Source organism: Trichosurus vulpecula, chromosome 8 (assembly GCF_011100635.1).
Source record: "Trichosurus vulpecula isolate mTriVul1 chromosome 8, mTriVul1.pri, whole genome shotgun sequence".
Lineage (NCBI taxonomy): Eukaryota > Metazoa > Chordata > Mammalia > Diprotodontia > Phalangeridae > Trichosurus > Trichosurus vulpecula.
The window spans coordinates 190,984,007-191,056,095 of NC_050580.1; the positions used below are offsets into that span (position 1 = coordinate 190,984,007).

The 72,089-nt window shown below is 40.1% G+C and overlaps 1 protein-coding gene across 1 annotated transcript; it reads left to right on the forward strand.

Annotated features, from left to right (window-relative positions):
- Positions 1–13,563: 13,563 nt before the first annotated feature.
- TMCO5A (transmembrane and coiled-coil domains 5A) lies at positions 13,564–34,121 on the forward strand. The gene is made up of 11 exons (XM_036769532.1): positions 13,564–13,601; positions 14,785–14,937; positions 15,681–15,804; positions 17,154–17,204; positions 20,560–20,637; positions 25,205–25,261; positions 26,573–26,632; positions 27,318–27,382; positions 29,094–29,169; positions 31,728–31,771; positions 33,923–34,121. The coding sequence occupies exons 1-11, from the start codon at positions 13,564–13,566 to the stop codon at positions 34,119–34,121; spliced, it is 945 nt and encodes a 314-aa protein (XP_036625427.1).
- The last annotated feature ends 37,968 nt before the right edge of the window (positions 34,122–72,089 follow it).

The following is a 72,089-nucleotide window of genomic DNA, read 5'->3' on the forward strand; positions in this document are numbered from 1 at the left end:
ATTAAAGTGAAATTGTAAACTCCTTAAAGTTGCTTTCCTTAGAAAAGGAGATCAAAGAACCTGTGCTAGCAGCCCTCCTGTGTGCTGGTGTTATTGGCCTTACACCTCCACAGTAGCTCCAAGCAGCATTGTTGTTACAGGTGGGTAATATTATCTATCCCCATTATATAGATGAGGAAACAAGCCCAAGGTCACACAGCCTCGTAGGCACCTGGTAGATTCAAATTCAAGTCTTTGCTACTTCAAATCCATCATTTTAGTCACTAGGCCACCTCATTTAGCTGCCAGATGATGAGTTTTTTCCTTTGGTCAGGGTGATTCGTAAAATGGACAAAAATATCAAATGATCTTCAGTCAGAATATTTATTCATCTTATGAATAACATAGATTCAAAGCTAGAAAGGACTGCAGGTATGAGTAAACTATGTCTCAAATAGATTAAGTGACTTGCCTGCGATCATCTAGGTAGCAGGGCACTAGAAGCACCATACTTCTTTACACAAAGAATCCACTCAGCAAATATTTTTGAATAAGCAAAAGTAACAACTCACATTGAGGATTATAAATAGAGGTCCTCACAACTCAGTGAGATAGATAGTCTGTATGTCCCTACTTTCATTTTATAATACTTCATTTTATAACTCCAAATCTAGTCCAAGGCCGGTGTTCTTTGGTCAATCATCCCATAAACCAATTTGAACTAAAGTACTAATGACTGAAAAGAGTTTTCATGTTTGCATCATCAGGAAACCTTGACCAAAAGAATAAGTAATGTGAGAATTTCACATGCCAAAGGTAGTCAGAAAAAAAATATCGTTGTTTAAGTGATGTCATTAATAAGTTAGCAAGTTTTATTCCTTCACTGATGTCATTTGTTTTCACACCATCATTATTTCTGGAAAAAAAAACTTACAAATCAAACCCTCTTTGTAATACAGAAAAACAGTTAAGTAACAATAACTGAGAGCACAGTTTGGAGCAATGTGTTCAGCATTCTGTTCCAGTCACTCTTTATTTTTCTGCTAAAGAAAAAGGAAATACATAACATTTTCTGCTTTCAGGAACCTCATTACTAGTTTTTCAGGAACTTAAAGTTTGACTTTCTTTGAGTCACCTTCCTTTCCCTCACAGGACATCATTGTGCATATTATCTTCCAGTTCTACCTATTTCACCCTGAATCAGTTTATATAAATCTTCCCATGTTTCTCAGAATTCCTCCAAATTGTCATTTCTTACTGCATAATACTATTAGATTCCGTTCATGTGCCATTGTTCTGCTTTTTTATATACTATTCAGCCTTTCTTCAACACATAAGTGGTCAAAGGGAATTAAAGAGTTTTTCTGGTACAACGACATGCTCTCTGAGGTTCACCTTACACCTTGCGGATTGGCAAAGACAACAAAAATGCAACCATTCAGAGTAGGAGATGCTGCAGGAAAATAAGCATGTTAATATCTTGGTGGTGCAGCTATGAATTGACTCGGTGACTTAGAACTATGGAAGGGAAGTTCCTAAACTATTCAAATCCCTTCACCAAGCAATATGAATACTGAAAAAGCAAAACACTGGACTTGGAGTCTGAAAGAGGTGAGTTCAAATTCTGCCTCGTATACCTACTGGGTATGTGACCCTAGGCAAGTAACTCAATCCCTCAGAATTAGTTTCCTCATCTTTAGATGGAGAGCAATGCTATCATCTTCCTTGTAGGGTTTCAGCAAGGTTCAGTTGACATAACACATGTAAAACCCTTTGCAAACCTTAAAACTCTATGTAAAGAATAATAGTAATACTGTTATTACTAGACTTATATCCCAAAAGAGTCAAATACAGTCAGTGAGTCAAAAAGCATTTATTGTTTACTTTGTGCCAGACACTGTGCTATGTACTGAGGATACAAAGAAAGGTAAAAAATGGTCCCTGCCCTCAAGAAGCTTACCTTTTAATGGATGAGATGACACGTCAATGACTGCCTGCATACAAGATGATGCAGTGTAGATAGAAATTCATCTCAGAGGGAAGGCATTAACAGTGGAGGGACTTAGATTATAAACTCCTTAAGAGGAGGGATTGGTTTTTGCCCCTTTTTGTAACACCGGCAATTTAGCACAGTACCTGGCAGATAGTAGGTGCTTAATAAATGTTTGTTGATTGATTGACAGGAAAGGCCTCTTGCAGAAGGCAGGATTTAAGCTGAGTCTTGAAGGAGAGTGGGGAAGAGGGTTAGATGTAAGATGAGAAAAAAAATTATGGAGAAGATGGTTTCAAAGAGATATGGAGAGAGTGGAACCAGAAGACAAAGTCATATTATAGCATCAATATTATAAAAAATAAAGTTTTGAAAGACTTAAGAATGCATGATCAGCCATGATCCTAGTGGACTGATGAACCCGAAAAGCACAGCCTACAACCCTGTGATGATATCATCACACAACAGAGAGGTGATAGACTAATGGACTTAACATATAGAATAAGAAACGCCTTTTTGGATGCAACCAACGTGGGAATTTGTTTGGCTTAACTGGCCTTATGCGATATAAAGGTAATATACCTCTTGCTTGCTTGCTCTGCAGTGGGTGAGGGGAGGTGGGAGGGAGAAAAAAAGTGAATGCTTGAAAATTGAAAAAAATAAAAGAACAAAACAATTTTCAAAGACTAGAAAGAGTTGTAGCAGAAACCCACATTATTGGTAGAAGTGGTGTTTCAGGAGGGACATCCTAAAGATAGCTTCTACAGGGTAGTCCCAAATTTGTGGGAAATGTGTAAAGTTATTTGTTAGTAAAGTGCTAGCCTGAGAAGAGCTTTAAAAGTCAAACAGATGTGGCTAATGCAGCAATTTGTTTTGCTTGACAATCTATATGGCATTTGAAATGAGTTTTGTTTTCCTTGCCTTCTCAATGAAGGAGGGAAGGAGGGAAGTAATCTGAAACAAAGGTCCAATATACATAAAATTATCCATGGCAATGCAGTGGATAGAACACTGTCAGGAAGTCCTGAGTTCAAATCCAAGATCAGACACTTACTAGCTGTGTGACCCTGGGCAAGTCACTTAACCCTGTTTGCCTCAGTTTCCTCATCTATAAAATGAGCCAGAGAAGGAAAAGGCAAACCAAACCAGTATCTTTGCCAAGAAACCCCCAAGTGAGGGTTAAAAAGAGTCAGACTCAACTGAAATGCCCGAACAGCAACAAAAATTCATAGCAGCACTCTTTGTAGCAGCAAAGTGTATGTCTAGAGACAGATGGTTTTCAGATGGCAGAGCATTCCAGCTCTCAACCACCCACACCAGGTCAGCAGCCACCTACTGATGGGTGACTTCTGTAACTTTAGTGAAGTCTTCGCAATGCAGCTCCCCTTGGTGTCTTGCTGCTTCAGAACAAATGGTAGGGAATCGGGTTAAATAAAATCCTTCATTGCATGCCTAGTGTGTCATCCTTCATCTAACATGCTGGCCCTCCTAACCTGCCATTAGCAGGGCATGGGCTTTCTTTGCCAGCAGCAGTGATGAATTTGTGTTGCTCAGCCCACAGCATCTAAATCCTCTTGTGACCATCAGCTCCGCACTGAATCAATGTGCCTGGCAGAGGTGTAAAGCCACGAGCTCCCTTGCTTCCAGGACATATTGTTGTGATTTTTTAAAAGTTATTCAGGACATTTCCTACAGGGCACGAATGAAATCAATTCTGGAAGCACCATTTCCAAATATTTTGGCTGAATATTTCATAGGATGCTTTTTATTACAAGGTAGTGTATTATATGGAAAAAATTTTTTTTTAAAAAAAAAGGAGAGCTTCATTTGCAGTGTTGCTGAGAGAAACTGAGGCATGTTCTCTCAGTCATGCAGGACTAAAAAAAAATGTTTGAACTTTGTTCGAAATTAAGAAGCACTTGTTAGTTGCTACAAGACAAGAGTTTTAGGTCAGGAGTCAAGGGACCTTGGTTTGAATCCTGGGTGTTCTGCTTATTTCCTGTGTGCCTTTGGATAAGTTCTTAACCTCTCTGGGCCTCAGTTTCCTATCAGCAAAATTAAGGGGTGGGACTAGATGACCTCTAAGATCTCCTAGCTCTAAATCAATGGTCCTATGATCCATAATGACCATGATCTTATAAATTGCCCCTTTTCAATTTCTGGGCAAGTTAAAAGAGAGTAAATAAGAATTTGAAATGGGATGCTTATGCTTAACTAAAACCAGCACAGGGGCAGACCCTTTCACCCTTAAGGAGCTGGGAAACAAAATACTCAAGGGCTTAAAATGTAACTGTGGGAAATATCTCAGAGCTAAATAGGGAAGAAGGGGGGGAAAGGGGAAGGCAATTCCCCTGGGGGAAGCAAATGGATGTCTACATAAAATAGCATTATGAGCAATGGGAAGTTCATCACCATTGTTGTGTTGTGATTTGTTGCGTGTGTGTGTGTGTGTGTGTGTGTGTGTGTGTGTGTGTTCCGAATCACTCCAAGAATAGTCCACTGAAATGTCAGAAACAGTGCTCTCAGCTTGGGCAGCTGGGGAATTTGGGGACTTCCAGCACAAAGGACCATCAGCAGAACAGCAGTGGGGATGAGGATTCAAGCACATTGTTTGGCTAATGGACAAGGGAATAAATTCTCCCAGAATGTCCCTCTTCAACCCATTGGAAATGGAATCGCCCTTCAGATAATCTGCACGCCTATTTCTTTTTTCCATTTTCAATTTATAATAACAATAACGACCTAGACATAGGACATTTCCTGGGCTTTAATGACTGTCTGAGGTTAATGGCCCTCAACTACACCTCAGGCCATCAACTCCTCCCAGCTGGTCATTAATCTCCAGGAAATATCCTGTACTAGGGTCATTATTGTTTCAATATCAACTATCCCTTAAAAGCTTTATGGATTCTGCAAATACAGATCTCTTGCCAATAGAGGTTATAAAACCTGTTTAGAATTCTGAAATTATTTTGAATTTGACCTCATGGGGATGTGTTTCATTCAGATCTAAAACTAAAATGAGAAAACACTCCCTATACTTTGTTTTCATTGATATGGTTCAAGGAAAAGAAAAAAAACCACAATCTGTTTGATGTTATCAGAAAACACCAAGATAATGAATATTTGAAATAAAAATGTTAACTTTGTAACTGGCAAGATTTCTTTGGGGGCACTAGGATATCACAGCTTTATTTTGCAGAATATTATTGGTACAATGATTAAATATCACTAGAACATCTATATGCAAAGACTTTTCCCCCAAAGTACTAGTATCTTAAATTTACAACTTGATTCCGGCATTTGTTTGTAGGTGCAAAGCCTGTATTTGTACATATGCATAGGTATTTCTGTCCCTAATTGGTCCCTAATAAACTCCCCTTTGCTAAATGACAAATCATTTTATTTCAGAGGCCTGCTTTAGCATTTCATGCTATGCAATATAAATCTTTTTTAAAAAAACACCACGGTATGCAAACTTTACTAGGGAGTAAATTTAAAGCATTAAGTGCCAAAGATTTGCAATGTAGAATCCCTGTCAGGAGCCAAGAGAAACATTAAATTTGTAAAAAGCAAAATATATTTTATGATCTACCTACCTAAAGTCTTCTGGGGCTCCACCCCAGCATTAAAGTTATCTGTTATGTTATTATTTCATTCCCATTGGGATATTGCAAGAATTAAGATAGAAAGTTTTGAAGTTAAAGGTAAAAAAAAAAAACTGAGGCAAATGAGGCATTACAGACTTGTGCTTAAGGGATGACGTGGTCAAAGCAATGGATAAGAAAAATTATTTTGGCAACAGCACAGGTTACCATCTGCTTGGGGAATGGAGTTGGAAGCAGGAAATCCAATGAATAATGAGCTAAAATAAAATAATCCAAGCATGTGGTAATGAGGAGAAGATCAAAACCTGGTCTAAAGATTTCAAAATAATAATTATAGCATCCCTCTGGACTTTTCCTTTAACTTGTATGGTTTGGGTTCCCAGAGGTAATCTGTTACCTTGGGATCTAGGATTCATTCTGTGAGTCTACAAACCTAACACTACAACTCACAAGCCCCCACCAGGAACTTTCCATTAACAATCAGTGAGTAGATGCAATTAGCTCTTGGCAAAAGAATTTACAAAAATGGTAGTACAACCAGAATCTATGAAAATATTACTCTCATAAGTCTGGGATACACTCTCCCACAAATACACACAGTTCATAATGAGAGTCAGCTTAAACTTAGAGCAAAATGGTAGTGAAGTACACATAATAGGTACATATATGGCAAAGGGAACTCAAAATTCCTGGTACTGTAGGACTTGGAAGTATTTTCTATCCTCATAGAGACTCAATGCAGAATCCTCAGGATCTGTTCCTCTATATACACTGACAGTTCCTTGTATGATTGCTCTCTGTATTTCTGTCTGTTTGGAGTAGAGCTCTGGTCCCTGCTGGATTCGGTGTTCCCTACTGGTCCATTAACTTCCCTTCAGAACCATATATGGCTAATGGTAAAGATCAAGGGAAGAGAAATCCTACCCCCAATTCCAAGTCTGTCCTCCACAGACAGCTCCTGATTGTAGTCTATCTCTTTCTCATATTTAAACTTCTCTGAATCTTGACCACGGGGCTTAACTATATAAAGCCCTCAGAGGTATAGTCATTTTGATATCTCAGCCAATCCAGTTGTTCCTTTCTTGACTTAATCAGAGACATATTCACTCCTGATAAAAGGATCAGGGCTTAGATACCCCCCTTACAACCAATTTAGCACCTCATTAATATCTTATGACTACATTATAAGCCTTTTATGAGATCAAATGAAGTGGGAGGGTGATTCCCTCCCTTACAGTTACAATATCGACAACAACAAGAGCTTCCAAAGCCTAGATGCACAAGAGCATAAATTGAGAGATAGAAAAAACCTCAGAGATCAAACTGCTGATTTTAAAGATAGTTCAATGACTTGCACAGGGGCACAGAAGTAGTAAGTATTGAAAAGCCAGGATCAAAACAAGATCATCCTTTGACTCCAAATCTTTCTGTATTTTTTTTCTTCCTGAGTTGATTCTATCTGGCTCTTATGTACCAAAGTGGAGGGCAAATTGGAAGAAGAAAAATAATGCTTCCAACATATTTCTAGAAGAAAATAACACGTTAAAAAATCTCAAAGTTTCCATTCCAAAAAATAAAAAAAACCACAGCATGAAAAGATAAGTTTATCCTAAGAATAGTCTCCTTTTAATGTACAATATGGACACTACACAGGGGGAAATTCTTTGGAGAATTATCAAGTTCAGCAAACAATAAAATAGAATGGGGTATAAATGATTTTGGCCATGGGGCATGATTTTATTTTGTTTTTTAAATAAAAACTAAAAGTCCTCCACATGAAGTCCAGCAAAGTCGCCATTTCTGCAAATGGACACATCTTGATATATGAGGCATAAAATACGGTATGAGTGTACAACAAAGAGGAGGACCGCATGCAAATTTATATATTTGTGATAAAACATTAAGCTAAAACCTATCCTTTGAAAGCATTTTATAATAAAAGTATTTCCATGGCCATTATTCCTACTGAACAATAAGACATCAATAAATTTCAGCACTGAAGCATTTTCAGTTATGTACTTAGCAATATCAAAAAATAAATTTAAAAGTGTTTTGTTATAAAGTGTAGGAAAAGGACCAAACATGGTGGATTAATGGTGATTTGAGAGTTATATTTAGTGTAAAATCTAGGGAAAATAATTTTCTTCCCTAGAAAGAGTTTGAGAACTGAACATCATTGTTCATTTTCATTGTCTTTCCACTAACTGGTCATTTCTAAGGTACAGATTAGCAAAATGACAGCCAGAGAAACAGCCTTATAAAGTAGGGACCAAGGGTCACTTATCTTGGAAAGAATAAGAGGGACATAACTGACCCTATAAGCTATATTCACCCATTTCAAAGGATTCAATGGGGAGCCCCTGCCGTATAGAATATGATTAAAATGCAGTAAGTTTCCATTTTCTATTTCATTTTCCCAAGCTCACAGGAGAGCAGAAAAGTGCTTGTGTGGTTAGGGGGCAGAGGGATGGATTTGGAGAGAGAGAGAGAGAGAGAGAAAGGAGGAAAGGTTGGTTAGGTTGGAGGAGCAGGATTATAAGAGGGGGAAAGCCCACTATTGAGGCTGTCTATTGACTAGCTCTATGATTTCTGGCAAAACATTTTGCCTCTCTGACCCTTGACTTACCCATTTATAAAACAGAGGTCAAATGATTTACCTGTTTCCTGAATGGGGATTCAAGACTGAAAATTACTTCTAATATTCAGATGTTTTTATTCAATAGTTTTAGAAAGTAAATAGGTTTATTCCATCTTAAAGCACTGTAGTTTGGTGGGTGTTTGGTTTAAAAAGATCTGGTTTATTCATGAATTATGATAGAGAATTAAATAAGATAATACATAGAGGGTGCTTTGTAAGCCTTAAAGCACTGAATAAAGGTTGGCTTTTATTATTACTTTAAAATTATTATTTGTGGCAGCTCAAACTGAAGGAAATTCCTGTGATCTTTTTCCAACTCCATTCCAAGTGCCTGCCCTTGAGAACAGTGCAAGGAAAAGGAAATATTCCAAGATTTCCAAAAGGACTTTTTAAACCTTAGTTTCTTGAAGAAAAAGTAAGGAGGATAAGAATGGAACGTAAGTAATTTTGAATGGTGAGACTAGGTTACCAATAATGAGATCGTACAGTCCTGCTAGGCTCATTGCACCTCCTTAGTGTTCCTAAGCTGCATGAAAGATGAGGATGGATGACAGAAGGACACAGAAACAACTGGCAAAGTGGGAGCGATGGCAAGTACCGTGAGTGGCCATAGCCTTCTCCTATTACACATAGAGACACTACCAAGAACAGCTGGAATACCTACCTTGATGCTTGATAACCCAGTCCATTTGGGACACACATACAACGCCCATGAGGCAGAAAACCAAAGCTAGCTACAACACCAGGGTATATAATAGCCCCCAACGAGACTACAACCCTGCACTGGAGAGTGGACTGTCTTTTCCATATTAGACGCCACATGGTACAATGGATAAAAGTGTGAGATTTGGTGTCAGGAAGACCTCCGTTCAAATCCCACCACTTACATTTTGCTCTGGTGGCCTTGGGCGAATATCTTAGTTCTTCATACTCTATAAATGTAGAAGAACAATTGCTATAGGTGAGAGACAATAGGGCGTAGCATATAAAGGGACAGTCCCTTTGGAGTAAGGAAGCTTTAATTTCACCGGCCTCTAACATGTACATGAGCAGATCATTTAACCTTTCAGCATCCAAGAAAATATCCAAGCCTATAACTTTCTGAGGGGTTATTGACCTGCGTTGGTGGAAGGAATTTCCAGGCAAGGAGTTCCCTACATAGATACAATCAAATGTCTGGACCAAAAATTTTTTTTTAAACACAGATGGGGTAGCAAGGTGGCACAATGAATAGAGCAGTAGCCCTGGAGTCAGGAGGACCTGAGTTGAAATCTAGCCTCAGATACTTACTAGCTATGTGACCCTGGGCAAGCCGCTTAACCCTGATTGCCTCCAAAAATAAATAAATATTTTAAAAAATTTAAATACAGAGAGATAGAGCTATAGATAATGTATAGATATATATGATCAGTCAGTATGGTATAATTCAAGGGGTTCAGGTCCACTCTCCGAAACATATTGGCTGTGCGGCCCTAGGCCAGTAAATTGACCTTGCAATATCCCCCAACAACTCTCTAAGACTATGAGTTACAGCTATTGACTGGCTCTTGGAGAGGGTGTTTCGTCACGCAAAGCTCCCTACGTGAGATATTAGAGGACTGGACCAGAAACCACCAGGCAAGATTATTGTGAGGCTGAAATGACATCCTGTACTTGAAAGCACTTTGCATACCAAAAAGCGCTATGACAATATCAGCTATTAATAATGAGCCAGCCTTGTCTATGTGTTTGCAACAAGGAAGACAGAAGTAAAAACCTTCCTGGTGATATTCCTACCATCCAGGGCATAGAAAAACTGCCAACTAGAAATGAGACATCAAGAACAGCTATAAAGTTACATCATACACCTTGACATGCCATCTTTTAACATGTAGCATCATTTCTCCCACTGATAGAAATGTCTTATCCGCAGTCATTCTAAAATCCTCAGAAAAGTCCCCATATACCAGTTTATCTTTGGGAGACCCTCAAGGAGAAAGGCTCCCTGGGAAGGAGATCCCAATTTTTTTCCATCCCAGTTAAAGATTCTATCCAATACATTAATAGCCACAATAACCTTGGTCCAGGGCATTTCCTGAAGAAGCTATAACCAGCTGGGGTTAATGAACTCTCCCTATCATTAATTCCTAGGAGAGGCCATTGGCCTGAATTGTTACTTAATTACTCTTCTGTGTACAGCTTCATAAAGCAGTGAAATACCTTCTTTCAGGAAGGAGGGAGATGGTAATGGGGGTCATCAGAGGCCATTAATTTTACAAATAGTTTGTTAGAAACTACAGTATGTTAAGAAGTCACATTGGCCCACAAATCAATTCACGATGGTCCTTATTAGTAGGGACCTACGACTCCTTAGTTTTCTCTGGGCATCTCTCTGTGGATTATCCACAAGGAAATGCCAATTTTGCAGATTCCAGTCAAGTAGTTTAGTTTAGATACATAAATAGAAAGATTAGTAGATGAGGGCTCAGCTTTCTCCTCCAAAAAATAAATATATGCATTTTCCTCGGACCAACAAAAATATTTACTTACATGTAGCTAGCAAAAGGACTCAGAAAAAATGAAATGTATCAAAGGATGAGAAAATAAGTTCCTATATAACTCTGGAGCCATATTATCATAGGATAATAGATTTAGATGTGGATGTCTTCAGAGGCCTTCTAGTCCAGCCCCCTTTCTATCACCACCACTACCATTTTACAGATGAGGTAACTAGGCCCCATAAATTTTAAGCGAATCACACCAAGGTCACACAGATAGAAGGGGCAAAGACTGTATCCAATCCCGGATCCTCTGATTTGAAATGCAAAACCATTTCCAGTGTAACATGCTACCTCTGCAATGGTTTCAGTGGAGTCTGGCACCTCATTGTACCATGGCCTACAATGCAACACCTGAACAGAAAGGTGAGAAACAGTGGTGTGACTCAAAGACTCACCACAATGGGGCCTCCCAGCATGTTTTCTGTCATATTTCTCCCCTAATAAGACTCCTTCCAAGAAAAATGATGTAGCCACATCACTAGACATTTTTCAGAATATCTAGTAAGTGGTCTAATGGTGACTTCCGGTTATCTATTCTAACCCTACTCCCTTTAATACCCCCATTGCATTGAATAATCAAGAGTTAGTTGCATAGGTATGCATACGTTTGCGTGTGGTTACATGGTCCTGATGATCTTCAGGGGAAAATTCTATTTTTAATTATATAATTTAAGTCAGAAGCAGCAGAGAATCATGATGAAAAAGTCAGAGAGACCTTAATAAATTCAGGTTATATATTAAGAGTTCATGCCCAAATACAATAGCTGGGGTCCACACACACACACACACACAAATAACTCAGATCCTAGCACAAAGATGACATTACATATTTTTCCTAAGAGCTCACCTACTGAATCCCTACCAGAGACCATAACACTAAAACCCACCAAATAAGACTCGAAATGAGAGAACAAGTACTCAGATCAAAATATAGCTTGGGATGACTCCCTTACTCTGGAGTCCAATAAAGTCCACAAATAATCTGGGACCAGATTGACACATTTTTTCCCAGCTTAATTAACCTGAGCCCTCTTTCTTCTGGTAATACTTTCAAGAACCTAGGGACCCCTCCAAAGTTCAAGAAGGCATCAGAAGGCCTTTGGGAAGGCTGTAATTCTTAAGATGAACAAGGCTTCCAATAACAAAATGTGCATCCATTATTCAAGGACCAACCTCACTAAGCCCAAAGGGGGATCCTCATGAGGATGGCCACCAGCTGATATAATTTTTACTTATGGCCACTAATAAACCATGGAGGGATTATAATGCATGTTAGTGGAGGGAATACACACAGCTACAAAACTATCTTTCAAAGGGGATCCAAGGACTGTATGGGAAAGCCCTTTATAAATTGTAAAGCATTTTAGAGGGTGTTCCAAATCTTTAATAGCTTAAAACTAGAGTAAGACTTTTGAGACACTCTTTACAAATGTAATGTACTATTACAATTACCACCACCACCATCCCCAGAGAGGCAGTGAGACATAGTGACGGAAATCTGGCCTCAAAAGGAGGAAGACAGGTTTAACTCCTGCCACTTATAATTATTATGTGTCTGTCACTTGACAAGTCACCTCTGGACAAGTTGACTGGCCAACCTTCCAATGTTCCCAGGTAACTCTTTAACTGTCACAGGACAGCTGATCTGTGTTGGTAGAAGGATCTTCCTCAGTAAGAGTTAGTTCCCTATGCAAAGGGAAATCACTGATCTGAACTAATAGAGAGACTGAAAGATGAGCTGACCAATATTACAGAACCAATGTTACAGCCGGTGTACTCATTTGTGCCCAATCAGGAAGCTGCCCCACAGTGATGGTGATGTGCTATGACAACCCACTTCCTATGACATGTTGCCCCACCCTACTCTGGATGACAGAATAAGCCCAGCCTCCCCTGGGCAACCTAACCAGTCTGTATCCAACAACAGTGAGGTGACCTCTCTCTGAAGGTCCTGAAACTTAGTTGGAAGACTTAGTTGTGAGACAGAAGAGACTCTAGAGAAGCCAGTGTCCTGGAGCAGTGAGGAGACGAGCACACATCTGGAGGGGGGTGGGATCTGGGGAAAAGAAGGGGGAGGAAAAAGCAAGAGGACCAGGGAAAGAGGTATCGAGGCCTTACTTCTTCCTTTTCTTACTTGACTTTGGGCTAAGGAACGTTGTCTTGACTTCTCTGAACCCTGGTCAGAAATAGAGGGTGTTGTTTGTTATCAAGAGTATGAGGTTATGGATGCTGGGCTCTAGGGGGAGGACAAAATACCCAATGTGTTTACATGGTCCCTTAAGGAAAGGCATGTACATCCATCCATGACCATACTCCACGAGCCTTTAAAAAAATGTCTGGGCCTAAGAGGAATTCCTTCAATTACCTCTGCCCCACCAACTATTTTTTATAAATTTTCATGGGAATTTGTGAGTCATGTAATCAATGTTTAGATCGTATGTTGTATAGTAATATTTTGTTTACTGAGAGGTTGATGTACCTACCTGTCTGCTGGTAGCTGCTTAGGCCTCCCCAAAATATATCCTTTTTTGGGAAAAACTGAGGCACAGAAGCAAAAAAAGGCAGAAGAGAACAACAGTCTGAGTGAGAGTGAAGCTAGGAGTCAGGAGGCCCGAAGTTATCATGGCCTGGATTTGGGGGCAAGACGGAAATGGGGACCGATAACTCTAGTTTTTTTCCTGATGACTCTAGTCTTTTTTTTCCTATCTGTTGTATTCCTGGGCTAGTTATTCCAAGAACCAGGATGAGATCCACTTCTCCAATTCACTAACAAACATTTATCTGTGTTGGTACTTTAGGGAATTGATGATGGAAGAAGAAAAAGAGCAGATCCTGTTGGATAATGAGTGAGTAACAAAGACCAGAATCTCATTCCAGACTTTGTCTCTGAAGCGTCCTCTCACCTCTTGTTTCTCTGCACCTCTCTCTCCTGCTCTTGCCATTCTGATGACCTAACATCCTAATGCTGCCTGGACCACTGACTGCAGTGCCCCACCCAGACCTTATCTATACTTCTTCATACTAAAAAATTATCCATTCCCTTCTCCCCTCCTTCCTCTCGAAAAACTCCAATTCCTTCAGTGATGTGCTGTCAGAATGCAGTTCCCAGATAGTTTCGAGGGCAGAAAATTAAGTCCTTAATTCACACTCTGGTGTTGATAACTCTCACTCAGACTGTGGTTCTGCCTTTTTTGGTTCTGTGCCTCAGTTTATCAAGAAAAAAGGATACGTTTTTTGGAGGCCTAAGCATCCACCAGCAAACAGGTGCATTGACCTCTCAGTAAACAAAATATTACTATACAATGTGACATCTAATCACTGATTACATGGCTTACAAATTCCCATGAAAATTTATAAGTTTAATTGGATTACTCCTCCTCAAGATTTGTGTACTTTTAAAGATCACTTGGAAAAGACACATCCCCTATCCACGAGGAATGACTCTACAGAGTCGATGGCAGGCCTAGGTAGATGAATATCATCTGGGATGGACAGCCCTCATATGATACCCTCTAGGTGGCCTATTATACACAAAGCTAACCTTTGAGGTGACTAATAATGCCCATTGAAATATTACAGTATAAGCTCTGCCACCTATCTGGGAAGGAGGAAAGCACAAAACCTACCGCAGGGAAAATCACCCTCCCTGATACTGAAAAAGCAATTTCAGAGAACAAATCTTGCCTTTAGTGTGAATCCTTATATACTTATCAGATTAATGGGGAAGTCAGGGGGACTTTTTATAGGGAGGAGAGGGGAATTTTTCTGCCCTGGAATAATTTGGAGAAGGCTCAGGAAAGATCTGGCTACCTTGGTTAAAAGAGACTAGAGCAGATTAAATGGTAAAATTATGAAAGCTCCCTTTTTGAGATATTAAAAGGAAAAGAGTACTGGTTTTTGCTTGATCCCAAAAGGAAGCAGACAGACGGATGGGATGCCATGACTTCTGGAAATCCTTTCTGACCCTATTATACATTGTTGTTCTCTGGTTTTCTGTTCCTTATCAATTTTTCTTAATGGAGTCTACAGGTCCTCCCAAAAGATGGAAATCCTACGTTTGGAACAGTCCAAGAAGATCCTTATCAGTTTGAACATGGACCTTGAAAGGGATCTGCAGAGAATAGATGAGGCAAACCAGTCTCTTCTATTAAAAATTCAAAAGGGAGAAGATAGGAACAACAGGTAAAGGTTTGGGGTTGAATGAGACTAAGGGACAGATGGGAAGACAGAGAATGGAGATGAGGAAGGTCTCTTGAAATCTCCCTGCCTACTCTGCAAGAGGCTACAAAAGAAAGACCCTCCTCTTTATTCTTTTTTTTCTTTTTTTTTTTTTCGAGACCAGGTCTCACTATCTTTGCCAAGCTAGAAGTGCAGTGGCCACTCATAGGCCTAATCCCACCATTGACTGACACAAAAGCTTTGACTCAATCCATCTCCAATCCAAACAGGTTCACCTCTCCTTAGGCAGCCTGATGGCCTCTCCCAAAGTCACCATATTGGTGTCAGACTTAGTGGGGACACCCAGTAGCTTTAGTACTATTGCAGCCCAGAATTCTCAAGCTGAAGAGGTCTGATGGTCTATGGACCACCATATAAGACCCTCCTCAACATTATTAGGCAAATTTGTCTGTGGCTGGATCCCTGAGAAATTGAATATTTTAAGTGTTTTGTATTTTAAACTGGACATTTATTCATATTAATGAAGATAATCTTTCCAAGTTGAGTTTGGTGGCAGGTGGGGGTAATGGAGAAGTTAGGAGAAATCAGGGAGGCTCTTATGTTTTCCTGCCCCTTAGTGATCCAGAGAAGAATACACTGCCAATCTGAGGTCCCTGTTTGGTTGTCAACAGAAGTCTTCCCAGCCTAGGACATTGAAACTGGCCAATTATCATTCCTCACTTGATTGTCCTTGTGTTGTCATACAGGTTGGAAAGTGAGCTCGCCCGCTTAGCACACTCAGCAGAAGAACAGGAGAAGAAAGAGCTGGAATATACCTTATACGAAAAGGAGCAGGATTTGAAAGAACTGCAACAGGAGACTTCAAAACTAGTAAGGAAGTGGCTGGCAAAGGAGCTACGGGGGCCTTCTCTCCTCATTCTGTTACTCTGTCTCTTCCCAACCATTCCTGAAGGCTCTTCTCCCTTCTCATGGCCCTCATAACAGCAACAGTTAACAGAGGGGAAATCACAGTTGTTGTAGGCACCAAGAGCAAATAGGTAGGGGAAGGAGGTACATGCCTTTGAAATTATTTAATGATGGAAATGCTGTAAGAGCTATAGTGTGCAGTGAGACCTCACCATAGTTAATCCACATAATAGAAATGCAGAAAAAGTATCCAGAGGCTAGATCAAGTTTTTCTAATCATTTTTTGTCTTATGAGCTCCTTTGGTAGACTAGTAAAACCTATAGACTACTCAAAATATTTTTAAATACATAGAATAAAATACATAGGATTACAAAGGAAAACAATTAAATTGAAATAAAGTTATAAAAATATTTTTCTTTTTTAATTAATTAATTTATTTTTAGTTTACAACATTTGGTTCCACAAGCTTTTGAGTTCCAAATTTGCTCCCTCTCCCTCCCCTCACCCCTCTTCAAGACAGCATGCAATCTGATATAGGCTCTACATATATATTCACATTAAACATATCAAAAAATTTTTTTAAAAAGTTCACACACCCCAGGTAAGAATTGCTATCTAAATGAAAACAACCAAGATAGTGAAGGATCCTGAGTATCAGTACCATTTTTGGGACAAGTGAAGGAGTCAATCAGCAAACATTTATCAAGTACCTACTAAGTGCCAGGTACTGTGCTTGGCCCTGGGGATACAAATAGAATGAAGGAAGGAAGAAGGAAGTTTTAGCCTAGAACATGACAGTTGGTTTCAAGTATTTGAAGAGCAGTCCTTAGGAAGAGAAATCAGACTTGTTCTGATTGGCCCGAGAGAGCAGGGCAATGAGTGAGGGATAGAAGATGCAAAGAGAAAAAAATTGGGGCTTGATGTGAGGGAAAGCTTCCTAAATTAACACACAGGCCAAAATCCAATTTGCCACCTTTTTCTGTATGACCTGAGAGCTAAGAATGGTTTTCTATTTTACTATGCAAAAATGTGGCCAGCCACATTTGGCCCATGGGCCTTTGTTTGCTGATGATCCACAATCCAGATGATCATTTATTAAAAAAGGGATTCCTTTTTTGGGAGATACTGGTCAGGCCCAGGTAGCCCCTCAGCCCCCTTCCAATGCTAAACTTCTGTGATTCTACAAAAGGGGTATTAGTCACAGGTCAAATTCCAAGGAAGTATCAACGTGGGGAGAGGCAGAGAAAACTCACATGAGCACAGGATTATATGGACGGCTGCAGGCACTTACCTTCCTTCTCTCTTTTCACAGGAACAGATCAATGAGACTTTGACCCAGGGTATAGCAGCTCTTCAGAATCAGGTAGGGCGTGACTCTAATAAGCCTAACAGGGTTACTGATGTCCCCATAGTAGCAACTTTCACCGAACAAAAAGGCACCACAAAATGGTGACTGCAAAAGAACTACATTCCTGAAAAAGATCTATAAACTCCATCCCTTTGTTTAGGTAGTTGAACACAAGGCAACATAGGATAGTGGATAGAGTGCTGCTGGCCTTGGAGTCAGGAAGGCCTGTGTTCAGATCCTGCCTCTAATACCTATCAGCTGTGTGACCCTGGGTATTTAAGTCACTTGTTTCTCAGGGACTCAGTTTCCCCTTTATAAAATGGGGATAATAGTACTATTTCACAGGATTGCTGCAAGAACAACGTGAGATTTTATGTGTCTATATATACAGACACACAAATATAGTTCACTTTGCAAACCTTAAAACATTATATAAATGTGAGCTGTTATTATTTATTTTATGGGTGCCAACATAATTTATAAACCCTTACACCTAGACTGAGACTCATTATCGTAAAAGATAATTAAGGAGTAGACCTACCTTTGAAATGAATTAATGAGTTTTAATTAATTTGGGGAGGGGCAGCCTGATTTAGTGTAAAAAAAAATACTATATTTGAAGCCAGAGGAGCCCTGGGTTCAAATCCCAGCTCTTTCTCAAACTATTATCTGTGTTGACCTTAGACAAGTCACATAATGTCTCTAGGTCTCAGTTTCCTTGTCTGTAAATATTAAGGAGTTGGACTAGATGCCCTCTAATATCCCTTTTCAGATTCTATGATCCTTCAAGAGTACCCTCTGTTCTCTGGATTCCAGCAGATACCTTGTTTCGTTTTCCATACAGGAGAGCAGATAGGTCCACATCTAGGGCAGAGTGATCTGGGCTCTGCCTCAGAGTGAAGAACTACCCAAGAATAGCAAATTTTTCCCAGGGTAGGGGAATATAAAGACCTAAAGACAAGCCAGCATATTCCTCTAAAGAAGAAGGCAGGGGTATTGTAGCCTAACGATGAAGTAGGGCAGACACTGATGAGCTGGAAGGATTATCTCAATGGCCAGGAGGATCCAACAGTGGGGATGATGGGAAGAGAGGCAGAAGGAGCAGTTTAATTGTATCCCTATTTCCTTAAGTTAAGACCGAGACTGGAAGTGCCCAACCTCTGCCCCAAGGATCTGGCCCTTCAGTTGGCCTAGTTGAGGGAGGGGGGCAGGTTGGATGATGGAGAAGAGTAGCAGAATGAGTAATGACTCCCATTAGATAGTACTTGCCCAGTCATTTCCTTCCTACTTCGAGAAAGGAGACCTGGCCCTGGCCCAGTGAGTTGATTCCTTCAGTGTAAATAGTGCGTGGCCCTTCAAGGGGGCTTCCTGGCAGCATATATCACTCCCCAAGGAGAGGGGCATTATGCTGCCTGAGGACAAGAGCGCTTACCCTTCCCAGCACTGGCAGGGACGGTGGCCTTCCTGGCAACATAGCAGTCTCCACAATGTCAGAAACATCTTCTTTTCCCCTGAAGATATTTTGGGCCGGGGGTGGGGGTGGGGGTCCTGCCTGGCTTCTTAAAATTCCCTAAGGCTTAGAAGCTGGAGACTGGGCAGGAAGACAAGGATTAAATTGTGAAAATGGAGAGAGGAGCAGAAAAACTTCCATAAAAGAAAGTCATCTCAAGATAAACACTCCCTAAATTCAGTTTAGGGGTGGGGAAGAGCCAGTCTTCCCAACAGAGTTTGACTGTAAGGAGATGGTAAATGAGAAGTCAGCATGGCATGGGGAAAAGCATAATAGACTTGGGTTCAGAGGAGGGATTCTGGGATTACTTTCCCAAGCCTAAGAGTTCCCCCTAGCCTCTCAATATTGTCTCTTCTGGGGTATACAAGAGGCCAGACTTCAAAAACCTAGCTGAAAGTCTCAGAGTCAGCAGAACAAGGTTCTAGTCCATGCACTGACTCCCACTCCGGGTCTCTGTTTCCTTCTTTGTAAAACAAAGGGGGCTGGTCAAGGTGGTCACTCACATCCCTTCTGGCTCTGAGTCAGTCCTCTGAGGATTGGGATTCCATGTGATTCCACCCTAATTCAGTCTCAGTTTCCTTAAGAGATAAATTTGCCTTTCTCAGTGTCATCTTGGGCAAGTCACTTCCCCATCTCTGGGGTTGCAGTTTCCTCATCTGTAAAATCAATTAAATGGACTAGAGCAGTGGTGCCAAACTCAAAGAGAAATGCGTCCCTGAAGGTCACATATTGACTTATGAAACTATAAATTATTATTTATGTTTTATTGTATTTTTATTTATTTCATTAAATGTTTCCCAATTATATTTTAATCTGATTCTGGCCATGCTGGGGAGTATTAGGCTACATAGCCCCATGGGCAGTGAATTTGACACCTCTGGACTAGAGGAATCCCTAAGTTCTCCTAACTCTAATATGATACTTTGAGGGAGGGAGGGGGCTTGGGGGGTGGATTTCAAACTCTCTTTCAGCTCCTTCCTCAAAAGCAATTATCTATTGGCTGTAAGCTTGCCATCTCCACTCTAATCACCCTACACCCCATTTATTAATAAGGCTTCTTAGATGTTAAGTGTAAAGGAACAACTAATTATCTTTAAAAACTAGGTCTCCAAGTGAGTTTAAATAGGAAGCTATCTAATATTCCTCTTCTCCTAGGTGAGATGACAGAAAATATCTGCCTCTATTCAGCATAGGTCTAAGCTCTATATATCCTCTAGATGGAATAATATCCATTTCCTTTCCCTTTCTCCATCCCCCCCCCAAAAATGACAGTCCTTTTATGCCACATTTCCCAGCCAAAATCTTCGGAAGTTCTAGTTATGGTTCTGCCCTTGGAACAATTTCACAAGAAAGCTTTAGCTCCCCTAATGATACTTGATTCCCAAAGGATTCCCAATTTCCCCATCTAGGCACTTCCTTCAACACACACTCTATTTATAGAATACATGGGGATAACAACTGCACATATATTGGGGTTAAAGAAATGACCAGATAATCCTTTGTGGATCAAACCCCAGAATAAGCCTGTCCGAGGTTTCCTAGCTCTCTGAGATGGTTGACCCCAACCCTCGGTGACTTAGAATGGATTTGAGGTTCAGGTTCAGACTTAGGATGGGTGTGAGGTTCAGGTATATAAGGACTTGGCTGGCACCGAAATAAGGAAAGGAGGCGACTTTGCTGGGATTGCTAGAAAAGAGTGGAGAGAGCCATTTACCGCCAGGATTCCTATTCAGGACTTCTGACATTCCTCTGCCCACTTCTCCTCCCCTGGAAACTATGGGAAGTTCAAGAGCCCATTATCCCTGGATAGGATATTTGTGCATCTCATTCAGCTCAATATACTTTTATGTGAAACTACAGCTTTCAGAGAAAATGTATGCGTCCAAAGTACTTGTGCCTGAGGAAGAAACCTTATTGGAATCCCCAGAAGTGGCAAAGGTGAGTGAAAATGTATTCCTGGGACTGTTTAGGTTTAGGGACCTGCTAATTCCCGAGGGGCCAGCTCTCAAGGTCAGCACAAATCCACACAGCTCTGAGATCCTGCCAAGACCAAATGAGCCAAGAGCTTCTAGATTTACCTGTGGCCTTGGTTTCAAAATTCCAGCCTGGGGCCTTAATAAATTCTTTATTCCAGCTTCCTTCAGAGTTGACCCCTACCCTTTACTCATTCATTTAACCAATATTTGTTGTATCACCTGAAATTGTCTTAAGTATTTATTGAATAGCTTCTTATAATAATAAGAGCACATAGCTATATAGTTTTAAGGTTTGCATGATCTCCACTCAAGCTTGAAGGGACTCAGACCTGCCAGGGGCTTTTCCTAAGGTAGCCTTATCAATCCTTAGATGTGTCAAGGCTTACAAAGCTTGTTACTTACACTGTCTTATTTGATCCTTACAACAACCCCAAGAGCTGTTCATAACAGAGGTCTTGTTGTATTGTCCAGTGCTTAGCACAGTGCCTGGCACATAGTAGGTTCAATTCATTGAATGATTAGATTATTGACTGACTGTCCTTATGGTATAGAAGAGAAAACTGAGGTGAAGATGAACCACAATAGGCTGAGAGTATTGAAGAGGGGAGAGGTCACTACAGGCTGGAGGGGTTGAGAGAAGCTTATCATAAGAACATAGATTTAGAGCTAGACGTTCCAGATGTTGGAGGTCATCTAGTCCAATGGCATGCTTTTATAAAGAAATCAGGACCAAAGTAAAGTAACTTGCTCAATGTCACACAAGAACCAAGTGGCAAAGCTAGCGACTGAACCCAGGTCTCCCGATTCCAAGTATAGGTCTTTTTTCATGGCACATTGCCCTCTTGGAGAAGATGGGACCACAGTGCGGTTGTGAAGAATGGGCAGGTTTGGGATAGTTCAATAGAGAGCAAGAAGAAGGCAGTGTAAGAAAGGGCCCAAAGGTGGGAATGACATGAATGTGTTCATCGAAATGCCAGAAAGACGTTCGAATTTTAGAATTGCCCAGAAAGTCCTTCATAAGAGCATAGATTGAGATCTAGATGAGACCTCAAAAATAATTTAATCCAATGCTATAAATTTGTAGATAAAGAAACTAAAACTCAGTAGTTCCAAGCGATTTGTCTGGTCCACACTGGTAGTTAAGTAACAGAGCCGAGATTTGAACCAAGGTCCTCTGACTCCACCATGCCCAGTGCTCTTTTAATTGAGTCATACCGCCTTCTGGGGGTAAGAGGTGTGTGTGGGCAGGCTGGGAAGGACTGAGACTGGGCCTTGAAGGATGTAGATTACTTAGATGGGCAAAAGGGAGGGTGGTATACATTCCAGGCAATAGAACACAGCCTAAAAAAAGACGCAGAGATGAAGATGACAATGACATGTTCATTGGTTAATGACCAGAGGGTCTTTCCAAGCCATATGGTATGAGAACTACAAGGGACTTCAGAGATCATTTAATCCAAACCCCTCATTTTACAGATGGGGAAACTGAGACCTGGAGCGATGAAGTGACTCAGAGTTACATAGATGAATTAGTAGAACCAGAACTTGAACTCAAGTCTTCTTAATTCCATATTCAGTGCTTTCACCACTATACCAAACCAGGAAGGGGCCCAGCTGTGAAGTACGAATATGGCAGGGGTCTCACTTTGAGGCAAATAATACAAGGCTCTCTAGGCCCTTCTGTGTCTTAGGAATGAAAATCTTGGTATTCAGACTCATGGAACTCTTAGACTCATCTAATCCCATCCTCTACCCAGTGCAGATATCCTTTCTCCAACGTCTCTGACCCAGAGGAATCAGCAAGGCCTGCTTGAGCGCTTCCAGTCGCAATAAATCAGTTGTCCTCAGAAATGACCAAAAGGAGATGGGAAATGTTTTCTTCCCTTCTACCACTATGTCCTCACCTGACTATGAAATTTCCCATTTTCCATAAACAGAACAAAAATTGTGCATAAACTATGCGAAGCCAGGCATAATTTTTAGAAGTTACTAAGGGAAATGAAAGGATCACAAGCTCAGAGATTTAGACCTGGTCATCTACTCCAACTCCCTCTTTAAATATATGGAAACTGAAGCATACCCATAAATTAAGTAATCTGTTGAAGATTACATAGAAAATAGAAAAAAAAGGGAGAGGGGAAAAGGGAAGTCTAACTAGAACAACCATTCTCTTTCTTTCCTCCTGTGTCTGATGAAGAGGTCAGCCTTCTTCTTGTAGAGGCCAAGTGTTCTACCTGTACCCAAAATCCCAACCCCTCCTTAGCAGTTTGCCCTCTGGTATAAACACTTCCCATTACAATCGTCAATATCCCTGATTCCTTCTCTGCTGCCTACACATGTTCATCAGTCTCCCTCGTACTTCCATACCCTCACAAGATCCTTCCTTCCCCACTGGCTATCACCCTATAGCTCTCCCTTTTTTCAGTCACATTCCTTGGAAAAGCTTTTGACTCTTATTGACTCCAATTTCTCTCTCTCTCTTTCTGGTTTTCTAACTCATCACTCAACTGAAATCACTCTCTCAAAAGTTGCCCATCTAACGGTCTTTTCTGAATCCTTATCCTTCTTGACTTCAATGCAGTGTATTCTCGGATATTATTTCCTCTCTGTTTCATTTGATGACACTACTATCTCAATATTCTCTTCCTACCTGTCTGACTCCTCTTTCATTTGTTCATTCACTCTTTCATATCTTATCCTCAAAGTTGAAAGTGCAGGAGGGAGAACAGATTATCAAAGATTTTGAACACCAAACACAAAGTGTTATATTTGATTACTGAAAGGGACAGGGAGTCACTGGAGTTTATTGAATGGTCAGCAACGGGAGGAAGGGTAGAATATGACCAGATCTGTAGAAAAGTCAATTTGACAGCTGAATACGCATAATGGACTAGAATGTAGCAAGGAAGTAAACTAGAAAGCTATTTCAATAGTCCAGGAACGAGGGGACGAGAGCCTGCACCGGAGTGCTGGCAGTCTAAAAGGAGAGAAGGAAGCATATATGAGAGATGCTATGAAGGTTAAATCAACAGGACTTGGTAATAGATTGGATATGGGGGTTGAGAGATTATGAAGACTGCAGGAAAACACCTAAATTTCTAACCTAGGTGTCTGTGAGCAAACAGTAATCTTGACAATAAAAGAAAAATTAGGAAAAGAGGAAGGTTTGGGGGAAAAGACAATAAGTTCTATTTTGAGCATGTTGAGTTTAAGTTGTTTGGGGGAACTTCAGTTTTAGGCTTCCAATAGGTAGTTGTAGATGTGAAACCAAAGGTCAGGAGAAACATTAAGGCTGAATAAGAGGATTTGAAAATCATCAGCATAGAAATCTTAATTGAATCCATGGGAGCTGATGAGATCACAAAGTGAAATGCAATAGAGGGATAAGGGAAAAGAACCCAGGACAGAACCTTGAAGGACACCACTGATTAGATTCCAAGATCTGGAAGAGGGTCCAAGGAAAGAGAAAGAGGAGCAATGGTCAGGTAGGAGGAGAACAGTCTCTCACTCTAAGACCCAATCTAATTATATATATACATAATTATATCTATATATATATATGTATATGTATATATGTGTGTGTATATACATATACACACACATAGAATACAGAGTGTGAAAGAGTCGAATATTTCATATCTGAGTGCCCGGGAAAATAGATGGTGGTTACCACTGGCAGAGATAGTTAAATCAAGAAAGAAAATGAGTAGACTGGTAGGTTGTTAGAGAGAAGGTTGGAAACCAGTATTTGGGGAAAGGGGAATGAGCTGAAGAAAAGTTGGAAGAGTAAACAATAGGATGGCTTAGCAACAGCAAAGTTGAATAGCATGACTTTATATAGTAAGATTATCAAACAATAGTAAAGTTTTGATAGCATGAATTTATTTATAGGAACCAAAGCAAGGTTGTGCCAGAGCCAATTTGAACTGGTTCATGTGAGTTGATTGTTAAATTTCCAATGTGAACATTTACATCTTCAAAATGGACAAACCTACAGATCAAGCCAATTTACTGTTTTGTTCATTGTCTTGACTTAAGAAAGTGATGGAGAAAATGCGTAAAATGCATATTGAATTTTTTAAAGTATGTCCTGACATTTTGGGGGGGGGGTGTTAAACATTTACCAACATATCCCTGGGCTGAAGTGATCCTCTGCTCCCCTTTTATCAAAAAGGCATCTGGACAAGTGGACATAGAACACAATATGCTATTAAGAGCACTGGACCTGAGTTTGAATTCTGAGTCTTTAAATTACTATCTGTGTGACCTTAGTCAAATTAGCCCCTTAACTTCTCTGGGACTCAGTTTTTTTTTAATCTATCAAACGAGAAGTTTAGATTAGAAGCCACAAAGATCCCTTCTTGCACTAGGTACATTATCTTATCATCTGATATCCTCTGAATTTCTGATAGTTCAAGATGAACAACCAGGAAAGTGATTAGTATACACTTTAGTTTACCAAGTGAGAAAACCACTTATGTTTTTAGCATTCTCCTTGCTGAGTTCCATGCCTCTTTTTCTTTCCATAGATGAGAGTACAACAGGCGGAAGTCTCTTTGGCAGAGCAGGAAAAGGAACTGGCCAAGGTGAAATCACTACCTTTCCCAAAGTAAGATGGAAGAGAACAGAAGTGAGAAGGGAACAGTCAATAAGCATTAAGAGCCTAATATGTGTCAGGCACTATGCTTATCTTATCTAGACCAGCATATAAATAGATAGACTCTCAGATTTAGGTCCTTTATGGAGATACAGGAAAAGGAACCAAGAGTAAAATCCCAGTCATACCTTCTCTAAATGTCTTCTTACAGGATAAATTCTAGACTCTATATTCTCTCTTTGTTCCCCTCAGTCCTCCTATCACCTTATTAAATATAAATGGTTGCAATACCCAGAGCCCAACAGCCCATTAACGTTTTCTAACCACTATAACAGCAATGCTACTTGTAGCAGCTGTGGAGGTGTAAGATCAATAACACCAGCACACAAGAGGGCTACTAGCACAGGTTCTTTGATCTGCTTTTCTAAAGGAAAGCAACTTTTAAGGTGTCAATGATCTTACTTTAATTAAATACATATATCATTCACTAATTCAGGGGAAAGGTCAGCACCCTGAACGTGGAGAAAATACAAGCAGAGAAATTAGCACAAAGATCAACAGACAGGGCTCTAATTGTCTGAACAAAGTAATACAACCACCTACATATACCACCAGATAGGGGGAGCACAAAACATCTGAGTAGCTGGGGGGTGGGGGCTCTTAACAAAATGGCTGCTCAAGAGTCCCATCCAAGGAATCAAAAGGTCCTTCTCATGAGCAAGCCCCCAAAGCAAAATCTCACCTCAGAATATATATATATATATATATATATATATATATATATACACACACACACACACACACACACACACACACACACACACACTTTTGGCTAATAGGCTCAGAGACAGAAGGCATCACAACCCTTGTGACTCAGTGCCTAATTAGCTTAGTACCAAAAAAGCCTTCCTACAAGCAAGCCTCCCAGTAAGCAAGCCTCCTCCTAAGCAAGCTCCTCCTTAGGCAAATTCCTCCTTCAATGGGCTCTATGTGACTCAGAATGTATCATAGCTGTGATTGAACACATGTGGTCACATAGGCCTATTAATGGACGGAGAAGATCCTCCTATTCCATTAACATTGCAGCCACTAATTACTCAAAATTGAGTTGTAAAAGGGAAAGCCAATTTTTCCTTTTATAAGGAAGATTTTTTTTCCTGAAATACCCCAGAGACACAATAAAAATAGCTTGTTGGTGCACTAGCAGAGCTAAGGCAATGGTTCAGGAAATAGGTAGAAACATTCTCATTCTTGGATCAACTCAAAGGATTAAATTTAAGACAGAATTTTGGCCTTTCAGGTGCTGGAAGAATACGAACATGTGCAACAGCTTTGTAAGGTCCAGGCCTATTGCATAAAGGTACAGCTTTTGGTAGAAAGGCAGAATGTTGTAGAATGTCCCAGAGCCATGTTCCCTCATGGCCGGATCAATTTAAATTCATGTAGGTGGGCACCCACCAACCTCTATACCTTCTAGATTCCTAGAAGTATCTCCCCTGGGTCTTCTACTCTGCAACCCCTTAAAGGAACAATGACTCAGTCAGTTTATTTTCACCTCCCTGATGCCCAACCCAACCACCATCAAAGTCCTCCATATTGGTACAACTTTGGCAGGGGGACGGGGAGGGAATGGTTAAAGGATGAGAACGTTCGAAAGGCCATAGACTTATACTATAAATTAACAATCTTCATGGTTTGGCTGAAAGCCAGTGTATCATAGTGGATATAGAACCAGTAAAGAGCCCACTTTGGACTTGGGAAGACCCAGATTCAAGTCCTGCCTCAGACACAGACTGGTTGAGTGACCTGGGCAGATCACTTTAACTACTCAGTACCCCAAGCAACTCTCTTTAAATTATAGATGCAGAGCAGCTGACTGTCTGCATTCATAGAAGGAGTTCACTTGCTAAAAATTCCCTATACCAATGAAATCCTAGGTCTGATTGACAGCAATGACCATTAAAACAATAACAACCATAATAATTTTATTAAGACATATGAACCTTGCAATAAGTGACTGAAGTTTCCTTTATTTTCCTTTGAAGAAATACCAAGAAACCCTGAGGAAGATGGAAGAAGAAGTAGAGAATAGGTTCCTTGAAAGAGAAATGTGAGCTTTGGAAAACAACCATCTGGGTTTTAGCAACATTCCCAGCAACTTGCTGAGTGTGGGACATCCTGGGACAGAAAAAAATATTCCTCATGTCTTTTCCTGACCAAAGCCAAATAGGCAACGATTCTACCTATCCATCCAATCTGGGTGGATGTCTGGGGTCATCATCCCAACTAGAACAGACTGAATCCACCATATCCAGCCCCTCCTCCCAGTCCTCCCAGGAAAGAACAGGAACACATTTCTCTTCATTCTTTGTCATCTGATCAGTGACTTAAGTTTGTCTTAGGAGCATAGCTCACTATAACCCATATTGGCTTTGGCGGGGATGATGGGATCATAGATTTAAGAGCTATCATCCTACCAATGGAAATTTCTAGTATCATTTCCTTTTTAGAAATTATGATGGTACTTTAAATAAGATGGTGACATAAACTTTACTTTTGCCCAGTCCTCTCATTTAACTGAGGCCTAGAGAAGTGACATTGCTTGTCCACAGGCACACAGAGAAATTTTAAGTCTCTAAGCCTAGATTCTAACTGAGATCTTTTGACACCAGATTCAGTGCTCATGAAGCAAAAGGTCATTGGCAGGGAATATTCTATACTTTACAAAAAAAGGCCTCAGTGAAAACATCTTTTTTATTGTACCATGTTATGGAAATGCTTGTTTTACTCCATAAGATTAAAAATAAAATTTAAAAAGAAACAAACAAAAGCCCTCAGGCTACAAAAGTGCCCTCATCCCCCCAACACACGGAAATTCTATAAAAACAATCCCAGGACAGGGTCTGAACTTTCCATTTCTGTAGAGCTCAGGATTATTCACAACATAAGGGTCTCTGCATTCTTAAAAAAAAAAAATTAAGATCCAAAGGTTAAAAAAAAGGTTTCTCAAGTTCATGAAAAGAGTCCAAATAATGAGAGACACATAGCTAATAAGGATCAACATAGTAGCAATTCTTTCCATGCTCCCAATTCTCTGACTCTGCTTGTGACGTAGCATGGGAGCCATAGCAGAAGCCACATAACACTACCCTGGTCAAGGTTCCTTTTAGATTTACGGGGTCTGGAGCTGAAAGGGACCTTGGAAATATCCACCTCAGTTTATCCATTATGGGATATAGGTTCATAGAGATGAAGTGATTTGTCCAAGATCATGTGTAGTAAGTAGAAAATCTTCGATTCAAAGTCAGGTCTTATTTTAATAGTGATGACAGGATGTGGTACATAGGAGACCGGACCCCGAACCACAAAGACATGGATTCAAATCCTGCCTCACGCACTTAACAGTTGTACGGTCCTAGCCAAATCACTTAACCTCTCCACGTCTTACTTTTCCTTATCTGCAACATTGGCCAGTGAACTGGACTTAATGGGCTTCACCAGTCTCTTACAGCTCGAAATCTATGATCCTATGACTCCCAACTCAGTGAGCTTTCCACTACCCTGAGGTCCCTTTAAGGTTGCTATCTCACAAATCTGATTATTGGACATCAATGTAGGTCAATCACATAAAAGTACCAATTGTGACATAATGGGGAAATGGGAGTCCAAAGTCTACTAAACATTTTCTAACACCTTTGCTAGGTATTGGGTTATGACTTAGCTCTGAGAGTCCTATGAAAGATAGCCATTTTCTCAACTACCATAATGTAAATACCTTAGTGTACTTTTTTCAGTCCCTTTCTTGTGGGTTTTTCCACCAGATCAAAAGTCCTAAGTATATCCTCTCAAACAGCCAGACGAGGGTTAATGATGGTGGATGACATCCAAAATGCTGCGGTAAGCATTTCTCTCTTTCATCGGCAAGCATTTTTTGGAGGCGGGGGGAGGACATTGGTTCCCCAAAAAGTCTCTTGTTTTACCAAATCTTTATCCATGAGAACCATCCTGGTGTATCAGAGAGCTGGTGTCAGAGCCAAGAAGACCCAGGTTGGAGTTTTGCCTCTGACACATTGGCTGTGACCATGACCAAGTCACTTACTCATGTGTGTATATCCATATATATGTGCATATAGTATGTATATATATATATATATATACACACATACATAGATATGTGTCTGTGTACACATATGTTGATATGCTTATATCTAAGTAGATATACATACACACATATATGCACATATACATATATACATCTATATATACATATGGAGAGTTAGATATATAGATATTTCGTTGTTGTTGAGAAGTTTTTAGCCGTGTCCAATGCTCCATGGCCCCTTTTGGGGTTTTCTTGGCAAAGATACTAGAGTGGTTTGGCATTTCCTTCCCTAGCTCATTTTACAGATGAGGAAACTGAGGCAAACAAGCTTGTAACTTGCCCAGGGTCACATAGCTAGCAAGTGTCTGAGGCCAGATGTGAACTCAGGAAGATTAGTCTTCCTGGCTCCAGGCCCAGTACTCTATCTACTGTACCACTTATCTGTCCTATATATCTATCTATCCATACATGCATGCATGCACACATGTACATATGTATGTGTATATATAAACATGTGTACATACACACATACGATATATGCATCTATTATACACAATGTATATACATGTATGTATATACACACATACATATATGAATATATGATATAATTATGTATAACAATATATAAATTTATAAAATGTTGATATGCAAATACATATACATATATTTTTATGTTCTTCTTGTATCCCCACTAAAATGTAAGTTCAGTGAAAATGGGGATTGTTTCACTTTTTGTACTTATATTCCCAATGTCTGTAATTCCCAATGTTTAATAAAAATATGATTGATTAATTGGTTGGTAACTCTCTTGAAACTATTAAGTTGCAGAGAAGAAGCCTACCTGCACTGGTAGAAAAAGCTTCCTCATCAGGAATTCCCCCTACCAATGATACTACAGGTCCAGTCCGTATCCCTGTGTCCATCCTCCCAGTGTTAAATAGTGAGGCAACATGTGCAATACCAAATATAACTATTCCAGAATCCCCTAAACCTGACCAAAGGGACCACCAAAGAACAAACTGTTTCTTTGTGTTGCAGTCATGCAAATCACAATCTAAAACAAATTTGGCCAAGATGTAAGAGGAGGGCTCTGGGCAAGTAAAAATATTGATTAAAAATATAGTACACAGCTTAGTTCTCATTCATATCCATTGAAGTAGTGACTCGTTGGAACTGGGGGAAATGAACCTGCTCCAGAGGAGGAATGAATCTCACATAGCCCCAGCTTTGACTTCTGGAAGAGCTATATTATTGGTTTTTTGTGTTGACAGCCAGTTACTTTTATTCTTGAGTACATAAGGTAATGGCAGTGAGACAGGGATATCGGTTTGTTTTCTTGAATGAGGAAAATCTGGAGGCTATGGGGAAGAACTGTGTTTATGAGACTCTAAGAAGCTTTAGGGTCAAATCTGAGACGTACCTAGTGACTGACTTGGCTGAGGTTAATGGCCTGAGGTTTTCTTCTGGAATTCATCTCTTCTCTTCCTGGTTGTCCATAGCTCTATTGGAAGGCATTATAGGAGGACAAAATCCAGGATGTCTGTTCAAGGTATTTGGGTATATTTTAGATTCCCTAATGGGCTGAAGAACTGGACTGTGAATCAGAGACATTCCGGTTTTATCATTTCAGGAAACAGTTAAGTGCGTTGAGGGCAGAGACTGGTTTTCAATTTTGCCTTTGCATTTGCCAAATGGCAAGTCTTACCCAGTGAGCACTTCATTAAATACCTTTTGAATTGAATAAATGGGCTTGCCCTCATTAGCTTCAATTTCCTCAGCTCTAAGATTATCATCATAATCCCTCCCTTCCTACCTCATAGGCCAGTTATGAGGAAAATGCAATCTTGGTGAAAAATTTTTGGAAGGAAGGTGCTGTAAAAATCCAAGCTACTACCATCACTATATTCTGCTAGATTTCTGTCTTCTCTCTGGGAATAGGGACTTACCATTTAGTTTCCTTTTGAGCTAATTAGTAAGTTGGCATAAGTAATAAATGTAGTTAGAGTCAATTTGGTGGGAGTGTGATATAATTGGTAGAGAGCTGACCTTGGAACCAGAAAGGATTCAAGTTCTATGTCTGACATATTCTGACTGAGTGACCCTGGTACAAGGCACTTAAGCTCTTAGTACTCAACATAACACTTTTAAGACTAAATTTCAAATCAGGTTTCTGGTCTGCATTGGTAGAGGGAGCTTCCACACTGGAAGATTCCTATATCAAAGAAATCACAGGTCTAGAACCTGACTCCCTACCCAAAAAAAAAAAATGACAGTTTCCTAGGGTTTGGAAGAAGAATAAATATCATAGACCCTTTTTCACTTACTCACTGGTACCCTTGCCTCTTCACCACAGGAGAAGATGTCTGCTGGAAGAAAGAGAATCCTCTTCTGGTACAGGTAGGTGGAAAATCTTTGTCTTAACTTACTGGAGTCCCAGCCTACCATGCAAGGCCCTTCTAACAAACAAGGGAGTCTAATGGGGGTGATGGGGAGGAGACAGCCTTGATAAAAAAATTAGCACACACCGTTATTTAGAAAAGGTAATAGTCATATAGTCAATGTCTAGATATTATGTTGTACAGTAATGTTTTGTTTATTCAGAGGTCATTGCTAATCTCAACTTTTTCAAATTAGCAGAAAACCTGCAAATGAACCAGAAAAAGTCCTCTAAGAAACCAAATTGATTTTCCAAAATTCATTCACTACACTACTCGCACAGAGAAGATTCTCAAAGGCCCTTACTCAGAGCCCATTTGTTCATATTTTGTGTCAAATTCTAACATACCTAGTTACCTGATTTCCCAATAGAATAAAACACGATAAGTCAAAAGGCAGGGGTGGAGGGGCGGGGTGGGGGTGGGGAGGAAGCTGCTAAACACAAGCGCATTGATATCAATAAGAAACAACAAAAATAAGAGTTTCCATTTATATAGCACTTTGTTCAATTAAATTCAACTAGCATTTTATAGATTATTCATGGATACTAAATACTGCACATTCATTATCTCATTTGATAGCTATCAATGAAGGAAAAGGTAGAAAATAATATCGAAAGTATGGCAGGAGAATTCAAAGGGCAGCTAGGTGGAACAATAGCTAGAGTGCTGGGCCTGGACCCAGAAAGACTCCTCTTCCTGAGTTCAGATCTGGACTTAAGACATTTACTAAGCTGTGTGACCCTGAGCAAGTCACTTACCCTATTTGCCTCTAATTTCCTCATCCGTAAAATGAGCTGAAGAAGGAAATGGCAAACCATTCCAGTATCTTTGCCAAGAAAACCCCAAATGGGGTCACAAAGAGTGAAACACGACTGAAACAACTCAACAATGACACGAGAATTCAAAAAGAAAATTGTCTGGGGCCATTTAATTTAAGGGCAAATTGTAAAATTTGATATTCACAGGATTTGGAGCTAAGTAGAGCTTTAAAGATCATACAATCCATCCCTTTCATTTTACAGATTAGCACACCGAGGCCCTGAGTTTAAGTGACTTGCCCAGGGTAATACAGTGAGTCAATAACAGAGCCCACCTCAAATCTAGATCCCCTTTGACTCCAAATCTATGTACTGATCACTATATGATGGGAATGAACCAAAGTCATCAAATGAGGAAGTCTAATGTTTGGAGTTTTCTATTTTAGATAGTTGGGTAAAATGGTTGTTGCTGATAATCACGAAGATGTGATATGATCAAGAGAAATCCCCATTGATGTTTTAATTGAATACCTAGAGGGATAAGTTTCATTTATCTGAAAAATTAATTTGCAAATAACATTTAGTCCTCCAGAGATAATAGGAAAGTAATATTATTAAACTTACATATCCCCGAAGATAACTCCCCAAAGTACCATTAAACATTTACTCATGATCCCTGGACAAGGTCCCCAGACTCTAGAGCTACCTGGTATTAAAGATGCCTGAAGAGAATCAACTAACTTAATTGTGATAAATGTCCAGCGTAGATACTCAACTGTAATAACCCATAGAGTGATTTCAGTACCTGAGGCCACAAAAAAAGGCTTTCCTTTGACCAGCTTCTTTTGCTGAGTGCAGGTCATTGACAAGTCCGGAGAGTTGGGTTCTACTCCTAAGTACACAGTGGGTACATTCTGGCAGATTCTCTTATTTCTTGGTGGTTCTTTGGTTCTAATACTTACAGGGGTGTATTGGAACCAGCTCTATATTTCATGAGAATCTATTATTAAATTTTCAGTGTGAGCATTTATACTTCAGACATTGGCAGGGCAAATACTACAAATCAGGGCTTGATTTATTGTTTTGTTAATTGTCTAGACTTAAGAAAATGATTGAGAAAAAATACTAATAATGAAGATTAAACTTTAAAAGTGTGTCATGTTAAAAAAAAATTCTGGAAAACCAGTTGTTAAATATCTGCCAGCACATCCCTGGATGCCCAGTTCCTGGAGCAAGCAATAGAATTAGAGCTTAAAATGCCTTGACTAGTGGGTCCAAGATAGGCTCCACTCTTTTGATTCCAATTTACCTCTGTGAGTTTGAGGAACAATAACCTGTCACTCTCTTTGCAGGATGCTTGGATATCTCCTCTTTATAATCTTATTATTCACGAGGCTACAAGGCTATCTGCTTTTCCATATTAGTTACGTAAATCCAGATCTGATAGTGGACACCCTGCCTAAGATGATGAGCCGGAACACCTTGTATAGGCTGAGGTGCTTCCTAGAGCCATTTTTCACACTGGAGGTAGAAGATGTCTTGCCTCACTAATCCCTATGTGCGGTGTACCAGAGTGACTGGAGCCAAAGCATGACTGAGGCTATGAGTGACTAATGGCCAGATGGAGGGAAGAAGACTGGACAGGAGCTGCTTTCCTGGTCCTGGTGACCTTCCCATCTAAAGTTTCCCTTCCACGAATTCTCTCCCCGAATAAAGAATTGTGTCATTTAATTCTAGACTGTGGATATACAACGTGAAAAGTCAAAGTTTTGTGAAAGGGGTATGGATGGGGGTGAGGGGGGCAAAGACAGGCAGCAGGAAATGACTACCTCCAAAATAGTGTGCTAATAACAACCTGACATTCACTGAGTAGAAATAGAGTTGATCAGTGCCCTACTTGGGTTGGGGTGGGAAGAGCAAAGTCAGCTAGGACTTTATAATGCAGCAACTTGCTTGTGGGTAGATACAATCTCGTACAAAAGCACAAGACAGAGGACTAGCTAAGCAACCTTTTCTCTTCCTTTGGGGGATATGCTTCTTGTGGCCTTGCAAAGTCATGGATTGAACCTAGGATTAACCATAATGTAAGTGTTGTTCCACTCAGGGATTCCCAGGTCAGGCTGGCTGTTCACTGCACCACAATCAATCAGCAAGCATTTGTTAAGCATTAATGTGTTCCAGGCACTGTGAGAACAGTCCAGTCACACAGCTAGTGTTTGAGGCTGGATTTGAACTCAGGGAGATGAGTCTTCCTGACTCCAGGCTTGGTGCTCTATCCACTATGCCACCTAGCTTGTCCTTTAAAAGACTGACCAAAAGTCAAGTGTGTAGTAAGTATGAGGCAGAATTTGAATCCAGCTCTATAAAGCCTGTGTTTTTTCCACTATACCATACTGTGTCCCCAATTCAGGAGTCACTGGGATTCCCCACCTGCACTTCTAGAGGTTCATACCCCCAAATGCCCTAATCCCCTTGCACTGATTCCAGCCATACTCAGCTCTGCTTCTCACCCTCAATAACACTCCCATTCTTCATAGCACTCAATATTCCTCTTTTCATGAGTTCTGTCACAAGAACATCCTGATGCTTTTAAAAATATTCCTCAGGGAATAATTAAATTTTTTGAGCAGCTGTTTCTTCCCATGAACAGCTGTCTGCCTTTCAAGTCCAATGTCCCCAGAGTCAAACACCTCAGTCTTTCTTTTTGTTCTGAATCAAGGAAAGGGGGGAGGGATGGCAAAGGACCCATCCAGGTCCCTCCTATGTTCCTTTCAACTGTTGTTACTGGCCTACTGAAATGATGATCAGGCCAGCCAGGGACAACGGAACAACCAATTAAAGTGATTGCTGGTTATTCTGGTGTTGGCTGACAGCTCTGTCAGACAGTGACATTGGCAGGAAGAGGGAGACGGAATTGGTCTCCTCCCTCTTCAGTAAATTTCATATTTTGATGTACCCCCATCACTCTTTTGGGGACTTCAGCGGTACAGAATTCCTATATATAACCCTCATTGAGCCACAGGAAAAGTGGTGTTCAACATGCAAAGAGAGTCATGGATTTCCATATATTAGCTACATAAATAAGTACGTGCCCAAGACATAATTGAAATTAAGCAAAGGATTCTGAATCAACTGAATATCATCTACTGTGCCTTTCCACAGTTAAAACTGCTATTTGTAGTTTCCTTATGTAATCATTTTATAATAATAACAATAGCTAGCCCTTATGTAGCACATTAAGATTTGCAAAGTGCTTTATAGGTCTTATCTGACAAAACTCCTGCGATGTAGGTGCTATGTATGATATTCTCATTTTAGAGATGTAGAAACTGAGGCTGAGAAAGATTTATTCACTTACCCAGGGTCCCCCAGCTACATAATATTTCAGGAAGGATTTGAACTCAGGTCTTTCTGGCTCCAAATCCTAAATGCATCATTTAACCACCTTTTCCTTATTGAATCGCCCTAGCTTACATGCATCTACTGTACAATGATGATGGCATTCATAATCATGACGCGCGATTAGTTTCTGACTCATCCAAAGAAGATTGCATTTGCTGTACATGGTTTTAATTCTCTTCGTGTGCAACAACATTTCAGTTTATTTGAAAATCAGTAGTCTGTGTATATAGGGCAGGTAGGTGGCGCAGTGGATAGAGCACCGGGCCTGATCTCAGACACTTATTAACTATGTGACCCTGAGCAAGTCACAACCCCATTACCCTCCATTTCCTCATCTGTAAAAAGAGCTGGAGAAGGAAATGGCAAACCACTTCAGTATCTGTCTCAACAATTAGGCTAGCAGCTTCTGTGGGGTATAAGATCCACCTACAACCAGCACCCAGAAAGCTGCTAACACACTGCAAAAGCACAGGTTCTTTTGATCTGCTTAACTAAGGAAAGCAAGATTAAGGGGTTGACAAGCTTACTTTAATTCAGCACGCAAATATTATTCACTTAGTTCAGGGGGAAAAGACCAGCACACTGAACTTCAGAGCAAAATACAAACAAATTACAAACATCAACAGACAGACCTTGTCTGATTCAAATACCAATACACAGTTACCAGAGTTCAACAAAGTCTCAGCATGCGGGTTACAAGCTGGAAGGCTCCTAGCTACAGCTGCCCGGAGTCTCCACCTCAGCACCATCACGAGTGAGAGCCCCATAGGGTTTCAGACGTCAAAAGTCATCTGAATCACCAGAACTTAGGCTGCTATGATTGGCTCCTGAGTTAGCCCCTCCCCTTAGGACCCCGGGAGGTTCACATCCACATAGGTTAGGTTAACACCTTATAGGGGTTAGAGCCTGGGGCTTAGCACTTAGTAAGACTCAAGACATCATGGCTCTGGAGTTAGCACTTCTGCTTAGCCAGCCCCACCTTGGGCCCCACCCTAGTCACCAATCCACACCCACATAGGTTCCACACCTAATAGGGGTTTGGGCCTGGGACTTAGCAGCTAGTAAGGCTCAATGAAATACACTGAATTACTCAAAGGAAACAAAGACCAACTAAGTGCTAAGAGCCCATTTTGCTTACCAACACAGTATCTTTGTCAAGAAAACTCCAATTTGGGTCAGGAAGAGTTGGACAGGACTAAGACAACTGTGTAACAATCTGTATATATAGAATATATAGTACGTCACGACTCTCTATTAACCAGGAAATCTAAATAACATTCTCTAATCACACTGAATAACAAAAAAAAACTGGCTACTTCCTCTGGGCTTAGTTTTCAGAAGTTTCTGGACTTGATCACTGACAGAGGGTATATGTGCCGTGGGCAGATCACAGACCAGAGGCTAGTCTTAAGTATAGAAGTCAAAAAGACAAATAAAACAGAAGTTTTCCCAGGCTCTGATCTGAGCTACCACATGAAGATGTCTTCAAACAAGTTGTCTGCTATATTTAAACACAGCTCTGTTGCCCTTCCACCCAATAGGACCAAAGTTTTAAGTTCTCTGATTGTCATGCTAAATATGCTCTGATCCATCCACATCTCTTTGCCTGTAACCCTTTCAATTCAGCAAGCATTTAGTAAGTAGTAGGTATTTAGTAAGTATCTAAGTATGTACCAGTCACTGGGGTAATTGAGGAAATTTTGACAAATAGATGTATAAATAGACAGACACACACACATAGGTACACATATAGATACATATATTCAACATATGGGGAGAGAGAAAGATTGGGAAATGGGGAGAGCTATAATTTCTTTGATGTAGGTAATTCCCAGAGAGGAAATTCCCTTTAACAATGAAGATAGGCATCTGCTCTGGAAACTAGAGTCTTTGTTTGTTTGATGGGGTATTTGAGAGAGAAAATGTCTTGCCCTAAGTTACTCAGTTGATAGCTACAAGAGGTAAGATTTTAATTCGGGTCTTCCCACCTACAAGGCCAGTTCTCTATCCATTGGGAGATTCTAAGGAGAGGAAAATAGTGTAAAATAAGTATTGATCCTTCTGGAAAGACTTGGATTGAGTGCCTTAAGAGAAGGAAGGCCCAAATCCCTAAAGACTCTGGGAGTTACATTTTTTCTCTATGGGAAGAGAGGAAGCTGAGAGGAGAACAAAGACTCCAGGGTGGGGTTTCTAAGGATCTCTTACAAGACAGCAGAAAAGGCACTCAGAGAAGAAAGAAGGATTTGGCCAGGCTTCTGGTCTATGTATTGGGGGAAGTAAGTCCCATCACCTCCCTCCTTTTCAAATGTATTCTCTCCTCTCCCTAAAGAGATGTTTAACAACTCTTAATGTAGATGATGGAAGGATGGTGAAGCCTATGGACCCCTTCCCAGAAAGTTTTCAAATGCATTAATTATATTAAAATACAATTATCAATTTTTAAGTTCAAATCCTTTCATTTTGCAGATGAGAAAACAGTTATCTCAATAGTTTACAGATCCATAGACAGATAGATAGATAGATAGATAGAAAGAAAGATAGATAGATAGATTGTTGTTGCTTGTCCTTCGTTCTCAAAGAGAACCATGACATCAGAGAGGTGATGCCATGACATGCAAGTGAATTGGATTTAAGTGAGGGAGGGCTGTGAAGTCACCAGCCTCACTTTCTCCTCCAGAGCCATCTGGGCCCAGTGGCAAGATATAGATCAGGACAACTAGAGATGGCCCTGGATAGAGAGAGAGAGACAGACAGACAGATAGACAGACAGACAGACCGACAAGCAGACAGATAGATAGGTAGGTAGGTAGGTAGATTTATAGCTAGATAGAAAACAGTTTACCTCAATAGGTAAAGTGAATTAATTGCCCAAGATCTCACAGCAAAGTCAGGCAAAGAACCCAGCAGAGCTCAGTGACTCCTTTATCTATTTTCTTTCTATAATAACCATGCTAAAGAAATATAAAATAAATTGATGGCTCAGTTTCATTCTGCTCTTTCCAAAAACAACAATAGACATTTATGTACCACTTCAGAGTTTGGAAAATACTTCCATATATCATCTCATTTAAGCCTCACAACTGAGAGAAGTGAGTATTAAATAACTAATTGTTAATATTGGGGAGACCTAGGATTTTTCCCCTTTCTTGTTTCGAGATTAGGCCAAAGCTTGGTTCTCTGAAGGGCAGGGTGGATGGTGAAATTTTGGAGTTGTTGCCCTAATCAACTACTAGAGAACCTTACAAAGAGTTTAATCTGGGGTGAATTCGGGTCCATTGTGTTCGACTCAGGCTTAGATGGGGATATATTCTTTGATTACACTGCCCAAGGCTGGGGGGGATTTTGAGGTAAATCACATGGTCAAAGCCAAGTTTCTCCCCACCCCCCGCCCCGCCACCACAGCCCCTCATTCGAATAGATCCACCTCTCATTATAATAGTCATTCTCTCATTTGTTAACCAATCAGAATTGATTGCCACCTTTAGGAAGACCCACTCTTTCAAGCTCATATAAGCATTGATGTTCCATGAGGGATCTTTGACATTGAAGAGTATCACTGACCCCCTTTATTAATTATTTTATTAATTATTAAATTAATTTTATTGATTGATTGTTTACAATTTATTAATTAATATTTAATAATAAAATAATTACCTGGAAACTACATCTCTTAAGGTTTATATATGTCACACAAGGATCCTGTGAGGTAGGTATCATAGGGATTCCTATCCCCGTTTCACAGATGACGAAACTGAGTTTCAGTGAACTTAAGTTACTTGCACATTGTCACACAGCTAGCAAGTATCAGAAATATTATTTAGTTAAGCCTCAATTTCCTCTACTCCAACTGCTGCACTCCATCCATCTATCTGCCCTAGAAAATAACTGATTTGGCTTTCTGCCTCCACCATCTCCAAAGTCCCTTCGGAGACCAGTGGAGAGAAAGGCAAAGCGATACATTGAGACTTCTTAATTAGATCCCAGTAATGTAGAATCTGTGATAATTAAGATGGGGCTAGACTGAAGTTTACCCTTGATCTGTCTTACCAAGCAAGTTAACAGTGTAAATAATATTTCAAGTAGAATGTTTACCTAATTAAGAGAACAATGTTCCTAGTATTTCAGAGGCACATATTTGCATACAGAGAATGAAATTATAATGTCAGGAAAGGTTAATACTACTTAAACTGGGGTTTATTATGTCATTCTCATCTATTACTTAAAGTAGGACCTCTAATTAGTGATCCTTTCTCTTCTTCAAATTACTTTGTGTATTTGAAACTGTATTTCTTTTAAAAAAATATTCAGACTACTTACTAATTCAGATTGGTCTTCCAGCTGCTTCTTCCACATTAGTGGCCATAGAGGAAATGTGATTGTCTAGCTATAATACTGTGCTTGGAATTAGAAAACACAATTTAAATACCAGATCTGTCACTTTCCAGCAGAATGATCTTGGGTAAGTCATTTAACCTTTGTGAGCCTCAATTCTTTACTACATAAAATGGAAAAATAACCCTTGCTCCACACACTCACACAAGACTTTGATTGTGAATATCAAAAAAAGATAATATATGTAAAGTGCTCTGTCTCAATATAAACAATTACTGTTATTTGTATCCTGTAGGATATTCTGGTTCTGCTCTTTGCTTCTCAATGGACTAGGCTACTTGATCTCCCTATCAGTTTCCTTGTTCATTAAAAGAAAGGATACTACTATCCATCTTCATTAACTCATGGAGATGAGAATTACAAAGGGCCAGCCAGGTGAGTTCTCCATCCATTTCTACTTAGCACCTGGGTTTCTGGAAAAGACCACTCACTACACACACACACACACACGCACACACACACACACACACACACACACATACACGCACACACACACACACTAAGGAAGAAGCTAGGCACACTTTCCCTCAATTGTATAGTTGCTAAGAAAAGGTAGCTGAATGAAAAAGACAACATCAAAGGATTCTGTAGACCTCCTCATTGTAGCCCCCTCCCCCACTTAATGTCAAAGTACCCCTCTCCCATCCCTCACTTCACTTTCCTTAAGTATGAATAAAAACACATTAATATGAAGCATAGCATATACTGGACTAGGGCCTGGAGTCAGGAAGAATTACCTCCTGAGTTCAAATCTGGCCTCAGACACTTGCTAGCTGTGTGACCCTGGGCAAGTCACTTAGCCCTGTTCCCTCAATTTCCCCATCTTTAAATGAGCTGGAGAAGGAAATGGCAAACCACTCCAGTATCTTTGCCACTAAAATGGCAAACGGGGTCACCAATAGTCAGACACGACTGAAAAAGGACTGAACAACAAACGGCAGCCATAAACAGACTTTTTGTTCCCCACATCAGGAGGTGGTTGGGTTCTGTTAAATTCATTTTTGTTGCATCTAACAACCAGTGTTTTATTTCTCGATTCAACTTCATTCCAATAGTTAATTACTAGACATAACAAAGTGCCCTCTGGATCATTTCTCTCTGGGTACTACTCCTGACTCACCGGACTTTCTCTACCAAGACTCAGAGGCCTCCTCACACTGGAAGTTCGTTCTCTTCCTTGCCTTCTCCTACCAGAAACACAACCCACCTTGGTAACCCCTTCACCAGATTGCCTAGGCCCTCCCAGAATCTCCATTTTAAGGAAAGTGCTCAGTCTATCTATATCTTCATTTCTCTTTGGGTTCCACTCCTGGCTTTCTAGACTTTCTCTTCCTTTCTCTTCCATATCCCCTAGATGGGTACCCTCCCTTTTTAGTTCCTTCCATGTGTGGCCTTCCTTCATTAGAATGTAAGTTCCCTGAAGACAGGGACTTTCTGCTTATATTTTTACTCCCAGTGCTTAATATAGTACCTGGCACATCATTAGTGCCTAGTGAATGCTTGTTGACTTCATGCAACCCTGGCATCCTTCACAGAGTCAAAATGAGTAACTTTCAACTCAAAGGTGCTCCGTGAATGACCGAGAATCAGATTTTCTAATTTATTACACGCAGAGCTGCTCTTGACCACTCCTATGGCAACCAAAATGTTTATAGCTGCAGTCTTTGTGGGAGCAAAGGACTGGATTGATTGGGAAATGATGGGAAAAAACTAAGGTATCTGAACATAATGAAACAGTATTGTGCAGTAAAAAAATGGAAAATACAAAGAATTCGCAGGAACAAAGGAAGCCTTGTATGAACTTGTATGGGCCTGCGATGTCATTGGCATAAGGAACTCCCAGGTGAGAAAACACCTTCTACAAATGCAGGTCAGCCCCCTTCCTGAAATTTATACAGTCTTCAAGAGTCACCGACAACAACTGAGAAGTGGGGCAGCTAGGGGGCGCAGTAAATAGAGCACCAGCCCTGGAGGCAGGAGGACCTGAGTTCAGATCCGGCCTCAGACACTTGACTCAGACGCTTGATACACTCACTAGCTGTGTGACCTTGGGCAAGTCACTTAACCCCAACTGCCCTGCCTTCCTCCTCCAAAAAAAAAAAAAAAAACAAAAAACCGCCTGTGAGAAATGAAGTAGCTGGTCTAGGGTCACACAAGCCAGTATGTGTCAGAGGCAAAGCTTGAACCCAGGACTCTCCACTAGGCTCGCATGCCTCCCTTATACGAGCTGATACAGATTGAAATAAGTAGAACCAAGACAACAATATACACAATATAAATGAAAAGGCTGCCCCAAAGAAGCTGAAAAATTGAAAAAACAATGAAGGTCCTGGATTGCAGAGGACAAGCCATATCCCCAAACGCAGTGGGGGTCCATGAGGACAGAACTGTACATAGTGTCAGATGGAGTCATTGGATAGGATGTCTTTGCTTGATTGTTTTTGTTGTGTTTTCTTTCTCACAAGAGAGGACTTTTGCGGGAAGAAGGGGAATCATATCATGAAATAACTGTAAAAACAAAAGGCAACAATGAAACATTTTTAAATTAAAAATTAGTTCATTTACCCGTTTTCTCTTCTTCTTCACGCGGGCAGATAATTTAACCAGCTATTCTGTAGAACCAGAGTTTTTTTTTTTCCTCTGCTGCCCCAAATTATTGGGCTTTTTTTTTTTGGTTTTTTTTTTTTAAAGTCAGACTACCTAACCGTGACTCGGAAGAGATCACAGTACATGCAGAGCCACCAAGACCGCCATTTCCATCGACCCAATGCTAGGGAATCTGTTATACAAGCACAGGAAAAGACTATACTGACTTTATCCACAAGATGGCAGTGTTCTCTAAGAATTGTCTTCCCTTGTTCGCTGTCCCCAAGGACAACAAAAACAGCTCCACTTTCTCTTCTGTGACAAAGCTTGCTCTGTGTTCACTTTGGGGCTTCTTTAAAGAGACGGTACAGGAACCTTGCAAATAAAAGTCCCTGAAATTTCCAAGCTCCCAGACCTCCACCCAGGGAAATCTTTCTTTTCCATTCACATAATGGCAATAGCGGCTCAGATTTTGTTTCAGGGGAGAGAGTGGGGTCTGGAAAGGGGAGTCACATTACTTAGATTTTTAAGGCAAATTTTGTGGTTCTGTATCAGGTTACTTAAATATCCTACTATTAGGTCAAAGAATCTAGGAGACATTTCCAGAGGATCAGGCTTGTTCTGACTAACAGCGTGCCAGGGTAAACAGTGGCACGAGCGCATGGCACGCTCCAGGAGAGAAAAAAGAACCCTGTGTATTTAGCTTCTGAGCCGAGCCCACTGCTGTCCACCTGTCACATGCCCAAGTTTTACCAGCTGCTGATTCCTTTTGTACAATTTGTAAATCTGAAAGGGAACAGGGAGAGGGAAGTGGTGGGGTGGGGTGAGAGATGGAGACAATAAGAAAGACAGAACCAGAGACATAAAGAAATGGGATGGAAGGAAGGAAGGAAGAAAGGAAGGAAGGAAGGAAGGAAGGTAGGAAGGAAAAGGAAGGAAGGAAAGAAGGAAGGAAGGAAAGAAGGAAGGAAGAAAGGAAGGAAGGAAGGAAGGAAGGAAGGAAGGAAGGAAGGAAGGAAGGAAGGAAGGAAGGAAGGAAGGAAGGAAGAAGTCCTGTTAACTTGTGTTCAGGCAAAGAAATATCAAACTATACCAATTATCAGATTATAAATAATACTAATAAAAAGCAAAGTCATTAGTAAAGTATTTCATTTCATCATTGTAAAGTATTTTCAATCTTTAGAAAGAAAAATATCTAATAAAAGCTCTTCCCATTTGTTTCTTCGCACAGCTGGGAAAGGAGTACAGTGAGAAAGCAAATACAGAAAAGGACTAAGTATAGTTAGGTGTACCCTGGGGTATTGTTATAGCGTCACATCCAACTCTTTGTGACTCCGTTTGGGGTTTTCTTGGCAAAGATACTGGAGTGGTTTGCCATTTCCTTCTCTGGTTCCTCTGACAGATGAGGAAAGTGAGGCTAACAGGGTTAAGTGACTTGCCCAGGGTCACACAGCCAGTAAGTGTTTAAGGCCATATTTGAACTCACAAACAGGAGTCTTCCTGACTCCAGGAGTGCCAGTGCTCGATCTACTACACCACCTAGCTGACCTATACCCTAGGACAGGGCTGTCCAACCTTAGGTTTTTATTGAAACAGTAGACAATATATTTTGATTTGCCATTTTAGTGAGAGCTCTGCAGTAGCTCAACTTCATTTACTGAAGCATTTATGTAAATATGGGCAGCATAAATCACACTGCAGGGCCACATGCAGCCAGCAGTCTGCATTCTGGACAGCCCTGCCCTAGGATAGAACCTGAATTTGGTGTTTTCACTCACAGAGGTTTACTGAAGCCTATGTATTTAAACTTACCAGATGACTGTGTGCCTTTTACTTAAGTTATTTATTCCCTTTAAGCCTCAGTTTCCTCACCTGTGAAATTAGCTTCTTGGACTAGAGGGCCTCTGAAGTGCTTTCCAGCTCTAAGCCTATGATCCTATAAAGTCCATTGAAGCAGCTGTCAGTGTGTCTTAGATCTGTCTCCTGTACCGGAAGATCGAGAGGAAAAAGCCTGAGCAAAATGGAAGAGTAACCCAAGCTGGCTATCTTGAAGTAGTAAATCCACAAGTCTCAGGTATAGACTGAAAAAAAAAAGGCCTTGGGTGAGGATAAGGAGCACAGAAATGTGCCGTAAAAGCCATATTCAGAAGCGTGAAAGGTTACCAACCAACATCCTGGTCCTTTAGGAGAAATCCCTTGAAATAGAGGCTGAGCAATGCTGGGGGGAGGGAGGAAGGAGATGGAGGAGAATGATGGAGAATGGGCCTGTGGAAGGGGGAAGGGCAGGGATACTGTTAGCAAAACAGAGAGATCAACGGAGCGGAACTTTGGAGGCAGAAAGGGAGCAGGTGTGGTTGACTGCACTGGTAGAATGCCAGGCTTTCCACCCACACGGAAGCTGCCCACAGATAGTGTATTTAAGCAGAAAAGGCTACGCTTGTGTGTTCCGAACCAGCTCTTTAGGACCCTGAAGATGCAGTAAGAAAGGCTGTTGGGGTAAGGGACAGAGCCAGGTGGGCCTGGGGTCTTGAAGCAGAGTAGGAAGGATTATAAGTTGTCTAGGGTCCCCGGATACTTCCCTTCTCATCCGGGCATGTGTTCTATATTGATCTGCCCACCCTCCTGGGGATACAGCCAAGAGAACAAGTGGCATGTGTGTCCTCCCTCAGGAGGGCCTTGTGTGCCAATGGTTGTTCTAGAGTAAGGGGTATGAACTGATACAGAGTGAAGTAAGCAAAACCAAGAAAACAACATACACAATTGGGCTCGGGGCAAACCTAAAATGAATGAATGAATAAAGGAGTGAAAAAGCATGTATTAAGCACTTACTATGGCCAGCTAAATGCTGGGAAAGCAGATATGATCAAGCAATACAAACCCCGAATCCCAGAAGCTCACTTCTAAGAGAGGGAGACAGCAGATATATAGGAGGAGTGGCTGGGGGTGGTGGGGGGAGTACGGGGGGGGGTGCGATGTTTTGGATAGGGAAGTCAGAATGATGATTGGAATAACAGAGCAGCTCATTGAGATGCCCTTGCCAAGAATGGGAGAGTTGATATGGTTACTATTCTGAAAAACAGAGGTGGAAATGTTTGGCATGTCGGCTTTAGAATGGCATGAAAAACGTAGAGACTGTCAGGAAGTAGCATGACAGTCTGAGACAAAGCATGGCAAGATGAAATGCTCACAAGTCAGTTCCTAGGGTCACAGTGGTGGGACCTTCAGTTCCAGTGGGAGGTGGAAGCTGGATCTAGAGGGGACATGGTATGGAGACCATAGAGACAGCAAAGAAGAGAGAAGCAAAATCACTGCCAAGAACGGTCTGTGATAACGGTGCATTTGAAGAGAAATTACATACCTGTTAAATAAAATGAAAGACAGCTCATTCTACTTCATTCACAGGGGCTAGGGATGGAAAAGATTTGTATGAAATCAGTCTATGCCTGTGGGTCCCCATTGGATGGAGTCTGGAAATGCAATCACTGAAATATTTGCACCCCTGGATTGTTATGATGTCACTCTCTCCTCCTAACAGTGTTTAATTCCCACTATTAGAGTTACTCCTTTCAGTTAGGCAAAAAATACTGGGAACATTGTCACTAGAAGACTTGCTAGCTGATGAGGAAGAGAGAACTCTGAAGACTGTCTCCATTAGCAAAGATTGGTTGTATCTGTTTAGCTAACCTATGTATTGGTAATTAAGCTAGGACTTTTTTTTATTGTTTTCCCTTTTGGAGCACTGAAGTAATCAAGTGCCTTTGTTTCTTTGATTAAATCCAAGAGTCTTTGATGACCTGCTTAAGAAACAAGAAAACCTAGTTCACATAGCTTTGAGTTGCATGGTTGTAATACCCTTTGACCCTGAACAGGGTATATAAACTCAGACTTTAGCGTTTTCTTTGGGGCTCCCACTTACTGGAAGAGTGTCGTGTGATTTGACCAGAAGAGACTCTGGGCAGCCATTGTTAAGGAGCCCCCCACCCCCAGCTTGAAAACGCAGATGTTGGTGCTTCCCTGGCAACTATGTACTGAGATATTGGACAGAAAGCTAGAAGTCTGTCTACTGTCTACTGTCTACTGTGTTATTTGATCTGTTTATATTTTCTGTTTGTAATTTCTGTTTGTATTTGCTCTGAAGTTCAGGGTGCTGGCTTTTTCCCCTGAACTACGTGAATGATATATGTATGTTTGATTAAAGTGAGATCGCTAACCCCTTAAGGTTGCTTTCCTTAGAAAAGCAAATCAAAGAACCTGTGCTAGCAGCCCTCCTGTGTGTTGGTGTTATTGGTCTTACACAGCCACAGTAGCAGCAAGCCACATTGTTGTTACAACCTAGAGGATTTCAGAGTGCAAAGGAAAGAAAATTAGAGTCAGAGGATGGGCGTGAGCCCTACTTTGCCCTTCAGTAGCTGTATGGTTGATCATGGCCATGTTATTCAACCTCTTGGAGACTCATTTCCTTCATTTTTATTTTTTTGACTAGACCTATGAGTTCATTGATGTACTCCCAGAGGGTACTCCCAGTGAGGGACACCCTCTACCAATGAAGATCAGCACCTCGTCCATACTTTACGGTCTTAGAGAGTTGTCTGGGGCAATGAGAGATTATGTCTTTTGTCCAGGGTCACATAGTCAGGGCAGAACTTGAACCCAGTTATTCCTGACCTCAAAACCAGTTCTCTTCCTGCTAACAATGCCAGTCATTTGTTAAATAGAGGCAATAAAAAATTTGCCCTGCCTACCCTCCAGAGTGGTTTTGAGGACTAAATGAGATTAAATGTGAAGTACTATATAAATGTATATTGTTGTTATGTTTTTAATTGAATGGACAGAGGGTGCTGAGGGAGATGGGACATAGCATGCATTCAGCAAATATATAGTATATTGCTGTACATGCAATATACTGTGCTGGGCACACAGGGCGACAACAAAATAAAATCAAATCAACAAGCACATGTGCTAGGCATGGGGATAAGCCCTGGGGATACGAAAAAACCTAAAACAGTCCCTGACCTCGGGGACCTTACACTCTAATGGGAGTGAAAACCTGCAAACAACTATGTACAGTTATCCCTTCCACATTGTGGGGTGAGATGGGGAGGGGAGGAGGGTTAGGGGAACACCATCCCCGCAATCTGGAACATCCCTGTAAAATTTTTTGGCCCTCCCTTTGCACCAGAGAAGAAGTCTGAATTTTGTTTCTTCTTCTTTTATGGGGTGTTTACAATACCTTATTGTAAAATTTAGGTTAAGTAGTGGGTCATAGGCTCTGTGTCATCTGCTGGCCTTTGTGTGTTGTCTGTGGCTTCTGCAAGACTCCCTCAAAATTCTCATTGAATTTTTTCTTAGGCTGACTGGTGATATATGGAAACCAGGATGGGAAAAGTTGTGATGTGGAGGGGATAAGTGTATATGCTGGGTAAATTGGAGGTAATTAACAGAGGGAAGGCATTAGCATTGAGCAGGATCAGGAAGGGCTTCCTGTAGAAGTTGAGATTTGAGCTGAGGCTTGAGGAGAGACAGGAGGGATGCCAGGAGGCGGAGAGAATTAACACTTTGTCTCTGCACTCAAGGACTTTATATTCTAGAAGGGAAGATAAGATATATACACAAATAACCATTCAACCAATAAACATTTATTAAACCTATACCATATGTGAGGCCTCAGTGACAAGCCTCCAAGGGCCAAGAAGAGGCATGTAGTATAACGCAAGCAAGGAAGGCAAGCAGACCTAGGTGTGTATACTGTTGGAAACCCTGAGCACAGGGTGTGACCTGAGAGGAAAAGGAGGGCACTGAAGTAAGGAGAACTCTCCTGGGTAATGGGGAGCAGTAGAAGGGGCACCAAAAGTGAAGGTGAAATAGAAGCAGTGGCAGCAAAACCAACAGAAAGCAAAAAATAATCCTACAACAAAGAACTTCCAGAGAAGAAGGAAAGAAGGAACACACACACACACACACACACACACAACCAAGACCACATTTTTGCAGCCAAATAGCAACAAGAGCGAATTAATCCATAGCAGACGATAGTAGGTTGGGCAGAGAGCAGGCAGAGATTCCAAAGAAGGGAGCAGTGTGAGAAAAGAAAAATATCTGAAAACTTGACGATTGGGAAGTTTCTCTGCATCCCAGTTTTTGAGTTAGGGAAAGGCAAACCACAAGATTTACTAATGAGTCATGTGATCTTTAGAAATCAGGAAAGGCTTCCTGTGGAACACAGAAAAATGATGAAGATGTGGTCTCACGTGTCCTCTTTCCCACAACCCATATGGACACAGAGTGGTGAGGGCATTAGACTGGAACAAAGGAGGTTTGCATTAGGCTGAAAGGCAGACAGATATGAGCTACTGGAGTTTTGTTCATCAGCCTTAGAGTATTTATAGAATTTTAAAAACTAGAAAGGAGCTTACGAATTCATTCAACATCATTATTTTACAAAGAAGGAATTTAAGGTCCGTGGCAGAATGTGGACTAGAACTTGGGCTTCCTGGTACCTTGCTTAGTACTCCTGCCGTGGCATCATTCTGTCTGAAGAAAATTATGGATTATTCGTCATTGGGCCATCTCAAGAATCTGAAGGAATAGATTTATGAGAGCACAAATTCTTCTTCACTGGACCATGCTTAGCTTCACTAGTCCTAAGTTTTCTTAGGTATAAAATGACTTTGGACAATTAAAAAAAAACCCTTATTAAGTACATGCATATTAAATCATCTACTGTGGCAGGCACTGAGTATACAAAGACAAAAATGAAACCATGCCTAGTATCAAGTTATTTATATTCTACCAGGATAGACCATCATACATACATAAATAAATAGCATACATAATAAATATATGTTATATGTTATAAATATATTTACTATATATTTACTATATATACTGAACATTTATGTATGTATAGTAAATATATAGTATATATGGTAAATATATAGTACATATAATAAATATATACATACATATGTGTGTATATACATACTGGTGTGTGTATATACATATACACACTATATATATATATGCATATATATATACACATAACATAGGAAATGCAAGGTAATTCAAGAGAAAAGGCATTGACAGTTTTAGGGAATAGGAAAAACCTTATGTAGAAGGTAGCACTTACACTAGTTCTAGGAGAAAATTAGGGATTCTACAATGACATGTAAATTGCCTGGGACAAAGAAAATTAACTTTATTGAGATTCAATAAAACTTAAAACTTTTTTCCATATTCAAAAAAACTTTTAATATGTGCTCCTTTTGCTGAGACCACTCATTTCATATGATTAAGCATTGAGTTCACAAGATATAATGCATATTTGTTTATTCTTATCATGAAACTACTTTTATCATATTAGATATTAAACATACCTTGGACAATCCATTTTCCCCAAGATTACCTTGATTATGACCCACAGGTCTTCAGTAAAGTTTAAATAAGAATGTTCAGGTGATCAAAACACATTTAATCTCCATCTCTTAAGTAAATTTCTTGACCTTTCAGGACATATGGCCTAGTACCTAAGTCATATTGTAATATTCCATCTCCATCTGGAGATTTCTGTACTTCTAGGATCATGTCTGCTTCTCAGTATATCAATATATTTATTAGAGGGGATCATTTCCTTCAATGTAGACAAGATTTTCAGGCTTACTGAAAATAAAAAATCCTCCCCCCAATCTAGGAGGGGACAATGTTTTGCAACCTGGCGAAGATGCCCAAGTCTTACAGGTTTACTGGGACTTTTTTTAATTATTTATTTATTTTTAGTTTTCAACATTCACTTCCATATGATTTTGATTTCTAAATTTTCTCTCCCTTCCTCCCCTTTCCCATCCTCAAGACAGCATGCAATCTGATATAGACTCTACATATACATCCATATTAAACATATTTTCACATTTGTCGTGTTGTAAAGAAGAATTGGAACCAATGGGAAGAAACATGAGGAAGAAGAAACAGAAAAAAAGAGAGCAAATAGTGTGCTTTGATGTGCATTCAGACTTCATAGTTCTTTTTCTGGATGTGGATAGTATTTTCCATCATGAGTCTTTTGGAGTTGTGGAACTTTTTTTGGACAATTTTTTAGAATAGCTTGCATGAAAAAAAATGAATTTCAGCAGAAAAAAATTACCTTTGTCCCATCTTCAATGCTTTTTCAATATGTGTTATTGTCTTGCACATAACAAGATGTACTTTCTTCTAGCAATGGTTGGCAGATGTTGTTTTTAACTTGTCTTCTCACTGTTCTTCCAACTTCAAGAAGCTTATCCTGCAATGTAAAGGAATTAATAGTAACCCATCCAGCTGTCAGGTCCTTTCCAGGGCTTTACTTGTTTTTCGAGTATTAATTAGGCTGTTTTGTCAGAACAGTTTATCAGTTCTTGGCATTCTTTGTTGTTTTTTACTGTACTTTTCTTTGTGCTTGAGTATGACTGATCCTATTTCATCGTAGGTTTAAATGATGCTTGAAATGCTGTATTTTCCCTACACCAACAACTGTTACAATATCTCTATTAGTCATTGAAATGTGCTCTTTAATAGCTATGACTTTTACATGTTCTCTTGGAGTCATATTCATTCTTAACATCCACAGAATGAAAAACACAGCAAAAGAGAGCAACAAAACATGCATATGATGTGAAATCCAGTTCTGAGCTGTCAAAGAACTAACTAAAAGTGGAGAAACCAGCCAAATCCAATTTAATATGGTCAAATTCAAATGACCTTCGGCTAGCGTCAGTAGACGTGTATACATCTGACCATTGTTGTAAAAAAAAAAAAAGAAAAAAGCTGTATTTAATTATTCTTTGTCCCAAATAATTCACAAACCACCGTAAGAAACGGAAGTAAAGAGGGGATCAGTTTGAGGCATGGACAACCAACACAAAGTCACAGAGGGGAAATGCAGCACCAGGTCTGATGAATAGCAAGTGGGCTACTTAGCTGAACGCTGGAGTGCATGAAGAGGAGTGACACAGCTAGGTGGCAAAGTGGATAGAGTGCTGGGCTTGGAGTCAGGAAGATCTAAGTTCAAATTTAGCTTCAGATACTTACTAGCTATGTGATAGTGGGCAAGCCATTTAACCTCTGTTTGCCTCAATTCCTCACCTGTAAAGTGGGGATAATAATAGTACCTATCTCCCTAAGTTCTCAAGAGGATCCAATGAAAAAATATTTGTAAAGTGCTTAGGAAGTGCATGGTATAGACCTAGTGCTATGTAAAAAATAGTCTTTATTATTGTTGTCGTTCAGTCATTTTCAGTCACGTCTAACTCTTCATGACTCCATTTGGGGTTTTCTTGGAAGAGATACTGGAGTGGTTTGCCATTTCCTTCTCTGTCTCATTTTACAGGTGAGGAAACGGAGACAAATATGAATAAGTGACTTACCCAGGGTCACAAAGCTAGTAATGTCTGAGGCCAGATTTGAACTCATGAAAATGAGTCTTTTGGACCCCAGGCCCAGCACTCTGTGCACTATGGTGCCCCCTAGCTTCCATCACCACTATCATCACCATCATCATTAATGTATAACAAAGCTAGCAATGAAGGTTGTGGCGTGGAGTAATGGTCCTGAAAAGCCGACCGAAGGAACTTATATTTTATCCTCGGGGTAACAAGGAGCCACTGGAGTTTCTTAAGTGGGGCAGCAACGTGGTTAAATCAGTGTTTTAAGGAAATCATTTTGTTATCTGTAAAGTAAAAAAGCACTAAATCCAGACTCAGGAGAGGTCTGGGCTCAAATCCTACTTCTAACACAAGCTCTGTGAGATCAAGAGCAAGTCAAACGCAAGAGCGACACCAAGTCAATTAGGGGTTTTTTTGCCTTATTTTGCAAAAATAGGATAGCAAATATTATTGCTTATTGTACCTACTTTACCCAATTGTTAGAAGGATCAAATAAATTACTGTGTGCAAACGTTAAAGTACTGTGTAGAAGTCAAGTATTAGGATTCGACTCCAAGTTTTGAGGTTTTATCTGGCACAGGTATGCCATCCACTACCGCTGATCACCACTCCTATCACTGCCCATAGGAGATGGTCTCCCCAACTTTTCACTGGGTTTGAGGCAAAGCTTCTATTAATATTGATGATGATGGTGGTGATGATGAAGATGATGATGATGATAGCTGGCATTTACATAGAGCTTTAAGATTTGCAAAGTGCTTTATAGTTATTTCACTTGACTCTCACAACAACCCTGGGAGGTTAGTGCTCTTCTCCCCATTTTACAGAAGAATGAATGGATGAATGAATGAATGAAAGATTTATTAAGTTTTTACTATACACAAAGCACTGTGCTAAGCAATAGGGATACAAATAGAAAGGTCAGACAGTCCCTGTTCTCAAAAGGTTCACCTTCTTATGGGGAGACAACACATATGAAAGGTTTCAGCTGCAAGTCATGTGGAAAGGCCCCATAGTCCTTAGAGTTTAGCAGCAAAGCAGGTGTTAATATCTTCTTTAATGCCATTTTCATTGGAAAGAAAAATCATATTGGTTTCTGATGTTGAACCATTTGACAATGCCAAGGATTTTGGTATCTCTTTGTCTTTATCTCTGTGTCTCTGTCTCTATTTCTGTCTCTGTCTCTCTGTCTCTGTTGCTCTCTGTCTCTCTTGCTCTGTCTCTGTCTCTTTCTGTGTGTGTCTCTCTCTGTGTCTCTCACTCTCTCTTTCTGTCTCTCCTCTCTGTCTCTGTCTCTCTTCTCTCTGTTGAGAGAGAGAGAGAGAGAGAGAGCTCTTGGTGAGGAACTCCTTCTCCCAAGGCAGATCAAACACCTTTTCTGCAACCTAAAGTCTCACTTGCCTGAAGCAGTGAGAAGTTACTGTAAGTCAGTTGGTCAATTATCAAACACTTGTCATGTGCCAAGAAGGCAAAGAAAGACAAAAACAGTTTATGCCCTCAAGGAACTGACCTTCTAATGGGGGGAACGATACATAAATAAATATTTATATATAAAAATATATATATACTAGCTTGAGATTAATTTACCCAGGGCCACACATCCAGTATCTGTCAGATGGGGAGCTTCTTGGAACCCTGGGCTTCTTGATGCTGAGGGTTGGGATCTATCCACTACACCTCTTGCTCTTATCAATGTGATAAAAGTATTTCTTGATTGCCAACACTACTCTGTCAGGACTTAATGCAGACATTTTCTTGTTATATGGTACAGGATACATGGTCAACCTAAGTCTGAAAACAATAGTCACAATCAACACTACGAGAAATAAAGACCATCAGCATATAAAGAGTTGGATGGCCAAGAATGACAGAATGTTCAGCACACTGATGGATCTATGCCACGGAGGTACCATCTGCTCTTATACTGGGTAGGCTGCCCAGTTTGGTATTACTGAATGGAATGATTTGCTATGAAAACTTGATCATCCTGGCTTCTCCTCTGAATACTCTCAGGTTTCTCTTGACCATATGCACAACTGATCAGGCAGACAGAGTTATGAAAGGCAAGCCTATTACTTTATTAATTAATGCTACAGAAGAAGGGGCCATGCAGCTCTTCACAAAATTCTGTGCTCCAGATAACACTGACTTCTGAAATTTGGAATCTACTCTAGGAGAAAACAAACTGAGCTTCTGTTCCATCCACATTTTTGAACCATCAAAGCCAAATAAGACAGGTACATGTAGGAAAACAACACTTTGCTGAAGGACTTTCACAGCAAATAGAAGGAAATAGGAATAATTATATATGAATGTTGACCAACCAATATGCTCATTAATTTCAAACACCAACTAACAAAAAGGCACCTTACTAACCACGTTGAAGCATCACACGTACACCTTCTTTTCCCAGAAAGGTTATTTAAAAAGATAAATCCACAAGCATTTATTAAGGACCTCAAATGTGCCAGGCACTTGTGGTAGATGTTGGGAATAGAAGACAAAAGTGAAACAGACTCTGCCCTCTAGGAGTTTACCTTCTATCACAGAAGATAACCTGCACAAAAGAGTATATAAAAATGGGAAGTAATTTCAGGGAGAAAGCATAAGTACCTCAAAAGGCTCAGGAAAAAGGCTCAAGGTAGGGGAGAGCCCCAAAAAGTCAAATGACTTGTCTGAGGTTCTTGTAGGAGACTGAACTGGGATTAAAATTTAGGGATTCAGACTTTTGTAGGTGGATAGAGGGAGTTGGGCTAGATGAGTTCTAAAGTCCTCACTCTTAGATTTCAGGATCTCATAATTAAATTAAATAAAAACCTCATAATTAAATACAATTAATTAATTAATTAAATTCTAGAAAGTTAACCCAAATCACTCAAAATTTTTTAGGGACTGAATCAATGAGTGAAGAGAAATTACTAAGTGCCTCAAACAATCTCGCCCAAATATCCTAAAACAAAATAGCATAACTTTGCTATCTTATCCCCTTAGCATCTTTAGGACCAGGAAGGGACTATATTTAAGAAAACCATTGAAATTTTTAAAGCAAGAAGAGACTTAGGAGATCACCTAGCCCAGGTACATCATTTTCCAAATGAAGAAACAGGTCCAGAAAAATTGGGCAGTGTGATGGAGAGCACTGGACTTGGAGTCAGAAATTATTGGCAATAGGATAATGCACAAGACCGGAAGGAACTCTATATTAGGTTATGTTTGGAGTGAAGAACCAAAGTTCCTTACATATAATAGGAATTTAATAAATGTTTGTCAAGTTGAATTGAATTAATTTTTTGGAGACTCAGTTTCCCCATCTTTAAAATGGAAATAATAATGCTCATCTTACCTTCTTGTAGGGTTTTTGCAAGGAAAGAGCTTTGTAACATGAAAAATACTATTTCAATTATTATTCACAATCTTATTAGTATTACTTTCTCATATTCCTCATCTTTATCAATGAAATTCAGATAGCAATTATTCTGGGACAGGTTGTCACCTTGTTATCATCTTGTAATCATCTGTGAATGATTGCACATATGGATAATGTAACTATTGTAAGCAGTCAAAAAAACATTGGCTGGAGTCAGAGGGTCTTGGTTCAACACATTCTCTGACACTTCCTCAACATCCCTTTCAGCTCTAGTTCTTTGACTCAATGACCTCTAATGGGTGACATTATTACTATCTGTCATCTCATCTTATTTGATGGAGTTCAGATAAAAAGTCTTAGGACAAGTTACTATCCTGCTATTATTCCTATATATTTAATGTTCAGTAGACTAATGCACAAGTTGATGAAAGAATTGCTTTTTATTGCTGAATAAAGGTATTATGATGCAAGCTCTTCTGCAGGCGGACTGAAAGTATCCTTGGTACAACCCCAGGAACAGATAGGATGATGGAAAAATTATATACCTCACCACAATTTCCACGTCTTAGATTTCTTCTGCTAGTTCTCTATATTTTGGAAGTATTTTGTTCCATGTAGCTTAGAGATTTATGAGTATTTTGCATGGTGACCTCTATTAAAAATATTATGTTTTAGGTTCTATGGATCAATATTCTATCTGGGCTATTGTGGGCAATGGTTCTATAATAATGCTCCTGTTGCATTAATGGTCATTGGATGAGTTCTCAAGTATATTTTGAGATGCGTATTTTTTGTTTGGGGATTTGTCATCTATCAGGACATGAAAGATAGTGAGCTTCTGTTATATCATTCTAGCTACCAGTTCATGTCTTGCTAGATATTTGTACTATGACTGCAAAGTTTTTGAAGTCTGAAGTGGTGTGTTACACAATTTCTACCAGTTTCTGGCATTATCTGTATTAGTCACAAAATATGGGCTTCCTAAGAACATAACTCCTATAATTTCTGGTAGCAATGACCTGATCTTTCAAAAAAACCCTTACTTTCCATAAACAAATCTTTATGACATCTATTTGTTCAACCCTTCTTTGTCAACATATCGCTGACCAAGTTCATGCAGATATCATGATAGTCAGTCTTGTTTAGGAGAGATGATAACTAACCTAAGAGTAAGTAGACCTATATAAGATTTAAACTGTTTCAATGAAAAAAAAGTCACATTTTATGCCAATTATTCTTGACATTATTGTAATGGTGATGTGTTTTGGAGAACAGGTTCTTTGGTGGACATCATACACTGTAGCATTCTTACTGTACATAGCTCTGTGTTCTATATTTGCGGCACGTGAACAAGCAATGAATGGAGAACTTAGACAAAAGCTTTGCAAAAATCATTCAAAAAAATGTTGTGGAGCTTTGGCGTGGCTTGTTAAATAATTACAAAACTGATAAGAACTTGCTTTATAGACAAGACTTTTTTGGCCTACCAACTTTGTTTCCTTGGAAACATTTAAAGATGTGTGTGTGTGTGTGTGAGATGAAGGCTATAAAAGCTTTGAATAAATGTCTTAAACGTGTAATAGCCTGTATCTGGATGGATCACTGATGTGCTGTCCCAATATAGTGTCCTTGTATGTGCTTTTCACTTCCCAAGACCACAAAATATAGTAAATGTTTATGAATAATATCATTCTCAGAGCTGAAACAAAACGTAGATTTAAGTAAAACAAAAAAAAAATGGGGAAGGGCATATTCTGGTGGGAAATAGAGCTCATGTTTCAAACCTGAGTATACGCTGACCCCTGATTTTTTTTCTTTGCTTCATTCCCAAGCTATCTACATACTTCAGTGATGGGAACCGAGATCTACTCCCAGTCACACCACTATATAGAAACTCTAGGCATTTTCACTGGCTGTCTCCCACGCGCAGAATGATCGCCTTCATTTCCACCTCCTGGCTTCCCTGGCTTCCTTCGAGTTGCAGCTAAAATCCCACCTTCTACAGGAAACCTTTCCTGATTCTCTTTAATTCTAGCACCTTACTTCTATTGGTTATTTCAAATTTCTCTCGTATATAGTTTGTTTGTCCATAGTTGTTTGCATGCTGTCTCCCCCATTAGACTGTGAGCCCCTTGAGTATAAGGACTGTCTTTTGCCTTTCTTTATATCCCCAGCACTTGCACAGTGCCTGACATATGGTAGGTGATTAACAAATGGTTATTGACCGACTAAGCATGAGCTCTCTGGAATTTCCTTTCTCTACTCTGTGCCCTGATTTTTTTTTGTTTGTTTGTTCAACTTAACCTACAAAATCCATTAGGCTCTGATGGCCAAAAATAGTCAAAGAATCAGTTCAACAGACATAATAATGATAGCACTGTCTCATTTTCTAAAATTCCTAGAACTTACATATCCAGAGCATACCTTTAATTGCATTTTGCCAGGAACTGAATTCTCAAAATGAAAAATGTACTATATCCTAAAATTTAATTCTTTGGGTGATTTCTAGTTTATATTCTATCCATTCTCCAACCTAAAAAGATCTCAAAGATTATCTACCCTTACTTAATTTTTTTATAAAGTTATACATGGTCTCCAAATGTCCTTAATGCCTCTTCCATATTCTTATGTTTAATTCCTCACTGACTCAACTCCTATGTCTTTCTTCTTGCTTTTCATTAAGTAATAAAGTAGAAGATCCCCAAAGCTTTTGAATTTGCCATGGCAGGCTTCCTCCTAGCCTATTAATTACCCCCAACAACTTTCGTCAACATTCTTTCAACTGTCAACATTCTCTGCAACTGTCTTTGAAGAGTAATAGGAGTTTCTGTGTTAATAAAGAAGAGGTAAAAATGCGCAAACCAGCTGAATGACACATTCAGCCTGTTCAAGAATGCGTATCCCTCCCACCCAGCATGAGTCTAAAATTACTTACTCTCTTCAAAGTGGTCTTTACTCTACATGTGCCTCTCAACATCAAGAAAGAGGGAAGGGGTAGAACATAATTAATATTATAGCATTAACATATAGTCTAAAATAGCCTACAATGAAGGTAGGTCAAAGAGATAAAATGGGATGTGTGAGATAGGGTGGAAAAGGAAATCATAGAATTATAGAATGTGGAAATGGAGAACTTTGAGGTCATCTGCTATTTATTGAGGAACAGGATTGAGATGGCTGGTTCCTGGGGAGTGAGAAAGAAATGAAAGATGTCATAGGACAGAATTCTTATTAGGAGGAGTAGGAAGTTCAGATGAGGCTAAGCAGGGGAGGGACATAGTTCTTTAGGCCCTGCTAGAGAGCCACATATGTGGATACCTTTCCCTGACCTTCCCCTCTTCATTTCTTTTTCCCCCTCCCAAGATTTGCCCTCCCAAAATTGTCAAACTTCCTCATTTTAGGGGTGGAGAGATGAACTTAGGGCTTGAGTATACAGTTCTCCCTTCCACATCTCGACTTTCTCCATCACATGGGCCAGCATAAGAAATTAAATGGGAATTTGGGGGGAGTTTTGCAGAAGCCGCAGACTACACGAGGAGGCCCACAGACGACATGGAGTCTATGACCAAAACCTTAACCCAAATTTTACAATAAGGTTCTGTAAACACCCTATAAAAGAAAAAGAAAAAAATCCAGAGTTCTCCAATATGAAAGGATTGCCAAAAAATTTTACACGGATTTTCCAGATTGCCAGGGCACCACACCCCTGGCCCCCATGATGTGGAAGGGATAACTGCACTTAGAATCTATTTTAATTGGCCCCTCTCCCTGCTTAGCTCTTCTTTCTAAGTCATGAACTCAAATATCACTGCTCTAGAAGATCATAAAGGGCTTTAAATGCCAAACAATGTAGTTTATATTTTATCCTGGCTATAAACTGGAATTTATTGAGAAAGGGAGTCAGATTAGTACTTTTAGGAAATCACTTTGGCAACTCTATGAAAGATGGCTTGGAGTCAAGGAGATCGATTAGGAAGCTTTTGTAATAGTCCAGGTAAGAAGTGGTAAGGGCTTGAACCACGGTGGTGGGTATAGTTAGTAGTGTAGTGTAATGAACTTAGGGTGAAGGTTTGATGTGATTTATTTTGTGGGGGTAGAAGTGACAAGACTGGGAACTAAGTGGATGTGTGGGTGTAACTGGGTGTGAGGAGTAGAGGATAACACTAAGGTTGAGAACCTGGGTAAATGGTAGTGCCCTTAACAAAAGTTCAGAATATAGGTGGCTTGAGGTTTGGGGTGGGGGATTTGCTCAGATTTGGACACGAGTTTGAAATTTATCTGTATATATACGTTTGGGTCTCTGAAACAAAACAAAGAACCTCCTAGGATATATGAAAATGCATAGCAACTATGTTCTTCAGGTGATTCATATGAGTACAAATGATGGTGCCAGAACAAACCTAAAAAGTATTGCCAATGATTAAGGCTTCCTGGACAAGAAAATGAAGACATTAGAGGCACAGGTTGTGTTTTTCTCACTGTTACCCATTGAAGGCAAAGGATATAAAAGAGAAAAATTATATTGGGAAATGAGCAGCTGACTAAGGTGGTGTCACAGAATGGGATTTGGACTTCTGGACCATGGCTTAAAATATAGGAATGGCAGTTTCCTGGCCAGAGATGGAGTACACCTTTAAAAAACTGGTAACATTGTACTGCCAAGTGTCTTGAAAATCTCATCAAAAAAGGCTTTAAACTATAAAGGATGGAGGAGGGAGAAGAGTTTTCCTACAGAAAAGGAAGAATAGCCATGGAGACACGAAGAAGTTTAAAGGTGACAAAATCCAAGAAAGTAATATAGCCTCTAATATCTATAAACAAATGCCAGTTGTTTGAGGAGCAGCGCTCTTGTTTGCCAACAAACAAAAGAAAGTAGAGGCCTTAGCACAAGTCAGGAAATTTAACCTCATGATTCTCTCCAGAATTTGGTGGGATGAAATCCATGAATGAACCCTGGGTCTCATTCAGAAGAAATAAGATGGGTAAAAGTGTGTGTTGGGGGAAGGAGGAGGGCAAAGAGACAGGGTAGCATTGTTTATTAAGAAAGTATGCACATGGGCAGCTATGTGGCACGTAGATACAGTGCCAAACCTGAAGTCAGGAAGACTCATCTTCCCAAGTTCAAATCTGGCCTCGGATATTTGCTACCTGTATGACCCTGGGAAAGTCACTTAACCCTGTTTGCCTCAGTTCCTCATCCATAAAAAGAGCTGGAGAAGGAAGTGGCAAACCATTCTGCTATCTTTTTGCCAAGAAAACCCCAAACGGGGTCACGAAGAATTGAATACAACTGAACATACGTATATGAAAAAATCCAAGAAGCAGAGGAAGCTAGAAGGATAGAAAGTATCAGAGTGAAGGTTGACAGAAGGACAAACAGAACTTATTTCATCACTGCAGTATACTCGGGGTTATGATGGAGCCAGTTCACACCAACTCTTGAGAGCTGATTGTTAAATTTTCAGTGTGAGCATTTATACCTCAGGAATCGGCAAATGTTACAAATGAGGGCTCCATTTCTTGTTTTGTTAATTGTCTCACTCTTCCTCCCCAACCTCCCCCCCCCCAAAAAAAGCAGAATGGTTAATTACTTCTGGCTTTCCTTAGTGATAATTTCATCATTCAAAAGGTAGAGGAACTGAAAAAGGGAAATTCTATTCTGAGTGTGATTCTCAATAACAAAAAGGAACTGGTTTCTGGGGTGGAAATGGTGAGAACATGGGGAGGTAGGGAAGTTATCACTCTCTTTTAGAATTTGTGAGAAATCCGGGAAGAGTCTGACATGTAACCCAGACATTTAGAAAGCAAATTTCAAAGTGTTCAAAGGAAAGATAGAATCCCATAGATAAAAGTGCTATACTACAGAAGAAAGTGAGCCCAAGTAGAATACAAGATGCTCACAAATGAAATTCTGAAGATACAGACAATTCCAATGATGAGGGGGAAAATGAGCTTTATTTGAGGAGACCACTGTGGTTACCCAGGGTAATTCCCGTAAACTTTATATTTTAACAAGGAACGTACAGAAGATGGAAGCAAGGCCAAGTAAGAGAGGATGAACATAAGGGTACAGCACAGTCCTACAAAGCAATGTCAGGAATGAATATTCCAGTTCACTGATGGAATCTGCATGAGCCTATGGGGCCATTACATGAAGCAAGTACCCAGAGCTCCTCCAGGAACATGGTAACACGTTGCTTGGGCCATTTTTGGTGATGAATAACTTGTGGCCGCTTGCATGTGATGGCTATGTGCTAAAGGGGCATGGTATTTAAGGATGTGGTAAATGCTGAGTGTCGTCCCTTTGTCTTTTCCTGCCGTCTGTCAGCGTATCAGTTTAAAACAAGAAACAGCTTCCAGTTTGTAATTCTTGGCTTCAGCTTTCCTGTGGGGCCAAGAACTACACACTCTGCCTTGATTTTTCCATGCAAGGTGCAGGTGAGTGCGCAGCACTTTTACCTCTTCTAGTAAAGAAAGGAAGGAAAAATGGAGATAAGCATTTATGAAGTACCCACTATGTGCCAAGCACCATACTAAGCACTTTATAAACATTATCTCATTTGAAGTATCACCCCACTTAGTCAACTTGCAGCTGGTGCTTGCCAGGCTTTTTTGGCTTTGTATTTCCTTTCCTTAGTAAGTGACCTTGTAGGTTTGCAAGTTCTAGAGGCCTAGTAGTACAAGGGTTGCAGTGACTGCCAGAATGACTGTGGCCACGTCCTCTGGAGAACCTGATTGTGGCAATGGCAGGACCAGGTAGGCAGCAAGGGAAGCTTTTGCATTAGAAAGGGTGGCCACTAAAAAAAGAATGGCCCAAGATCAGATGGTACCAAGCTACAGTAAAATGTTTAATTAGCACTCTCGAAAAATTTATTTATGTTCTGATAAGGCTTAAATACTACCTTCCTAACTTATTGTAACTAAAGTTATTGATTTTATCTTTTAAAAAATATAATTATGCATTGTTTCTGAACCCTGTTAATGCACACTATGATTCTTTACATTCAGCATTCCTTTTCATACGCAGCAATGAATTAAACTATCCTACACCTAATTCTTTTTATACATTTAGTACCTTTTTTTAATTCCCCTCCCCTCTTTTAGGGAAATCTTATACCTGTGAACTATAATCTAATTTACTATAATTAAAATCCTCCTGGAACAGCTGTAATGTTAGACTTAAAAAGCCAATGAGTATCACCATGAATGTAATGGAATATTATGAATGTGACAAATGCAGAGAAGCTTGGAAAGAACTCTATGAACTGCTGCAGAGTACATCTAAGCAGAGCCAAGAAAACAATATGCCTAGTAACTACAAAAAAATATGAATGGAAAAAATAACCATAAAAAGCCAACAAGGAATGTTACAAAATTAAAAGAACAAGCATGTCTGGAAAATAGAGATAGGAGAAAATGCTCCCAGCCCAGAGGTGAGAGGTTCACAAGTATTGTACACTGCACACGTTTTCAGATATTTTCAATGCATTGATCAGTTATGTTGACATTTCCCCTTCTTTCTTTTTTGTCTTTTAAAAATACTATTTGTCATATGAGACAGCTCTCTGGGAGGGAGAAGAATATTGGAAGAAACTAAGGTGATATAAAAATATTTCTATTAAAGCTTGTTTTAGAAAAAAAAATCAATGAGTAGGAGGAAAGGGAACCTTCTCTCAAATGAGTCTAGGCTTTCCAGGACTGACACCAGACCAAAAAGCATGGTTGGATACAGGACAAGAAGGGGCAAGCACCCCAGCCAATGGGGGACTCAGTCAAGCCATCACTCAAAGACTAATTCATAAGGAGCTGAGGCTGTTTTGTTTTTGTTGTTTTCAGCTACAGTGGAAGAAAAAGGAAGATCAGAGAAAATACAGGACCTTTGGGGCATGTGGTGTAATGATAACTGACCCTAGAAAAAAAGTTAGAGGTGCTGGATTCTTATGTTGCTTCTGGTTTCTCTGCCAGGGAATGACTTTGGCGCTAGAAAGGATGGAACAAAAATGATTAATAAGGCATTGGAGTCACCTTTGATGAATTCAAATCACATGATCCAAATGAACAAAGACTACATCCTGCAAATATGTGAAAAATCATGAAAAACAATATTAAAGGAGGGAAAATATCCCGATTTTGAAAAAAAGAGGGGGGAGGAGAGAGAACAGAATCTTCAAACTATAGTTAGTAAGCCTGACTTTAATTCATGGGAAAAATCTATGACAAATAATTAAAGAGATGGTTGATCAATGTCTAGAAAAGGATATAATGATTACAAAGCCAATATGGTTTCATAAGACCAGGTCATACTAGAATAACTTCATTGCTTTTTTTTTAAAATAGGACTACTAAACTCATAGGTAAAGAGACTACTATGATTATAGTTTACCAAGATTTTAATCAAGTTTTTTTTATTTCATAGTGGAGAAGATGAAGATATATGGATTAGTTGATAATACAATTAGATAGATTCAAAACTGGGCAGGTCACTAGACTAAAAGAGTAGTTATTGACAGTTCAACATCAACATGGAATGAGGTTTTCAATGGAGTAACCCATGGATTTATTCTTCACCTTGTGCTGTTTAGCATTTGTATTTATGGCATACATATTAGTATAGGTCAGTGGTATCAATCTCAAATAGAAACAAGCAGTATATTGACTTAGGAAACCACAAATTAACATTATCTATATTGTATTATATTTTATTTATTTATTGTGTTAAAACATTTCCCAGGTACGTTTTAACATGGTTTAGGCAGCTTGAGATATTTGTGGCCACATGTGACCTTGTTTGATACCTCTGCTATAGGATGGTATGCACATCAAATTTGTAGATAATACAAAATTGAGAGAGCTAACAAGCATATACAGCAAGGTCAAAACTGAACAGAATCATTACAAGACAGAACAGTGAGCTGAATTTAGTAAGATAGAATTGAGTAGCGATCAATTTAGAGTCTTACACTTGATTACAAAGAAAAAAAAATCAATCTCACAAACACAAGATAAAGGAGATTTGGTTAGATAGCAGTTGTTGTGAAAAAGATCTGAGGGGTTTAGTGGACCACGTGTTCAGTATGAGTCAACAGGCAACGAAATCTTAGACTGTATTGAAAGAAATAGCTTCCAAGAATAAAGAGATGATAAGCACAGTGGACTGTCTTCATCAGACCTCATCTGGAGTACTCTATTCCATCATGGGCTAGACAATTTAAGAAGGACACTGATAAGTGTCCAGAGGAAAGCACCCAGAATGGTGAAAGACTTTGAGTCTATGTCACGTGAGGATTGGTTGAAGGAACTGGATGTGTTCAGTTTTGAGAAGACTTGAGGGGGTGGGGAAGGGATATAATAGCCGTGTACCATAATTTGAAAGGCTGTCATAAGGAATTAACCTTGCTCTGCTTGGCCTCAGAGAGCCAACCAGAAGCAAATGGTGGAAATTGCAAAGGGGAAAATTTAGGCTTGATGACAAGAAAAAATTCCTAATAATTAGAGCTATCTCCAAATGGAATGGGCCCCCTCAAGAGGTGGTGAGCTCCCCCTTCCTGGGGGTCTTCAAGCAGAGACTGGATGGCCTCTGGGCAGGTATGTGATAGTGGAGACTCCTTTCATGTACAAGTTGGGTTGGTTGGCCTCTCAGTTCCCTTCCGGCTCTCAGTTTCTCTGGTTCTGATTCTCTTGTTCCATCTCTCTCCTATGGTTTTCTGCAAATGCATGTGACTCAGAGTTTCTAGGCTTTGTTTCTTCCGGTAAGAGGCAGTCCAATTCTTCCCTCCCAGCATGAACATGTGCATGTCGTGATATTTAGGGAGCAGAATTTAAGAGTTTATTTGCAACTTAGAGAAACTATTTATACATAGATTTGCATGTTTGTTTTGAGCTAGAAATGTCCTTGAACTAGTCCATGTGCATTCTATTTCTCTGTGATTTTTGTCACTGAGTGAAATCCACATGTTTTATTTCATCTTGATAGGATCTAACTGCCAAATGCTGTGACTAATGAAAAATCTGAGATGGAGTTTCCAGGTAACTAATAATCAATTTATTAATTAGGCTAGTTGATAATAAATCGATGGTCAGTGTTTTGTCTCGGTAATCAAAGACACTTAATGGAGACATTGAATGCTTAAATACTTTTGGAAAAGGGGGCACCCCTGACAGGTGAAAATGAACCTTGACAGATGAACAATTAATGAGAAGGTGGGCTAAAAGTCTTCACCTCCTCCTGCTGAGAACGTGGCTTTACCTTGAGCCTCTAGCAATCTGGACAGAGGAATCCATCTCCATCCAGACCACTCTGGTTGGCTTTCTCCTTTGTAGGCTGGGTCACCCTAAACTTCATGAAGGGGTACAAGGGCATGGGTTCATTGCTTTGGGGCAGGAATTTGCCTAGATTGGATTCTGTTTATACTCTAAATAGAAGTAACATCTCCTAGTTTGATGGGAGCCTATCCAAGATGGAGGAGCATGTTCCCCTTGAGGATTAGGAGGGCAATCTCATCTTAGTCATATCCTTCAGAGACTGGCTGACTGACCTGCAGGGATTGGTCCTTGAATGAGGAAATGAAAAGCCTAGATCCTAATTAATAATGGCTTATTAATATAATAGAAAAAATAATTTCTTTCAATGCAAAGGAGCAAGCATCTCAGGGTTTTTAGGAGAGTGACTTCAAAGAGGGAATGAGAGAACCCAACGGTACTTTCACTCCTTGCCCCAGACTAGTCTCGGTAAAAAGAGATTCACTGCAAGGCAAAAAGTACAGTAAACGTATCACTATCATAATAAAAGACCTTTATGTAGTAACCCTGAACACACACACCATTCTGCTCGGTATTGTGCAAAGAGGATTATGGTGGTTTCTCAGTTATCCAGAATTCATAAGGAAGAAAATCATAGTAAATTGAGCATTAGATAAAGGAAAGTTAACACTCAGCACAGAATCTTTTCTTGTTTCAAACATGGGATAAGATGAAAATCATTTTGATATGTCTTACATACATCTGTTGTATAAGCAAAGTACACTGAAGATAATTAAAACTTTTCCTGAAGACTCAAGGTCATATAATTATAAAAATTACAATTGAAAGGGAACTTAGAGGTGAAAGAAACCCCTATGGTTTCCCTAGGCAGACAATCCTCGAGTTCAGGGGTGGGGAACCTGCAACTTCAAGGCCACATATGGCCTTCTAGGTCCTCAAGTGCAGCCCTTTGCCTGAATCCGAACTTCACAGCACAAATCCCCTTAATAAAAGGATTTGTTTTGTAAAACTTGGACTCAGTCAAAAGGACCTAGAAGGCCACATGTGGCCTGGAGGCCACAGGTTCTCCATCCCAATAGCTTCTGTTTAAACATCTCCAGGGACAGGCAGCTCACTCCTGTGTAAGGCAACATCTTCTATTTTGGGATAGCCTTGTTTGTTAGAAATTTTCTTCTTGGGGGCAGCTAGGTGGCACAGTGAGTAGAGCACTGGCCCTGGAGTCAGGAGGACCCGAGTTCAAATCCAGCCTCAGACACTTGACATGTACTAGCTGTGTGACCTTGGGCAAGTCACTTAACCCCAATTGTCCTGCCAAAAAAAAAAAAAGAAATTTTCTTCTTATATTGAACCAAAATCAATATTACTATAATTCCCACCCAGTGGTCCTAGATAATAATAATAGCTAGCATTTATATAGTGCTTTAAGGTTTGTGAAGTGCTTTATAAATATTGGACAGCCATTTTGCAGATGAGGAAACTGAGGCTCAATGAAGTTAAATGACTCATCCATGGTCATGGTCACACAGCAAATAAGTATTTGAGGTGGATTCAAACTCAGGTTTTCTTGACTCCTGTTCCATCCCTATATCCATTATTCTCTCCTGGCTTGGTTTCCTTGGTGTATAGAACATTATGCTAGGCACTGGGAAGCTACCTTCAAGGAACTTATGATCTAATAGGATAAGAAAAAAAATCAGATGGATTGTACCAATGCCACATCAGAGAGTTAAAAAATAAAGTGCTATGAGAATTCTGAATGGTGAAATCATTCCCAAACAGAGGAATTAGGGAAGGATTTCTAGCAGAGGTAGTATTTGAATTGGGCTTTGAAGGATGTGTGGGAATTAAATAGACCCAAAGAGGAGGGAAAGATATGCCATGCATAGGGTATTTAGCCTGCACAAAGGCTCAAAGGTTTGGGACCACAATGCATGTTGGGGAAACAGTCGGAGGCAGGGGGGAAGTGGGGAGTTTGCAAAGAGTCATCCAGCATAACTGAAGAATATTCATATAATAGAAGGCAGTAATGGGAAATAAGACTAGGAAAAAAGTTTGCATTAGGTATGAAGAGCCTTGAATGCCTGGAAAAGAAGTCTGAACCTTATTCAGTGGAAAGTGAACCATTCACTAAAGACCCTTGAGCACAAAAATGGCTTCTTCTCAAGACCAGATGGGTACTTAAGAAAGATTATTCTGACAAAAATTCTGAGGACTATTGGAAGGGGTAAAGAGTACAAGCAAGAGAGTTGATGCTCAGGTTGTCAAGCTTGGTGGCCACTGCCTCTCAACTCAACCATTTTCTGCAAAGACAGAAAATGCAAACCGACTTTAGCCTACAGATTAACTTCCCTAGGAAATGTAACCAACACGTAATAGGGAACAGCAGGTATCACCCTTGCTGTTAATGGATACTTCTAGTGTGGTTTCAGTTTGCCCACCATCTCTGGAATATCTGATGGTTGTGGGCTTGAGTTTTGTCTGGAATGGGACTAGACAGAGCATTCACAAGAGAGCCAAGGGAAAGTTCCAGGAAGAGAGCAGGAGCAGGGGGAAGAAGGAGGAAAAAAAAAATTGATGAAGGGCCGGGAGGTTTTCCCTCAGCTGCATTTAGCTCCTGCTGGTGGCTCCCCCTCAGTTGTATATAATAAGGAATAACAGAATTTGCCTTTGCCATTAAAGGATGCTTACAAAGCCTCCTTGGTTTGCCCACAAGTCCCAAGATGCATGGCGCCTAGACGGGGATTAGTAGCAAAAGGAAATCTTTGCTGTTCCCTGTTACAAACACAGCTCTTCTGGAAGAGAGAACAGCATAGAGTCACACAGAACACACACGCGCGCACACGCACACACACACACACACACACACACACACGCATAGCCAAGATAGTTGTGGTTGGATCAGGGATTTCCTCCAAAAGGACAGGAAATCAGTGGGCTATTCTAGACTTCAGCCACCTAAGTCGCCAACAGGAGAGAGAGAGAGGATCCGTTGCTGCTTTTACTGCTCAGCCAGAACTTCACCCATGTAAAAATGTCTCAAGGTCAATTTCCGCCAAGTACCAAACAGCTGTCCACAGGGATCAGGGATCCTTGGCCTTCCAAAGTACCAAGTGACTATCAAGCCAAAAGGGCTTCCTTGTGCTGAATGAGAAAGGCAGATGAAGAAACAAAGACAGGGCACCTCTAAATTGATGTGACTGAAAGGTGGAGTCTGGGATCCCAGAGAGATGATGTTCCAAACCACAAATTAAAAAAAAAATCACTTTAGTCAGTCCTGTAGTGGGAGAGGAAGAAAGAGGGGTTGGTGAATCAGAGAAGCCAGGATGTGCAAAAAGGACTGGTAGAAGAAGTAATGATCTGGACTTAAGAGGTAGATGGAAAGTTCTTTGCCTCTTTGCTTCCCTTTGTTTGAGAAAATCTTAACTCCTCATTCTTACATATGTATGACTAGATTCCTGAATAGAATATTCACAAATACACAGACACATATATCCACATGCATACACACACAAGTGTCTACTTCCTGGGGGTTCAAGCATATGTGGCAGCCCCATTCAAAAGAAAGTACACCACCAATTTGAGGCTTCATAATAGCTGGATCCAGCCAAGCCAGAAGCAATGAGAAATCAGTATAAGTCAAGAAATCAACAACCATTCTTTGGCAATGTATACTGAACCTTCCTCCAAGATTGGAAGAGAATTCTACAAATAACAGGTTTGTTCCTACCAGCCAGGAGAAAGCCAGTGTTCTCCTCTGGGGAAGCAAATTTGTTCTTTTAGACTACTTAGGAGCCATTTAGGGTCATAGACCTAGAGCTGGAAGGGACCCCAGATATCATCTAATCTAATTCCCAGGTAGGCGAAGTGAGTGCCTAAAGTCACACAGACAGTAAGCATCAAAGACAGGATTTGAATCCAGTTCCTATGATGCAAGAGCCACCGACATATACACTACACTAAAAAAAAAAAAATCCTATTAGCCTAAAAACAGTAATTAACCATCAAATTTGACTTTACCTTCCACCATTAATGAGATTTTATCTGGGCCCATAGGACACAGGCTTTGCTAGGTATCAGTAGCTAAGAGTCCTAATTAACTAACTAGAGTGGCTGTTACCTCAAGAAGGCAGCACAACTAGCCAGTGGCAGAACTGTGATCACTCAGAGAGCCTTTAGGATTTCCTGTCTCTTAAGCATGGTCTTTTTTTTCTTCTTCAATATCCTAATTCTCTCTTTACTCTCTCTTCATTCTAAAAATTCTCTTCATTCTAAAAATATCCCTCAGTGTTTCCATATAGGGCCATAGTGCAAAGAAGGCATAACATGACTGGGAGATTTGAGCCTGAGATTCCAGTCTAATCTTTGTCACTAAAATAGTTGTACAGCTTCAGTGTAATGCTAGAATTGTAGTCAAAAGAGCTGAGTTTGAATCCTGGCTCTAATACTTCCTAGTCGGGTAACTTTGGTTACAGGCTAGTTACCTGTAGTTAGTGAGTTAGTAACCCATTTCCTCAAAACAGCAGGCATTCACTAAGAGTGTACTATGTGCTTGGCTCTGTAAGTTTCAGAAATAGTCCTTGGTTTCATAAAGCTTACATTCTGCCATAGCAATAGAAATATATACAGAGAAGTAAATACAAGTTATTTTGAGGAGAGAGAGAGAAAGAGAGAGAGAAGGGAGGGAGGGAGGGAGGAAGGAAGGAATATATACAGAGAAACTCAGAGAGAAAGGAAAAATGAAAAAGGCCGAGAGAGACAGAAAGAGAGAGGGAGGGAGAGAGAGAAAGAAAGAGAGAGAGAACTAACAACTGGAGGTGGGGTGGGCTTCAGGGAAGGTTTCACCTAGCAGGTGACATAGAAGATTTCACATAGAAGAACTGTGAAAGTAATAAGGATTCTTAGAGGCATGGGTGAAAAGGGTCCATTCCAAACATGGTGGACAGCCCATGCAAAGGCACAAGTGACAAGAGATGGGATGCTGAGTACATTACTTTAATTGGAACATAGAGACATGAGGGGGAATAGTATTAAATGTCTTGAAAGGTAGGTTGGAGTCAGATTAACTTTAATACCAGGTTGAGAAGTTTGTATTTTCCCCCCTGGAGAGCCATTGAAGATTTCTGAGCAGATGTCATACCTGAGCCTTTGGAAGATTATTTTGGCAGCTGTGTGGGAGATAGAATGGAGAGAGGAGAGCCTAGAAGCCAGGAGACCAATTAAAAAGCTGCTACAGCACTAGGTAAGAAGCAATGAAAGCTAAAGTAGGGGACAAGGGAGTGGAGAGAAGAGCCTACTAGTCTAAACAATGCCAAGATGGAAATTTAGAGGATATTTGAATCTTCCACTCTGCCGAGAATCCATTTCCCATCAGCTTCAACCACTATATTCCCATAAATAGGGAACTCCCAAGTCATCTGAGGTAAGTCTGGTTGGATAGTCAAGTTGTATGTTATGAGCAGCATTAAAAGATTTTTCATATTAGTTACTGCATATTGAGTCATAGTTGCCTGGTAGGAAATTAGAGTCAGATCACAGAGAGAATTATGAAGGCATTCCACATGTGCCTCTATACCACACACAAAGTAAGACCCTGCTCACTCTCCACCCACAGTATTCTCAAGAATCAAACATGCAGAGAATGCCAGACTTGTGAAGGTAAAAAGACTGAATTCTGCTTGAGAAGAGTTGGAAACATCATGAGTCTAAAATTCAGAATGCACATAGTACACTGGATATGAGAGAAATTTCTGCCTGGAAGAATTGCTAAACATAGGAATAAGTGGCTAGGGAATATGGTGGAATCGCCTTATTTGGTAGTGTTTGAAGGATGAAGAGTGTTATTCATCACTGTAATTACGTGTGATCTTACCTAAAAGGAGAGAGGAAGGTATGGACCAGATAACTTTTCTATGTATCCCCTACAGGAAGAAATACAGTGATTTACCGTCAGTTCACCCCTCCTTCTTCTCCACTCCTGCTGTGTCCTCACTTTCCTCCCTTCACAATCTTGAACCTGAAGTATATACAATTCAACTACTGTATATACTGTCCTCTATTCCAGAAACCTTTAACCCCTTGCCCTAGTACTGTTCAAGCTTT

Bases quoted from the DNA above. Each gene is read 5' to 3' on its own strand.
- TMCO5A (XM_036769532.1), top strand. From the start codon at position 13,564: ATGGAAGAAGAAAAAGAGCAGATCCTGTTGGATAATGA. The intron at 17,205-20,559 runs GTAGGGCGTGAC...GTGAAACTACAG, and splicing joins TAGCAGCTCTTCAGAATCAG to CTTTCAGAGAAAATGTATGC. The intron at 31,772-33,922 runs GTAGGTGGAAAA...CTCTCTTTGCAG, and splicing joins AGAATCCTCTTCTGGTACAG to GATGCTTGGATATCTCCTCT.